Source organism: Triticum aestivum, chromosome 2B (assembly GCF_018294505.1).
Source record: "Triticum aestivum cultivar Chinese Spring chromosome 2B, IWGSC CS RefSeq v2.1, whole genome shotgun sequence".
Lineage (NCBI taxonomy): Eukaryota > Viridiplantae > Streptophyta > Magnoliopsida > Poales > Poaceae > Triticum > Triticum aestivum.
Window position 1 is genome coordinate 594226673 of NC_057798.1, and position 72089 is coordinate 594298761.

Consider the following 72089-nt stretch of genomic DNA (forward strand, 5'->3'; position numbering starts at 1 on the left):
CTCACTTAGCCATAGAATTCTATAATTTTAAATTTCAGCGAAGCCCCTAGTATTCGGAATTCCGAGTTCGGGGCGCTATCCACGCCTAGGCCAGATAAATCCGGCTCCTCGCTCTAAGCGGCATAAGTCTTTAGGGACTCGAAAAACCTCGCGAATAGCGACCGGTCTCTCGCACTATCATGACGGTCAGTTTTAGCTTTCTCTACTGAGGTGTTAACCTAGCTGAACTGGGGCACAATCACAGTAGTTCTCCCAGCGCTACCTTAGCCAACATTGCGGAACGTAAGGTACCAAAACATGGGAGCCGGGAAAACCCAACTATTGACCCAAGACATGATTCGGAGCCGATGCATATAGTGCTATAAGTTCGGAGTGCCGCACTCATGAGAGTGTTCGGTCTTCTCACACCGTGTTATGGGGTGCTTAAGCCCCTGGTGTATTGGCCGTACCAAAGTGTACGGTTGCATAATGTCATGACTGAACGTATTTGTATAAAAATAGATGAATACAATAATAGATAAGAGCTATGTATTGTTTATTAAAAAGGGCTGCTATGAAAGCAGAACGATACAAATAGTGCGATAAGCAAGAGATGGGATTATTTGACATGTCCCCCTCCAGGGGCAAGCTGCGAGACTTTAAGTAAAATAGGTATTTAGCTCGTTATAGAGACCACCTAGACATTTGACGTGGCTTGTTTTCTCCCTTGGCTGTTGCATCGTGTGTTTGGCGAGTGTATTGCCGGACAGGCCTTCCGGATAGTTGGGTCCTGAAAGTATATAAAAAAGGAAAGGGTAGAATAGGGAGCCTCTAGTGCGGTTGAGCCGCATTCTGGGCGTGCCGTGGTTGTGCCCGTCCCCTTATGCCCATGGTATTTCCAAAGCGTAATTATGTATGCGTGGTACCGCTATCGCCATCTGGCGAGGGCTGGGGTTGGGGCCGCACTGCTATGCTTGCTCGGAACGTGCCAGCCGGTTTTGTTGTAGGTTACTTCAGGCGCGCTTGACGTTGTCCGGATGTTTAACACCCGGATTGGAGAATTGCCTTGAGAGGCTACTATGTACTTCCGCCGCTAGGGCCGCCGTGTGCTCCTCCGTTCGGAGAGAGCGTTCGGTGTTTCCATTTACTGTAATGACTCCGTGAGGGCCTGACATCTTGAGCTTGAGATATGCATAGTGCGGCACCGCATTGAATTTTGCGAATGCGGTTCGTCCGAGCAGGGCGTGATAGCCACTTCATAATGGGACTATTTTGAAGATTAACTCTTCGCTTCGGAAATTATCCGGGGATCCGAAGACCACTTCGAGTGTAACCGAGCCTGTACAGCTGGCTTCTACACCTGGTATGACGCCTTTAAAGGTTGTCTTTGTGGGTTTAATCCTTGATGGATCTATACCCATTTTTCGCACTGTATCCTAATAAAGCAGGTTCAGGCTGCTGCCGCCATCCATGAGGACTCTAGTGAGGTGAAATCCGTCAATGATTGGGTCTAGGACCAATGCGGCGAATCCGCCGTGATGGATGCTAGTGGGGTGGTCCCTTCGATCAAAAGTGATCGGGCAGGAAGACCATGGGTTGAACTTTGGGGTGACCGGCTCCAACGCATAGATGTCCTTGAGAGCATGGTTCCGCTCCCTTTTGGGGATATGGGTTGCGTATATCATGTTCACCTTACGCACTTGCAGGGGGAAGCCCTTCTGTCCTCTGTTGTTCGGCGGCCGGGGCTCCTCCTCGTCATCGCTATGCAGCCCCTTGTCTCTGGTTTCGGCACTTAACTTGCCTACCTGCTTGAACACCCAACAATCCATGTTGGTGTGGTTGGCTGCTTGTTCGGGGGTGTCGTGTATCTGGCACGAGCGATCGAGTATCCGGTCTAAACTGGATGGGCCCGGAGGGTTTCTTTTGAATGGCTTCTTCCGCTGACCGGGTTTAGAGCCTCTGAATCCGGCATTGACTGCCGTATCCTCAGTATTGTCGCCGTTAATGCGGCGCTTGTGCTTGTTGCGGCGTGACCTGCCATTGTTGTCCTTGGTATCCGAATTGCCAGGGCTCTTGGTTATGTTATTGCTACGAGCTAGCCAGCTGTCTTCTCCCGCGCAAAAGCAGGTCATGAGTGTCGTGAGGGCTGCCATAGATTTCGGCTTTACCTGTCCTAGGTGCCGGGTAAGCCATTCGTCTTGGATGTTGTGCCTGAAGGCTGCAAGGGCCTCGGCGTCCGGACAGTCGACTATTTGGTTTTTCTTGGTTAGGAACCGTGTCCAGAATTGTCTGGCCGATTCCTCTGGCTGCTGGGTTATGTGGCTTAGGTCATCAGTGTCTGGTGGTCGCACATAAGTGCCCTGGAAGTTGTCAAGGAATGCCGATTCCAGGTCCTCCCAGCAACTAATTGACTCTGCTGGCAGGTTGTTAAGCCAATGCCGAGCTAGTCCTTTACGCTTGAGCGGGAGGTATTTGATGGCATGTAGATCATCACCACGGGCCATGTGGATATGAAGGAGATAATCCTCAATCCATACCGCGGGATCTGTTGTGCCATCGTATGATTCGATGTTTACGGGTTTGAAACCCTCGGGGATTTGATGATCCATTACTTCGTCTGTGAAGCATAGTGGGTGTGCGTCGCCCCTGTACTGGGCTATATCGTGATGTAGCTCGGATGAGCTTTGTCTGTTGTGTCCGGCCTGGCCGTATTTATCATATCCGGCGTGACGGTTATCGTCACATGACGTGGGGCGCCCACGCGATCTGTAGATCGATCTTGTTTGCCTTGCCTTATCCTCCAATATGTCTCGCAGTTCTGTTGTGTTTCCCCGTGCTCTGGTATTCTTGGAGCGGCGCCGGGGTGCGGCTTGGGTTGAGGGCCGAAAGGCCTCCCTATCGCGGCCACGGGGTGGCCGATCGGGCGCATCGTACACTGGTGATGTAGGTTTAGTTGCTTCCTCCTCTAGTTGGGGTAGCTGCCTGCTCTTTGGGTAGATCTTGGAGGGGCGTTCGAGTTTATACTCTTCGGTCGCCAGGACTTCAGTCCATCTATCGGCTAGCAAGTCTTGGTCAGCTCTAAGCTGCTGCTGTTTTTTCTTGAGGCTGCTTGTCGTGGCCATAAGCCTGCGTTTGAAATGCTCTTGTTCGACGGGATCCTCTGGCACGACGAATTCATCATCGTCGAGGCTTGCCTCGTCTTCGAAGGGAGGCATATAATTGTCGTCCTCGACCTCCCTGTCTGCCGCTTTCTCATGAGGGCTGGCTCCTCCGTCCTCCTTCGCTGAATCCTGCTGGAGGGGGTTGTCTTCTGCACTGTCCGGGGTGTTGTTGTCTCTAGTGTCGGACTCGCCGTTTTTGCTTTGGCAGGATTTAGAGTGGCGCCGCTGACGTTGGCGCTTGGGTTGCTTCTTGGAGGGGTCGTCCTCTGTTTTTTCGTCACCATCCCCTGCTTTTGGGGTGTCCACCATGTAGATGTCATATGACGAGGTGGCTTTCCAGTGCCCTATAGGTGCTGGTTCTTGGTCGTCTCCTTCATCGGCGTCCATACCGTCAATGTCTTCGGAGTCGAAGTCGAGCATGTCGGTTAGATCGTCGACAGTGGCTACAAAGTGGGTGGTGGGTGGGTTTCGAATTTCTTTGCCGTCCGCATCCCAACCTTGCTGACCATAGTCCGGCCAGGGCTCTCCTGACAAAGAGAGAGACTTTAGTGAATTCAGGATATTGCCAAAGGGAGAGTGCTGAAAGACGTCCGCGGCGGTGAACTCCATGATCGGAGCCCAATTGGGTTCGATCGGAAGGGGTGCGGAAGATTCGGAGTCCGGACAGGAGTCTGGCACCTTGGAGTCACAGGCCTCGCAAAAGGACTAGGCTGGTATTCGGCTCTATCGCCGTAGAGATTGCAGCTCCTAGGGCGGCGTCCAACCGTCCGTCCCCGACTGGCACAGTCGGCTCCGAACTAATGGTCGGAGCGGACACCTGAGCGGCGCTCTGGGCGCTGTCCGGCGGCAGAGCTAGATCATGCCCATCGTGACAGTGCGGCGCGCTCGGCCGTGGCTCGAATCCGTCGAAGATCAAGTCCCCGCGGATGTCGGCCGTGTAGTTTAAGCTTCCAAACCTGACCTGATGGCCAGGGGCGTAGCTTTCGATCTGCTCCAGATGGCCAAGCGAATTAGCCCGCAGTGCGAAGCCACTGAATACGAAGATCTGTCCGAGGAGAAAAGTCTCACCCTGGACCGTGTCGTGGTTGACGATCGAAGAAGCCATCGGGCCTAAGGGTGATGACACGGAGGAACTCTCAATGAAAGCACCAATGTCGGTGTCAAAACCGGCAGATCTCGGGTAGGGGGTCCCGAACTGTGCGTCTAGGCGGATGGTAATAGGAGACAAGGGACACGATGTTTTTACCCAGGTCCGGGCCCTCTCGATGGAGGTAAAACCCTACTCCTGCTTGATTAATATTGATGATATGGGTAGTACAAGAGTTGATCTACCACAAGATCAGAGAGGCTAAACCCTAGAAGCTAGCCTATGGTATGATTGTTGTTCGTCCTACGGACTAAAACTCTCCGGTTTATATAGACACCGGAGAGGGCTAGGGTTACATAGAGTTGGTTACAATGGGAGGAGATCTTCATATCATATCGCCAAGCTTGCCTTCCACGCCAAGGAAAGTCCTATCTGGACACGGGACGAAGTCTTCAATCTTGTATCTTCATAGTCCGGGAGTCCGGCCAAAGGTCATAGTCCGGCCATCCCGACACCCCCTAATCCAGGACTCCCTCAGTTTCTCTCTGTGATTTCAAGTGCTCTTTAAAGTCAACACAGCTCCACCTCCTATACTTCAACCCCTTGCTCCAAACTTCTGCCCAATGATCATGCCATGTGTATAGTACAGTATAGAATTTTCTTACAAAAATAATTTTGCCAAAAAGTATTTTCTAAATTTAGTTTTCCAAAACCCCCTGAATTGAGGTTTGCAATACAAGTACTTGATTTGGGGTATGAAAAATCTTTCAAAGAGTATGTTTGACTCCTATTAGGCATAGGACTCCCATAAACCACAAAAATGTAATTTTAAAAGTTAATTTTCTATTTTATTTAAAGGTTTTTTATTAAGGCCAGAAATGGTCTTTAATAGATTAAAATTATTTTAATTCTTTAAAAATATTTGAAAAAATTTGGGGAACTCAGTGGACATGTCCTTTGCATATATATGAGTTTCAACACATGGTCATGTTCAAAATAGTGGTCAAATTCTTCAAAAACCCTTCCTGGATATTTCAAGCTTTTGAAATATTTACAAAGGAAATATTCTCTAAAAATTCCAAGAACATTTTGGCAAGTCACACATGCCTAATGTGATGATCTTGCAAAGTTTCATCCCAATCAAAATAGTTTTGGTTTAGAAAAGTGCCCCAAAACCCTCTCTCTCCAGATTGAAGTTTGAACAACTTTACATTACCAACTTTTTCGAATTGACCTCAAACTTTGGGTACACGCTCAAATACCCAAATGATGACACTACACCAAGTGGTGCACCAAGTAGTAGAGTTTAGCTTAGCTAGATCTAAGGAAATCCATTTCGGCTGATTCTAGGGTTTACAAAAATTGCATTGGCAACTTTCCCAAATAGACTCAAACTTGGTGGAACACCTTATTTCCTCATGCCATTTGACCCTGTAAAGTTTCATGCCAAGAGGAATTTATCTTCTTGCCCAAACCAACATCAAACACCTTCTGTTAGAATTTCAAATTGCATGTTTCAACCCCTTCCACAAATCCCCATGAATTGATATTTTTACCACCACCCCTCCTAGTCCCCCTCTAGCACCTGTATGCTTTTCTCCCCAAGGAGCAATGATGAAGGGGGGGGGCGAGAACCCCATTTTTCTTCTCTGGGTAGTAGCATTCTCCATCTCTCTCAGCCTCTGTCTCCCTCCTTAACTTTCCAGAGCATCCTAGTCCCTCCTCAGCTTTTGCCCATGCCCCCTGCAGCTACGAGACACAAGTGGATGGGCAAGCATGCACGAAAAGCCACGGGTGCCGGCCAAAAACACACTCTAGAGCATGTCAGCGTACTCCCGACCGTTGACGCCGCGTCCCTCGACCACCTCGAGCCTCCCCGTGCGCCAGTCGTGCCCCTCGATGTTCTCTCCCTACCAGCAGTCCGCCCACTTGCTCCCGCACCCTCCTCCCTCTCCTGCAGCTTGCACCAGAGCATCGCCCTGCTCGGCCAATGCTCGCACCACTCCTGTGGCCTGCCCACAGCTCGCCCTGCTCCTCCTCTCTCTCCCTGACACCCTAGACCACCCCCACGAACACCCCCAAGCCCTCCTTACCTTCTTCAACTGCCACCAGAGCCGATCCCGCAGGCACCTGTAGGCCCTGCCTACGGTGGACCTCGGCCAACCCATATAAAGCCACCCGAGCCTCTCTCTCACTCATTGTTGCTCCCCCACACTCCTAATCAACCTCCTGCACCACCCATTTGTCTCAAGGGATGCCCGAGCTTGAGATCGAGATCGAGCTTTGCCGCTTCGGCTCACCGAAGTTTGCACGGTACATGCCCTCTCCGCCACTCCTCTTCCTCGATCTGGAACCCCTTCGGCTCAGTGATCATTCCCCTCTCATCCTTGCTTCTTTTGCAGCCAAAAACGGCCGAAGCCGTCGACGCCCAAAGCTCCTCCGCTGCATGACCTTGTCGCCAGCAAACCAGGCCACTCCAGCAACAGCGACTACCACCACCCGAACAGAGACTCAACACTGAGCCCACTCGTGCCCTCGCCCGACCTCAGCATGCCCTGCATCGTCGCCGGTGAGCTCGCCGGCCCTCTGGTCGCGAGGTCAGAGATGATAGGCGCGCCACGAATGTCATCCTTTCCTCCCCCTCGCTCCTCTCTCTCCCGCTAATGACCGGGCCCCTCCCGTCAGGTTTGAAACCGGGAGCACGCGCGCGCCTCAGCTCTCCTAGGCCTCTTTCCCCTCTAGGCCTACTACACCATGGCCGTTCTGGCCCAGTCGCATGGTGCCCCTTCTCTTTTTATTTTCTGTAAAACTTGCAAAAATTCCACAGGATTAAATAAGTGTCCAAATGCAATAATTCCAAATCCTATATTCTTACAACAACTCCACCTATTTAACGATGTAACTTTCATACAAATCTATCACACTTTTCTATACTGTTCAAATTTAAATTCAAATTTGAGCATTTTATTTTCCTCTCTGAAAATCCATTTCCACTATTCCTTAACTCCAAATCCAAAACTAGGAATATTCACCTTCTTAGTTTTCACCCCTAGTATTTAATAAAAATATGTTGACATTTTCTGAGCACTTTGGTTTTTCTGTTTTACTATTGCCTTAATTTTCCGTTGTTTCTTTTAATCCGAATAGATCCTGTATTTGATGAAGTAGTTGGAGAAGAAGAAGGAGAAGGACTTGAAGACTTTGAAGACCAATCCAACCAAGGCAAGCAGCCCTTTGACCATGATCACCTGTGTTGTTCATCGATAAGTTTTCCGTATGCATGACGATGTTGTGGATTATGAGCTTGTTGTAATCGTTGAATTAATGCATGCCCGTTGGAATTTGCATGTTCATAGCTCTACCATGTGCTAGAAATGTGATGAAAAACACTTGGTATTGACGCATGATGTTGCATGATCACCTTGGGGTTGCATTCTTTCGAAAACCCCACCGGGTGCCCCTAATGCCCGTGGGTAATGTTAAACTAGGTCACCACTTGAGGAAGAAGTGGTGTACCAGAGCATGCATTTGTGTGAGTAAAATGATGGATTGGATTTAAGGTATGATTACCATCCCAACCAAACAGGTGCAACCACTCTACCCCTTGTTGGACGGGGCATTGTTAATTACCTAGTTCAATACTAGCATGGTGCCCGCATTACTAGTGACACAGGTGACATGAGGTCAGTCTCAGGACGGGGTTGTGCTTGGATAGGCAGCCATGACTATTTTCACAGGGCACCGGACGCACCATTGGTCCCTTTGTGTATGCATTATAATGAAAAGGGAAGCGTCCCAAAAACTTGTGATTATACACGAGGGTCGTGTACCAACGAGTGGACCCTATGTTAGTGTCGCCTAGGGAAAGATGGTGATCGGTTGCTTCCCCCGAGTATTTGAGGTACTGCGGGATCGTGGATGACACGAAAGCTCCCCGATTCTTGTGGGTAAAGTGCACAACCTCTACAGAGTGTCAAACTATTCGAATAGCCGTGTCCGCGGTCAAGGACAGTTGGGTGGTGCTACTTAAACTATGTCCAGAACTTTACAAACTTGGTATGTGTAAGTTGCATGGGTCAAGTAAAGACTTGACATGTTGATTAAGCTAGAGTTATTCTAAACTCTATTTAAGTTGATATCTGTAACCTGTTCACATGGTTACCAGAGTCCATTGATGCATGTTTCACAAATTGAAAGGACACGCCGTTCTATTTCCAACTAGCTTGATGCTAGGTTGCCTACTTGCTATTACATCATGCATTGTTACCTTGATCCAAAAACATGGGTTGCTTGTAATACATTCAAATTACTCATTGGCTTGCCACTGGTTATTTAATTGGCTAGGCATGGAAGAACAGGAGTTCGAGGAAGAGTTCTTTGGTGACGAACATGCGAACTAGGACGCTTCCCAGTCAGAATGCCCATAGGGTTAAGGCAGATGGCATGGGTTCTACTTATCGACGAAGATTTCTGTTGCTTGTGTTTCATTTGATGTTCAGCCTTGAGGCTTTATCTATGTAAGACTTGACCATAATGGTCATAATTTGTGTAAGACTGTATGTATGGATGTAAGACTCTTGTTATTTAGCTTCTGTGTGTTAAGTGAGCATTGATCTTTGGAATTACTATACACATGAATTCGGTGATCTCAACGTATGAGTCGGGGTCCCCACACGCGCGCGCTCCCCCCTTAGACGCCAGCTGCCCACATTCATAGCAAGTAGGTAGTACAATACTGGGCTATAAACCCGCTTATGTGGAGGACAGAGAGGCATTGACAAAGTCAAGGAGTGGGCTCTGCAAGAGCCCATCTCTACACGTGCTCCTAGGTATAAAAAACTTATTCTAAAAAAAGAGGTATAAAAAACAATTGTGTCTAAAAAATAAGGTAAAAACATCTAAGAGGAAATAGATAGAGAGAAAGTGACTAAAAGTTGTAACCTTATAGCCAACCTTATAGTCAACACTATGGTACATGAGGAAGGAGGGATTTGTGCCCATGCCAAGTTCACTGGGCTGTCGTGTTTCACACTCCTACATCGTAACAGTGGTGACAATAGCTTTCATAAAAAATAAACAATGAATACTCGTTGCTCGTCCTCGATATCGGAAAGAATACTTTGATTCGCCGACATGTGGGACATCGACCATCCTGGTTCACCTGCCATCCAGAAAACTATCTTGGTCCAACCCGGTCGTAGCGCAGGCCCAACATTTCCCACTGTAAGTTGGTCGGACAAAGGAACCATCATGGCTTCATTGAATTCCTCTTCTTGAAGAAAACTTACTGTACCCGCAATACTGCTACCACACGCGAAGACTGGACGGCACTGTAGCACGTGATATCACAGAAACCCACGAGGCCAAAATAGCCCACCTATGATTATTACGTCTCTATACTGCTATGATTTTGTGTTCTAAAAGATATCCTTTGTCAATCTAACGATTAGGAGTAGAAAGAGGGTCTTTCTCTCTCTAGATATCTCTCCATCCCACAACCCCTCTAGCACACATACACACTCTCTGTAGCCACTCTGAAAGTACGACGTCACTACACATTCAGGCTTCCAACAAAAAAATTACACATTCACGCATGTTACAAGTACGTGCCATTTTTGCTGGTACTTCAGGCCTCCTTTGGTTTAGAGGAATATTGTAGGAATTTCATAGGATAGGATTTCTAGAGGAAAAAATTCTATAGAGCCTTTTGGTTTATGGGAATGGAATCATATTCTTATGGAGGAATTCTTCCTATCCTCCACATTTCATAGTAAAATAAACATTAGCCTAGACTCAATGGAAAAAACCTATGATGTGAATGAAAGGGCATCTCCTTTCCTATTCCTACTCATAGGATTTAAGATACATGTCATCTCATTTCCTTTGATTTTCCTATTGCTATGATTTTCCTACCCTATGAACCAAATGAGGCCTAAATGTAAATGTGAACCAACTCTTTGAGTTGGATGTGAATTAATGTATAATTGTGTACTATTGTTTGATCGATCGCTAAGCCCACAATTTTGGGAGCTTGGGATATTAGCCTATCGATGACAGATCATACCTATAAGCGTACCACGAGCTCACCAGCCCCAACGTTTCTCTTTGGTGATTGTTTTGCAAGTACTATAGCTCGCACAGTAGCTAGCCTACTAACACCAAGAATCATCAAACAAGCCATACTGATATGATAAACAATTCAAACTTACATCTAATCATGCCATATATTACATCAAAAGCTGGTGAGGATACATTTGTTTCCATAACTCGGAGAGGGTTCAGATGATTTACTCTCAAACAAAAGTAGCAAGTACCGCCCACACAAGACAGTGCACTAGCCCTAAGATGGTTTGATAACACGCATCATTCTGGTAATTAAACACAATGAAAACTACCTTGAAGGATTAGCGTGACAAACTATTTCTTGTCATCGATCTCTCTTGCACTGACCACACACTACAAAAAAAAGACACATCCGTGACATTTTTGGCCGAACGAATTTTTTTCCTGTCATACTGATGACACTTCTATGACGATAATTGTGACAAAACCCGGTAAAATCAAAGATGTGGTGGGCTCCTACTTCTATGACAAAAAATCATGATAGAAAATGGGCTTTTCGTCCTAGGCAGGCCGGAGACGCATCTGCATGACATTCTTTGGGCCGTCCATGATGGAAAAAACCATGGTAGAAGCGAGGGCGAGGAAAATTTCGGGGAGTTCCTGGTTATGGTGGGTGGTTGGTGGCCAAGCGATGCACGTTTCTATCGTACCGTACGCGCATGGGTGTGAGGCGTTGGGCTCTAACTGAACCCGAGCGATTGCACTGCAGGCTACGCGTTACTGAACCCAAGCGATTGAGCGATTCCTTCACTACTGCTGCTAACTGAAGCCGGTCGATGTTGCCTTTGGATGAACAGTGAGTGTTGTTGGGGCGGGGGGGGGGGGTGGATGAACAATGAGCATTGCTGGGGGGGTTGTATGAACAGTTCCCGGTGGGGGTGGATGAACAGGACCCCGTGGTGTTGCCTCTGGATGAACAGGACCCCGATCGATCAAGCCGGTTGGGGCTGGATGAACAGGACCCCGTGGAGGGCTGGATGAACAGTAGCCAGTGGAGGGCTGGATGAAAAGTATCCCGTGAAGGGGTGGTTGAACAGGACCCCGTGGAGAGGGCTGGTTGAACAGTAGCTGGTGGAGTAGCGCACGATGGAGGCTGGATGAACAGGAACCCATGGATGAACAGTCGCAGGTGTAGGCTGGAGGAGCTCGGCGGTGGATGAACAGTAGCCCATGGAGGCTGGAGGAGGTCGACGGTGGAGATGAACAGTATCCCGTGGAGTCCCGTTTTGCGGTATGCCACACACCTCCCGATGAACAAGACCCCCGTTTCGACCGTAGTGCTCCAACACAAGTCCATTTCCTCCGTTTTGCGGTACGCCACACCCCTCCTGATCAACAGGACCCTATTTCGACTGTAGGAGGTCCAACAGAAGTCCGTTTGCTCCGTTTTGCGGTACGCTAGACCCCTCCCGATGAACAGGATCCTGTTTTAAACGTGGTCGGTCAAACACAAGGTCGTTTCCTCCGTTCTGTGGTACGCCAGGCATCGTTTCCATTGGCCGTTCCGTCCAAGCCGGTTGGCTCCAACGCGTTCCATTGCCTCCCGATGCACACGACGTATTCCATTGCCTCCCAATGAACACGACGACGACGCAGTTACTCTGTTCCGACCCAGCCATGTACACGAGCCCTGGCCGTACGTATGCACGAGTAGGCGTTCGACACGAGTAGGCGTTCGAGACCTTGCCCGTATGTACGTACATGGTCGTATTTACATTCTTGCACCCTGGAAGTTGTACGTACGTGTACATGCTAGTGCGCGCCTCTACTACGACACATGCGCGCCTCTACATCGACCAGTATGTACGTACACGTTCGCGACCAAAATGACAACGCTACATATGCTACAACCAGGTGGGTCCCGACTGTCAAGCACTTCCTTGCGTGCGAAGATGTAGCTGGTGGGTCCCAGCAGTCAAGGGGCGAATGTTTTTTTCGGACGCACTTCCTTGCGTGCGGAGATGTAGCTGGTGGGTCCCAGCATTCAGGGGGGAAACGTTTTTTTTTGCGAAATGCGGTGGCCCATTCGGTGGGTCCCTGCTGTCAGGTGGAGGAATCATTATTTTGCGTGTAATAAGGAGGCACTTCCTTGCGGTTGCCATGGACCCAGCTATCAGCCTCTCCATGTATAGTACTCTTCCGATGGAAGTCGTTCCTTGACCACGTTGACCACGCCGCGCTGAGAGCACCAGGGCGGTGGACGAAGGCGAGGCCTAGGAAGGGGACGACGTGGAGCTAGGGAAGACGCGACAGTGGAAGCCCATGCGGAAAGGAGTACGAGGGTTCACTGGTTCGGCTGCGGTGTGAGGCTGACGTCGCGGCAGAATAACAGGGGGTGTGGTTGAGTAGAGGGATGGCCTGGCCAGCAGTGGGAGTAGTAGGGGCGGTGAGACCTCCGTGGCATCACAGCCGGCCATGGGAGGCAGGAGCACACGACACGACTGGCGTTGCTTTGGGCGGCTAGAGCAACCGAGCAGGAAGACCATAGGTTGAAGAAGCACTACGAGCGTTGGATGGGCATCGTACGGTCACTGCAGCTAGAATCGTTTATATTGACTAAGTTGACAAAGCCCTTGATATGCGTCAACTTAGTAGGCCCATAGGTCAGCCTCCGAAATGGTGCGCCCCAGATGTCAGGGGGAGGAATCATTTTTTGGGCGGCTGAAGCAAGAATATCCAAGATTGAAGAAGAAGCACAACATCCATTGGATGGACATCCAACGGCCACAACTGCTAGAACCGTGTGTTATTGACAAAGCTTTCATACATGTCAACTTAGTTTTTTAGGGGACGCGTCAACTTAGAAGGCCCACATGTGTGTGGCAAAGAACATATAGCCCATTTGCGATTTGTAACAATGTACAAGCCATTTTTTAATTCTAATGGAATTTACTACATCCCATTTACAGTTTGTTAAAAGTACATCCCATTTTCTAGCTAGGACAACGATTAATAATTTCAACCTACCGCTCAAAACAGAAATAAAAAAATCCCACATTTTGATGGAATCCAAAATATTTTTATCCGAAATTTCTAGTCAGATTAAATATAATTTTAAAAAAAGTTGTATTACGTTAATATCCAACGAAATATTGCGCGCGCAACAAGTAATGAAATTAAAATTGTCAAATTCCAAAAATAATATATTTTTTAAACTAATTACGCGTTTGGTGCATTTTTTTATAGTTACTACCAAGTTATTATAATTACATCCCATTTATTATTTCTTAAAGTCCATTTTCTTGTTAAGCCTAATGCATACCTCCTAGGAAAGTTTGCAGTCCAGCGGGGCGGAGAATAACAAGTTGACCCGGATATTGTGTACAGCTGTCGGCCCAGGTTGCATTGCTGATGTTGAAAAAAAGGCCTATGTAGTACAGTACAACCTAACATGGCTACTCAGCCCACATTCAGCGACGTCAGAAAGGCCCAAACAAGGCTTTTGTACAACTTTTTGAAGTCGCTGAGCTCAATTAATAACTTAAGAAAAAAGTTAGATTATAATGGAACCTAATTAAAAGCTGTCATGAGCAAAGAAATAATTCAACGGGTCCCACTTGTGCGTGTGCCTGTTTGTGTGTGTGTGTGTGTGTGTGTGTGTGTGTGAGAGAGAGAGAGAGAGAGAGAGAGCTAGAGAGACCCATCGGTCAATGCTCGTAAATACATCTTTCAGCCATATGCATTGCTGATGCTCAGTAAAAACGTACATTGTTGACACAATCATATAGAACATCATAGCACACTGAACTTGCATACAAAATTTTCACACAGGCGGCACAATCAGGATGGAAGCAGTGGATTGCTATGTGTAGGGCTATGTTGAAACCAACAAACTCATACATAACGGTTCATCGTCTTTATTAAATGACGGGGAAATATCTTGAATGTTGTGCAAAGAAAACAGACAGACAACACAATAAGTTCTGCTAGCACATTAAGTTGACGTATAGCCCTTTCTAAAAAACGTTCAGGTAAAAAATTAGAACAGGTCACAATCAGATGTACTGGCACATCAGTGCTTCACACACATAGCTCGGATTTAACTAGTATCTACCTCAAATTAGAGCACATCCATATAGCCAGCCATGCCTCTTCTCCCAAAGAAGCAGTGTCATCCGCCGCATGATGGAGTAGGCCCTGTGCCATCCATCATTCCAAGCAACATGGGGAAAGTCTAACGTTGACTCCTGTAATGGATGTTCTCGATGAACCCTGGCACCAGCGGTGACGGCAGGACTTTGATTGATGGATTGACCACTTCTTCGACATGCACAAACACTTGATACAGGTACATCTCTAACGTGGCCTTGGTGGCGACGAATAGTACAACCCTGGTTCCTACACCAGTATCTCAACACCAGTCACCTTCGGTATGGTGGGCAGCTTCTTCATCCATGCCATAATCGTCAGAGCCTAGCTGTCTGGAGGAACAAACATACTTACGAGCTCACCTCTAAGGTCGTTGATAAGCTCATTCATGGACTCGCTTTTCCAAGCACGTTGAGGCATGCCGTGAAAGGTAAGCTTTGTTAAAAACGCAAGCTCAGAGGGCACCGAGCCCTGTCCTGGGTGCCACCGATCAAAGCTCACTAGCGCGCCATCACAGAACAAATGCCGGGAAGATTCAAACACACAACTGCACTCGAAAGTTGTCTGGAACCTGATGAAGAAATCAACCGGTGGCGGACAGAGTTCGACAAGCAAGTCACTTATTTGGATGCCGTGCGCAATGCCAAGAGCTTTGACAAGGTCGTCCGACAAGACGGGAGGCTAGTCGCCATTGATGGTTACCATCAGCACTTTAACGGCAAACTGGTTGTCAAGCGCCGCCATGCCACTGTTGAGCAACAGCACGCAGTGACCGAGGGCAGGACGGACCTCAGGATATCCGGCTCTGAGATCCGCGTTGACCGGTGACATGATAGTGCGCTTGAGTATAGGGAGTACAAGAGGGGGATTTGGGGGAACTGGAGTAGGAATCAAGATTCCATAGGTGGGGGAGGGGCGGGAGATTGGGGATGAATTTCGAACACGCGACAATATGCTCTCCACGCGCAAGCACACAAAACCACCGGTGGCGCCCACATGTCGGCCTAAGAGTCCTTATTCTTTCTTTTTTGGAGAGCCCGGCCTTTTTTTGAGGATCTTTTGAGAGCCCGACCTGAGAGTCATAATTGACCTATTTGGCATTGTGTTACTACTCGGCCCATATTCAACGACACCTCACTGGCCCAAACAAGTGAACATCATCAAAAAGACACTGAGCTCAAATTATATAACTTAAAAAAAGAGATATACTCTGAACACTGGAGAATTGTGATGCCCTCATTTAGCCCAGCAGTAGTTCGAGACAATAAACAGTTCGAAACAATGATATATACAACATTCAAACACTGACTAGTGACTACTACTAGCACAAACAACAAGACATGATAGTTCATAAGAAGTCTTGCTACACCACCAAAACGCACCCATCTGCAGCGCTCAGACTCTCGTGATCCAGATGAGAATGATATTGTAAACAGAGGAAACTATTACATAGTAAGAGTGACATAAACGAGGATGACAAAATGACAAGGAATATGGATAACAAAAGAAAGAAATACCCATACAGAACAAGCAACAAAGACAACAAAGTCATTCAAAGAGATGATCAAACACCATCATAATGTGCAGCCCTGCTTCAGCGACCAGTGATCCGGAGACACCAGTACTCCACCCTTTTGACGCAACAACCCAATTACCTATCAACCTGAAGGCTTGAACCACATCACTGCCTGTCGTAATTGAGACATCCAAGGATCAAAGTTAATCTAAATGCCTTTGTCATTCTCACCTTCTTTTGGCTGCAGGCTGTATCGTTGACAATCAGGGGAGTTTGCTCCTGAACTCCTAGGACTCGCTGTGTAGACACAAATTTCCATAGCAAACAGAGCGTCTCTGCCATCAAGGTCCTTGCCAACGGTGATCTCCTGGTTAATCGTATAATTGAGTCCGAGAAACAAAGAGTGTGAACCAAGGCTATTTACCCTCCTCCAACTAAAAATTCCTAAAGGCCCCAACAAGCTGGTATCCTACTCATAGGCGTAACAGCCACTATCTGGATGCTCACGTATTTCACGATGCTTGTATACAGTGGGATTCTGGCAATATAACTTTTCCGGCTCATGTGTCTGAATGATCATCAGTCTTTTGCCGTCGTCTGATGGAGCAAGGAATCAGTTGTGCTTCCCCGTTTTTGGCAAAGGTGGTGTTATTACAAAGGGCAGTAACTGTAGGGACACTGCATCATATCAAAAAGGACATGCATTCTTAATGTAATATCAGCATTGTTCATAGTATGAGTAGCATAATGCAAGAAACAACATTGATATGTCCCTTTCAGAACTAGGAGGAAAATACAGGGAAATTTATACTGGGTTCAAAATATAGAAGTGCCATGCATGGTTATACTCATGTTATCTCCTAATATATTCTTCACACGAAACTAACATGTCATGCATGTTATGTAATCATGTTCTGTCCTCACAAAAAAATTCTTCAAGGTAACTAACAGACAATGCTTTATTATATACTCATGTTCTGTGGGCAAAAATTTGTGAGGATATTATTCTAGCCATTGATTGCTGAAGGGAGAATATAGGTATGAACACATGGTAAGCATTACAGGATTTCACTACTTCCAAATATAGAGGTCTCCATATGCACATTTACTTCCCTAATGTATGGTTAGATGAACCCAACAGTGTGGTGCATGTTTCTACATCATGAAAATGAGGAAACTAACATGGCCATTGATACACACTCATATTTAGTAGTAGTATATAGATTACAGTAAAATAAGGAGAATATCCATATATTCCTAACTGTTTGATTATTCAGGGGTACAAATTGGCTGTAATGACATGGGTCACAATCGCATGAATTAACTCATTCCAAATATAGTTGATTTACATCATCTCTAATACATTGCCATAGTTCTACTCAAATTCTGCTCAAACAGGGATATGCCAATCATCACAAAAAGTTCAAACACTGTCATGGCGTCATCATTAACATGAGAAGGAAACAACTTACACGCGCCGTCCCAGCAATACGTGGTGCCGTCTGCTTTGTCCATCGCGTAGATGATGCCATTGTGTTCAATAGCATCACAGAAGTGTGTATCAGCTTTGACGATGATCCACTGCGAGCTGAGTTATCTCCAGCTAAAGAAGGCCCCGGCGTAAAGATAGGCGAGTCCGCGGTCAAACAGGGCAATTAGCTTGAAGTCTGCATAACTCGTATGTCATGTGGGCACTTGGCAGATTACAATCTTCTGCAAAACAAGGTCCATCCAACTAACGTGGTAATCTAGATGACTTGGACCGCGATGGTAAAACTTTATATAATCCAACGGAGGAAGGATAATCTCATGGGAGGTCTGGAAGTTCACGAGCACCAACTTTTTACCGTCTTCTCTGAAGGAAGCCATCCAGTGGGAGTTCATGCTGACCCAGTACATACCTGCCAAGAAGTTTCAGGCGATGGTGATCAGATCGAAGTCGATGGAAATGATGTACGGCGACCCACTACATACCTGCAAAGAAGTTTCGGCTAATGGAGATCAGATTGAAGTCGAGGGGCATCATGTACGCCTCCATATCATGGTGAGCCAATCTCGCAAGACCAGATAGCAGCAAGCAGGGTGTCTTGAAAAGCTTAGGCCTCGCTTCAACCATGGCCGTGTGCATGTCCCTCGAGCATGAAGCCAGCCGCAGGGTGCTCAACATATCCATACATGAACAACAGAGGTCGAGGATGTCACTGGGGAGATTACTGCAATCATGGCTCATATGGATGTTGCGTAGTTCACATTTGGCCATGGTGGAGTTTGGAAGGTGGAGGTTTTGGGGGGCTTGATTTACGGGGGAGAAGGTTGTCGGTGCTGGAGCGACTAGTGAGGGAATAGTGGTACCGGGGGAGGCGAGCGAGGCGGCTCTACACGGGGGCATATTGAGATGGAGATGGAGATGGAGATGGAGATGGAGTGGTGCTATGGTAGGGGAGAGGGAGACAAGGCGAGGCATGCTAATGTGCTGTACAACAGCGGTGACAGACTGCACAGTGCACAGGGTGAGGCTGACTTTGGTAACCCGAACATGCCACCTGGACTAGTGTCAGGCGCAGGGTGTTGTCACTTCACTCTGAGGACCGGATGAATAGTTTTTGACCATCAAGTGTACCAGAGTTTTACTACTACTACTACTACTAGTAGTAGGAACATGAGTACTCCAGTACTGTATAGCGGAAATAGGTCTCCCGTGCTAGCATGCCTGTTCACTTCATCCTCCAGGTATCATCCATATTGCAAGCAGAACCAAATTCTCGTGCATACGGAAGTGCAAAGGTGGGCCTTTTCTTTTTTGATGAGGATAACCGTGTATTCCTTAACCAGAGAATGTTGTGTCTCCCACGCACGTGCCAATATCCATCTGAACCGACTATGACACATTTTGTATCTATTTGCATAGGTCCCACCTATTAGGAAGGATGGGCATGTAAATGAACATGTCTCTCTCCTCAGTCTACCTACATAGCCTTTTCGTTTAATCTACCTAGCCGTCTAATCAACTGAATGCATGCCACTTCTCCCATTTACTTGTCCATCAGGAACCAATTTTCCTCGGCTTCTTCACCTCCCCTTAGTCTTCATTTGCATCCAAATGCCACTGCGTTCACATTGTTTTAACCTCTTCACATACTCCTGGAGTAATTACGAAGCCCCTTTAAATAATCATCTACTTCAGTTAGACTAACCATCTAATCCTAATTCTCCAAACCATAGCTATCCGTTCCAGCGGTTCCAAATGGCGAAAGAGATCGAGAAGCAGGTTTTTAGCGTCCAACATGTCCTCGTCGAAGGCTCGTTGAGCATAGTTGCCAACGTCACCGTCCACCCAAGGGTTGTTCGAAAGTGGATCAACAATGTATGCAACTCTCTCGAAAAGGTAGAGATGCCGGTCATCGGTCTCGATGCAGAGTACACGGAGCGTGCCACTGGGAAGATCCAACGCGCCGCCGTCCTTCAGTTGTGCCTCGAAGATGATGTTTTGGTGTACCACATCATACACGCGCCCTCCATACTAGGTGAGCTTCACAATTTCTTTTCTTGGGAGGACATATACTTCTGTGGGGTACCCATCGAAGGTGACAAAAAGAAGCTAGAGTCGTACAACCTTGATTTGAAAAGCATCGCTGACTTACAAACCAGAATCAAAATTCCTGTAGAAGCTTGTGATAAACAGACACCATCCCTATTCGACATAGAAAATTTTGTGCTTCTTACAAATCTTAAGAAGGATGACGAGACGCTGGCATTAAGGTCGTCTGGATGGGAGAATTATCCCTTGATGTACGGGCGGATAAAATATGCTGCCCTCGATGCCCGTGTGAGTTTCGAGATAGCTGCAAGGTCCAAAGAGCTTGTTGCGAAGCCGTCTCCCATAGAAAAAGAGAACAAGAAGAAGAAGAAGAAGAAGAAGAAGAAGAAGAAGAAGAAGAAGAAGAAGAAGAAGAAGAAGAAGAAGAAGAAGAATAAAAGGCTGCACCAGCAGTAGGGCATTATGGATGGATGAACTGTTCCCTCTCTTGTAAAAAAATATTCCCTCTTGGTGTATATTGATATAGATGGACTATTTCGATGGTGTGCATGTCTTTGGAACAAGTAGTAGCGTGGGTCTACTTAACTATAAGGAACTATTTATCTGCCCAGCTTTCTCTACTACTCCTTCCGGTGGTCGGTATGCAATGCATGTGTCCGTAGACATGACAGCTTGTCCATGGAAGTTCAAGTACGGCGACCATCACGTTTCATCCACTACCACTTGCGATTCCCACGACACCGCTCCAACCCATGGCACCACGTCCCCCAACGTGCGCCTCACCCCTCTCAGCTGCACCGCCCATCTGCCTTTGTGTGCATGACATGTGGGCCACCTTAAATGCGGCGAGCATCAAGTTTCTACCACAGCCACACGTGATTCCCACGAGGCCGCTCGAATCCATGACACCACACGTCCCCCGACCTGTGACTCACCCCTCTCGGCCCCACCGGCCCTTTGCCTTCGGGAGCATTACATGTGGACCAGCCACCTATCGGGTCCACATGTTATTGACTCAAAGGCAGGTGTAGTAAGGCGCATAAGCTCAGTCCCGAGGGCCCTGAGAGGGAAATGCAACTCCTGCGCTAGGCCTTGTGGTGCTACTGCTGAACGAACTCGTGCCAAACTCGATATTTGTTTCTTTAGTATACATGCACGCAACGATTTAATGGACATTGTAATCTCAACATGTGATGGGGAGCTCTAAATTTGAATTTGAAACTTATAAAACAAAACGATTCAAAACAAATAAACTAGGAGAGAGGGAGTATATCGCATGATGTATCCCATACGAAACAAGTCCCATGGTTTGTCACCGCGAAGATGAAGTTAGAAAGGGGCACATCGTCTTCGTACTCGTATGGCAACAAATCGGCCGAAGACAGCATGGTCCCCTTTGACCGCCATGTGCAAGGTTCGTGCTATCTTCTTCAATCTCACCACAGTTCCATCATACCAATTCATACGGTGGCCCATTGCATGGCTGATCCCAATGTTGGACAAAGGTTCTACAGGAACGGTGTCAGTGTTGTAAATGTTGTGCAAATTGATGTTGGTACCCTCCCGTAAATATGCAAGCCAATCTCCACTCGCACTGAGCCTAACCTGTGAAACAGTGGGAAGGGGGAGAATTAGGAAATGGACACGAAAGTAGTATTTCGAATGCATTTACTACGTGATCAAACTCATCTTACCTGCTCATTGGAGAAAATCTGAGTGCCCCTCCACGTCGGCATCTCAAGGGGCGTCAATTTACAACTACGGCCATGCCGCACTGGAGAGACCCCCAAGGAAACATCATCATGCGTTCCATGGAACATCAAGATGCATTTGTATGAGTAGTTTATCTTGTGAGAGAAAAGGATGAACGAGGGAAGGCCTCTAGAGTTAGAGATAGAGACTACTACTACCAATGTGCTGGCCCGTGCATTGCAATGGACCCAAAGTACTAGTAGAATAATACTTGTTCACGTGCTTGAAATATAAACACTCTAGTTTTGATATACATGTGTCAACAAACATGAAAACTTGTCCATGGAAGTTGAACCACGGCAACCATCACGTTTCTTGTTTCTACCACTGCCACACCCACACGCGATTCCCACAACACCGCTCCAACCCACGACACGACGTCCCCCGACGTGGACATGGATCCTCTGACGTGGCTATCACTGCCTTACCCTGCCTTTCCTTTGCTGATAGGTGGGACCCATGCTTGTAGGGACCCACATGTGAGTGACAGAAGGGTAGGATTGTTCATGTCAGGGGATCCTCATCCCCCCGACGTGTTCCTCATCCCTCTCGGCCCCACCGCTCCTCTGCCGTTGTGTGCATGACATGCGGGCCAGCTGAACTGCAGCGACCATCAACTTCACATGATTGGACACGATTTGCCTGCTCTGCTGCTATGCTCCAATCTGTACTCCCGCAGCATCAAATTTTCATCCAGCGGCTGTGACAGATTTCATCCCGGGCATCAATCCTCAGCTAGAGTAGTTCTGTACTACAAGTAATACTCGCCGGTGTGGCCATCTACGCCTCGTAACACCCCTACCCCAGCTATGGAACCCTCGCCACGGCCATGCCACCACCGGCTGGTTCATCTCGAATGAGTGATTCACGAACCACGCCACCACCATGAGAATGACATGTGGGCTAGCTGCATTTAAGGTCCGCATGTCATTGACTCATAGGTCAGTGCACTAAGCCACTGAAGTTCGGTCCCGTGGGCCTCTAGAGTAACATGTAACTCCTGCGGCAGGCCTTGTGGTGCTCCCGCAGTACGAGCTCGTGCCAAACCCGGAATTTGTTTCTTACTACTACCAACTAGTAAGGTACACATGCATTGCATGCATGATATTCTGGTGGTTTGTGCATTATGCTAAAAAGTTCAACAATCGAGTCTTCTAGATTCTACATGTGGCAGAATTTGGTGGAATGTAGATGATATCCAATGGCCAGTAGTGCTCAAATTTGCCATCCTTGTACCATCGGATTGGCTTCATCCAACGATCAACTTTCAAAGTTATTCACACACTATATAGGGGTATAGATGTTTGGTTTGCAGCCTAAGGTTGCCACGCCTAAGATTAGGCGTGCCACAATATCTTAGGCATGTGATTGGTTCATTGCTACATGTGTGGCTTGCCACACTTTTCTAGCTACATGGTCCACATGTCATAGACTCAATTTCTTGCCAAATTGTGCCACACTTGTGGTGGCCATTTCATTAGCCACATTTTTTCTGGCACACACACTTTGCCTAAGCTTAGGGGCTGTTTGGTTTGTGATTAAATTTGCCAAAGATTGCCACACCTAAGGTTAGGGAAGTGTTTGGTTATAGCCACACCTTTGGCAAGCCACACTTGGGTCCCACATGGCATACAAACAAAAAGTGTGGCAAGATTCCCTTAGGGTTGCCAACTTGTGGCTTTCATTTTGATGAACTAACCTTAGGCAAGCTTGGCAAATATGTGTGGCAAAGTGTGGCAAAGCTAGGCCTAGAACCAAACAACCCTTTAGCTGTGGCAAAGTTAGTCATGAACCAAACAGACCCTAAGTTCAACCATGGAGTCTTCTAGATTCTACATGTGGTAGAATCTGGTGGAGTGTAGTTGATATCCAATGCCCAGCAGTGCTCAGATTTGCCATCTTTGTACCGTCGGATTGGCTTCATCCAATGACCAACTTTCAAGTTATTCACACACTATATATGGGTATAGATGTTTGGTTTGCATCCTAAGGTTGCCACGCCTAATCTTAGGCATGCCACAATATCTTAGGCATGTGTTTGGTTCATTGCTACAATTGTGGCTTGCCACACTTTTCTAGCTATACATGGTCCACATGTCATAGACTCAACTTCTTGCCACATCTTGCCACACTTGTGGTGGCCATTTTGTTAGCCACTTTTTTTGGAAGACACACTTTTCCTAAGCTTAGTTGTGGCAAAGTTAGTCATGAACCAAACATACCCTAAGTTCAACCATGGAGTCTTCTAGATTCTACATGTGACAGAATCTTGTGGAATGTAGATGATATCCAACGGCCAGTAGTGCTCGGATTTGCCATCTTTGTACCGCCGGATTGGCTTCATCCAACGACCAACTTTCAAAGTTATTCACACACTCTATGGGGGATATATATATAGATGTGCTGGCCCGTTGCAATGGATCCAAAGTATATCTATTTACTGGAGTGCACTCTAAACACATTATATATTTATTTTTCTCTAACCTTTCATAGCCATGCAACCAAGCGACATAAGCTTCATGGGTGCCCCCCACATCATATTATTCATACTACATTGACTGAAAAAAAGATAAATCAGCCAAACCAAGATCTTCCCGTTTTTTGTTCCTACGATGTTGTGCCGTGCACGTACCTACTAGTTGTATAGTGGTAGTACTAGTTGTATAGTACAAACTTGGTACTAGTAGGAGTAGTAGTACGGAATGCTCCTACTCTATCAACGAGCCCCATCTGACACCAAATTTCTTGTCTTCCGTGCTACAGCTAGATCTTCTCCTCATTTGTGTTTTACAACCCAGTGCGGGCAGGGTGCGATTTGCCAATAGTTGGTTTGCTCAACGGCTGTCCCACATGAAAGTGAAAATGCTAGGCAACACGCCTTCCCTAAGCTATGTGTCATGACGGATGGGCCGTGGAGTACTCCCGATTCCCGGGCATATGGGGGTGCGACGCGAACGCAGCAGGCCTTTTCCTTTTACTAGCAATGTGCCCATGCGTTGCGACGGATCCAAAGGAGTAGAATAGTAGTACTTGTTCACAAACTTGAAAGAAATTACTCTTGTTTTGATATACTCCTAATATATTACTTTTCACTCAAAATATATTTCTCAGGCTGTTTTGATGAGGTGAGGGAGGGATGTGGTTGCTTTCAATATAATAAGGGGTTTTCTGCAAATTGGGGTAGAGAAGTGGGCTATTGCTGCAAAAATGCCACAACTTACCTCACAACCGTTGGATGCAGATCTAATGGTCAGAAACGACGGATGGCAGACACACCACCATCACAAATTGAGTCTTTTATAGGAGTAGGAGTAGAGAAACATGTATAAATTGTAACATTTGGTTCTGCTCCTTGGCACGATCAATAGATAGAAATAACGATTGGAAACACTAGGGCGGGGCTATTTCCGCCAGATAAGCAGGGTATGTAGTAGCTAGGTTGGCGCATCGACGGTTTGGTTACATGTGGTCTGACATGTTCTAGTGTTTCTAGCAAGATTCCCGCGCGTTGCACGAAGTTGATGGAAAAGGTAAGCACAACTTATAAATTGACGGATGGAGTAGTAGTTACAGTGATGCATATACTTAAGCAAAGGGATCACACATGTCGGTATTGATTGGAACGAGAATGCAACAACACAATAAGAATTAAGTCCACGATGATGCAATCGCAATGGTGGTTACAGAAGGAAAGAAGAAATGCATCCATCAACGTATGACCTCCTGCTCCTCAACTTAGTGCGCCGGGCCACCTACTAGCTGCTAAGGAGCAGCGGCTTTTGTGGCGATGTCGAGGTGCTTCTCAGCAAAGGCATCCAAGGCTTCCAGTCGGTTGAGGAAGGTCAACGTCGTAGCGTCCTCACTAGCCTTGTAGATGCCTATGTACACGATTTTCTCATACACATGGATGTGTAGGTCGACGAATTCTTGCAGGGCGAGGCGCCTCGTGGCAAGCGCGACCTCCAGGTGGACATTCTTCGTGGCGTTAGCGAGCAGTCGTAGGGCCACCACTGCTTGAAAGAGGTTCCGGCCATTGGGGCCGATTAGGGTGGAAGGCAATGAGGAGCCCGGGTGCGTGGGCTGGAGGAGTATGGCGATGTCGTCTGTGAGCTTCTTGAGGACGGTGAACTTGTTGTTGGTGGCAACGATCATCTGGTCCAACTGAGAGTCGTAGTTGGCGTCAACGGTGGCCATCCACTAGCCGGTCCCCAACACCGTCCGGAGACGATCCTCGGCGCCATGCCGCAGGCCGGCGTCGTGGACCATCTGGCACAACTACTGGCCGCTCGCGCGCATCGCCTCCATGGGTCTGGAGTGAGCTCTTTTGCGCTTAGTGTAGGTGCTTAGGCAAATGCTTCACCAACCTCGCTTGGCCCGATGGAGCCAGTTGCCGCCCCAAGCAGGCGCATGATTCAGCAACTCGCCGCTCCAGTTCAGCTCAATGAGGAGTGGCGAGTTGCTCCACGCTGGCACGGCGGCGAGCACACCGGTACGGGCATCGTCGCTGTCGCGTCATACCGCGCCACTAGTGTCCGCGGTGGTCGTGCCTCCCGTGTATGTGGGCGCGCCTCCTGTGCCTGCGGCAGTGCCATGCAGGCAGAGACAGAAGCCCGGTGCATGGAGAGCAATGAGTCGATGGCGAGCTTCTCCGTGTCCGCCGCCATCATCGAGGAGATGTAGAACATGGGAGACTGCTGCCACTTGGGTCCTATGAAGGCCACCGCCGAGACGACGACTGCACCTTCAGGTGGTTTCTTTGCTGCTTCGTCTCTTATGAGGACCTTCATCGACCCCGCAAGTGTCTGCCGGACATGAAGAACACAAAGGGATCTACGGGCAGCCATTTAGATTATGTACTTCCTCTCCAGCTGGCGGGAAATATTTGTTCTAAGAATGGATAAATTGTATGTATATATAACTAAAATAAGTCTAGATACATCCATTTCTAGGACAAGTATTTCCGGACAGAGGGAGTATTAATTATACCAAGAGAGCCGGATTAGCACCGCTTAGTTCATGTAAATGTAATGAAATCCATCATGTTTATATGAAGATCTTCCTTTTTTATACGAAATCCTTCATGCTTATATGAAATCAGTCCGTGTTTGCACGAATTTCATCTGGTTGGTTAGAGTTGTGAAAATGTATGCCGCTGGCGTTTGATGTCATCCTCCGTGGAAGGAAGCGGGAGGAAATTTGCCGGCTGCCGTTGGAGATGCTCTTATGCTAGAAATAATAGAGTGACATCCAATCCATTTGAGTTAATTGCGTGTATGAGTGTCCCTCTATAAAAAGTTAATTTCACGTATAGTGTACACATGACTTGCAGGGTGGCTACACCTTCGTACAGAAAGTTAAAAAGAAACAAGTCCATCCTTAATCTTGTATTCTAAGTACTCTGTGGGTTCCACTGTCAGTACAGTAGCGAAAGAAGTATATATTAAACAAGTAATATATAATATAAAAATCTAAAGTTAAAGACAGAATCCCGCTAACCAGTCCAGCACATTTTTGTTGTAGACAATGCTGGAAATATATCTCCATGTCTACTCTTATACTCCATCCGTTCCTAAATATTTGTCTTTTTCAGATTTCAAATGGACTACCACATACATATGTGTATGTAGACATATTTTAGAGTGTAGATTCACTCATTTCGCTCCTTATGTAGTCACTTGTTGAAATCACTAAAAATACAAATAGTATTAAGGAGCGGAGGGAGTAGAAAACAGAGTTGGTGATGATGGTGTGCGTGCCATCTTGCAATATAGGCCGTCCGATTTATAGCTAATGAATAGGAAGGAAACTATGGCAATTTTGCAGAAATATACCCACACCCCTCTCCACGTTCGCAAATAAGGCCTTCCCTTGTTCATCCATTTCTCTCACAAGATAAACTACTCATACAAATGCATCTTGATGTTCCATGCAACGCACATGCATCTAGCTAGTTTCTTTCAAAATAGTTACTGCGATAATTGGGTGGAAGTGATATATTTTATGTCTGCCCCGAATGATTTCCGATTCACTAGTAGTAACAAAGAAAAGGTTGCCTTGTTAATTAATTGAAAACAAGGTGAAAACTATCACATGAGGCCGGTAAAAACGAGGCACACTGGGTTCAGCGTCATCGTCACTACAGCTATGCGCGTGCGAGAAGTCTACATATCGAGGGGGCTACTGAGCGAGGCACAGAGACACAATGTTTGAGAGAGAAACCAATTGACTGATTATGATCAGATTGAGTTGTCACCCTTCTGCTGTCATTGTTGGGGTGGGGGGGGAGGGGGGAGAGAAAGACGTATCGAGAGTGTGCACGGTAGGCACAGAGGCACAACTAGCGAGTGTGTGTGTATGTGTGTGTGTTTACAATAGGAGTAGATAGATAACTATCAAGATCGAGGTGCCATGCTACTCCTTTGGTGTCGGGTAGTGTGTGTGTGTATGTGTTTGAGAGAGAAGTCAGTCGATAGATTAGTATCAAGATCGAGGTGTCACTCTACTCCTTCAGTGTAGGGAAGTGTGTGTGTGTGTGTGTGTGTGTGTGTGGGCGTGTGGGTGTGTTGAAAGCCCAAGTGCTCCCTGGGTGATTTTGGCAATTAATGTCAACATATCTCTTGTTGGACTAATACTTTTATCTAGTGTATTTCAGATATGTCCAACAGTGGAGTGGCATGGACAAGTGGATGTGGAACCCCTTCAAGATGCTAAAGACAAAGGATTGGCTCAAGCTCAAAGCTCAGGACTCTACATTTTCTGTTTCAGTGATCCAAGATCACATTGAGTCTATAGGAAAGCCAATACTATTAAAAGGGGATGAGGTGTTGCTTAATGGATTGCTTGCTCAAAGTTCTTAGTGCTATGCTCCAAAGCCCTCAGCAACTTTCTCATATCCACATATGTCCCAAACCAAAAGTCAAACTCGGCCCCACCGATTTGATCCATCTGGCACCACGGAGTTCATTTGACATAGCCACTGCTGGAAACCCTAGTCACTTCGGTCTCACCGATGGGATCTCGGTCTCACCGAGATGGGCTTGCCAACTCCCTATTGTCTATTGCAATATTTTCGGTCTCACCGAGAATATGTAATCGGTCACACCGAGTTTGTCTGACCAACTCTCTGTTTTGCTTATTACCAAATCGGTCCACCGAGTTGTGTAATGGGTCAAACCGAGATGAGGTTTTACCCTAACCCTTGCACATTGGTCCCACCGAGTTGATCATATCGGTACCACAAAAATGCCTAACGGTCACATTATGAACTAAATCGGTTCGACTGAGTTTTCTGATTCGTTCCCACCGAGTTTGGTGAATTGTGTGTAACGGTTAGATTTTGTGTGGAGGATATATATACCCCTCGACCCACTCCTCATTCATGGGTAAAGCTATCAGAACGTGCCTACACTTCCAGCATTCATTTTCTGAGAGAGAACCACCTACTCATGTGTTGAGGCCAAGATATTCCAATCCAACCATTTGAATCTTGATCTCTAGCCTTCCCCAAGTTGATTTCCACTCAAATCATATTTCCACCAAATCCAATCCTATGAGAGAGAGAGTTGAGTGTTGGGGGACTATCATTTGAAGCACAAGAGCAAGGAGTTCATCATCAAGACACCATCTATTACCTTTTGGAGAGTGGTGTCTCCTAGATTGGTTAGGTGTCACTTGGGAGCCTCCGACAAGATTGTGGAGTTGAACCAAGGAGTTTGTAAGGGAAAGGTGATCGCCTACTTCATGAAGATCTACCCTAGTGAGGCAAGTCCTTCGTGGGCGATGGTCATGGTAGGATAGACAGGGTTGCTTCTTCGTGGGCCCTTCATGGATGGAGCACTCCATGGACTCGCGCTACCGTTACCCTTCGTGGGTTGAAGTCTCCATCAACGTGGATGTACGATAGCACCACCTATCGGAACCACGCCAAAAACATCCGTGTCTCCAATTGCGCTTGCACACTCCAATACCATCCCTTTACTGTCTTGCAAGTTGCATGCTTTACTTTCCGCTGCCCATATACTCTTTGCATGCTTGCTTGATATGTATTGTGAATGGTTAAACTTGTGCTTAATCTCCACCTAAACTTGAAAAACTTAAAAACTGCCAACTTTGTGTGTTAAGGGTCTATTCACCCCCCTCTAGATACCTCTTCTTAATCCTTTCAATTGGTATCAGAGCTTTGGACTCCATTGCTTTGGTTTAAACACCATTGGAGGAAGATGGATGAGTCTACTTTGGGGAGTCTTAGACATAGAGTGCCTATACTTGATGGAGAGTATTTTCATGAGTGAAAAAATGAGATGCTTGTGATTTTCAATGAATATCATTTGAGCAAGTACATTACTAGCCCTTGTGCCCCTCATGTTGATCCTATGCATCCTACCCTTGATGACTCCATTGACATGATTCACAATCTTAGAACTGTTGATCTCATCACTAGAGGTTTGCCTAGTGAAAGGATCGATATGGTTGACTAGAGGGGGGTTGAATAGGCAACTAACAAGTTTTAAGCTTTTCTTTAACAATTTAAACCTTGCGACAAAATAGGTTGTCTAGATATGCAACTAAGTGGACAACCTATATGATGCAATGACAACTAGCACACAAGCAAGCAATAGATACAACACAAGTAAGTTTGCAAAAGTAAAGGCATGAAATAACCAAGAGTGGAGCCGGTGAAGACGAGGATGTGTTACCGAAGTTCCTTCCTTTTAAGGGGAAGTACGTCTCCGTTAGAGCGGTGTGGAGGCACAATGCCCCCCAAGAAGCCACTAGGACCACCGTAATCTCCTCACGCCCTCACACAATGCGAGATGCCGTGATTCCACTATTGGTGCCTGAGGGAGTCCTGGACTAGGGGGTGTCCGGATAGCCGAACTATCATCATCGGCCGGACTCCTAGACTATGAAGATGCAAGATTGAAGACTTCGTCCCGTGTCCGGATGGGACTTTCCTTGGCGTGGAGGGCAAGCTTGGCGATACGGATATGTAGATCTCCTACCATTGTAACCGACTCTGTGTAACCCTAGCCCTCTCCGGTGTCTATATAAACCGGATGGCTTTAGTCCGTAGGACGAACAACAATCATACCATAGGCTAGCTTCTAGGGTTTAGCCTCCTTGATCTCGTGGTAGATCTACTCTTGTAACACACATCATCAATATTAATCAAGCAGGACGTAGGGTTTTACCTCCATCAAGAGGGCCCGAACCTGGGTAAAACATCGTGTCCATTGTCTCCTGTTACCATCCGCCTAGATGCACAGTTTGGGACCCCCTACCCGAGATCTGCCGGTTTTGACACCGACATTGGTTCTTTCATTGAGAGTTCCTCTGTGTCGTCACCAATAGGCTCGATGGCTTCTTTGATCATCATCAACGACGCAGTCCAGGGTGAGACCTTCCTCCCCGGACAGATCTTCGTATTCGGCGGCTTTGCACTGCGGGCCAATTCGCTTGGCCATCTGGAGCAGATCGAAAGCTACGCCCCTGGCCATCAGGTCAGGTTTGGAAGTTTGAACTTCACGGATGACATCCACGGGGACTTGATCTTCGATGGATCCGAGCCACAGCCAAGCGCGCCGCACCGTCAAAATGGGCATGATTTAGCTCTGCAGCTGGACAGTACCCTGGAGGCCGCACTCGAGTCCGTTCCGATCTCCAATTCGGAGCCGGCTGCGCAGATCGAGGACGGATGGCTAGATAGCGCCTCGGGGGCTGCAACCTCCTCGGCGATAGAGCCGAACACTGACCTTGTCCCTCATGAAGCTCGTGACTCCAAGGTGCCGGACTCCCTGCCGGACTCCGAACCTCCCGTGCCCCCTCCAATCGAATCCGGTTGGGCGCCGATCATGGAGTTCACCGCCGCAGACATCTTTCAGCACTCACCTTTCGGCGACATCTTGCGTTCGCTAAAGTATCTCTCGTTATCAGGAGAGCCCTGGCCGGACTGCGGCCAGGACGGTTGGGATGCGGACGACGAAGAAATTCAAAGCCCACCCACCACCCAACTAGTAGCCACTGTCGACGATCTAACCGACATGCTAGACTACGACTCCGACGACATCGACGGTATGGACGACGATGCCAGAGACGACCAAGAACCAGCGCCTACCGGGCACTGGAAAGCCACCCCAACTCACGATGTCTACATGGTGGATACACCAGAAGGAAGCGATAATGAGGAACAACGGGACGTGGCGAAGGATAACTCCCCCAACAAACAACCAAAATGGCGATGCAAGCGCCGCCCGAAGTCCCGCCTCGATAAAAACGGCACCCATACAGACCCGACCCTAGAGCAGGGCGAAGCAGTGGACGGTGAACATACCACCAAGCAACCCATCCCCGGCAAAAACAAGAGCCTAGACGACCTCACGCCGAACACATCACCAGAGCATAAGAACCTTCATAAAAGGCTCGTTGCTACTGCAAGAAGTTTGAAGAAGCAAAAGCAGAAGCTCAAAACAGCGGAGGACGCACTCAGAATGAGATGGAGCAAAGTACTCAATACCGCGGATAAATATGGCGCTAGTTGCCAGGCAAAGAGCTACCCGAAGCGCAAGTTGTTGCCTGAATTCGACGAGGAGGCCTTAGATCCCCCGCAGGTAAAAAAGAAAGAGGCCGCCTGGCCGGATAGACGACCAGATGACAGGCTAAGAGCAGCAAGGGGCGCCACACACAAGCCGGCACACGATCAGCATAAAGATCCTCGGAAAAAGGATGACCCGGTCAGGTCTATCTATGGGCCAAAAAAGAAGATCCCAGGAAGCAACACAGCCCGCCGAGCGTTTGAAGACAATGGCACACCCAAATACAGGGGCGCCGCACACCCACTATGTTTCACCGATGAGGTACTGGATCATGAATTTCCAGCGGGATTCAAACCCGTAAACATAGAGGCATATGACGGAACAACAGACCCCGGAGTCTGGATTGAAGATTACATCCTACACATACATATAGCCAGAGGAGACGATCTCCATGCCATAAAATACCTACCCCTCAAGCTCAAAGGTCTAGTTCGGCATTGGCTCAAAAGCCTCCAAGAAAATACCATTGGAAGTTGGAAAGAGCTCGAGGATGCGTTTCGAGCAAATTTTCAGGGGACTTATGTCCGCCCTCCGGATGCAGACAATTTAAGTCACATAACTCAACAGCCCGGAGAGTCAGCATGCAAATTCTGGAACAAGTTCCTCACAAAAAAGAACCAAATAGTCGACTGTCCAGACGCCGAAGCCTTAGCAGCCTTCAAGCACAACGTCCGAGACGAATGGCTCGCCAGACACCTCGGCCAGGAAAAACCAAGAACAATGGCCACACTAACAAGCCTCATGACCCGCTTTTGCCCAGGGGAAGACAGCTGGCTGGCTAGATGTAGCACCAGCGACCCGAGCACATCCGAAGTCAGGGATGGAAATGGGAAATCATGACGCAGAAAAGATCAGTGCCAGAATAAGGAAAATGGCCCAAATAGCACGGCGGTCAATGCCGGATTCAAAAGCTCTCGGCCGAATAATAAAACACTGCCCCTCAAGGACAACAGTGACGAGCTATCCAACCTAAACAAAATTCTGGAGAGGCTATGCCAAATACATAGTACCTCTCGGAGGCCTGCAAACCATACCCACAGAGATTGTTGGGTTTTCAAGCAGTCCGATCGACTTAACGCCGAACGCAAAGGGCTCGACACACCAAGCGAAGATGATGACGAACCCCACAAGCAGCATGCCGGAAAACAGAAGACTTTCCCAATAGAAGTCAAAACAGTGAACTTGCTTCATGTGATAACACGAAAACATAGTGCGGCACCTGCCATGCCAGGACACCGTCCGCAGAATGGGGATAGACCCTACCAAAATTCGCTGTAGCAGCACTTCCTTCAAAGGAGTGACGCTAGGCCTTTAAGCCAATTGTACAGGCTCTGTACCACTAGAGGTTGTGTTCGGTTCATCTGACAACCTCCGCCGCGAAAAGCTCACTCTCCATATCGCCCCATCTAACAGTGGCCCTAAAGCACTATTGGGACGCGAAGCTTTCGCCCGCTTTACCGCAATAAAACATTACGCGTCTCTTACGCTTAAAATGCCCGGTCCACGCGGCATAATCTCATTAAAGAGTAACTCCAAGTGTTCCTCGACCACGGCACTACTAGAAAAACCGCTACTAATGGCGCACCTAATTTGGCCATTAATGGCGCATCACTGGTGCGCCATTACTAGCACGCCATTAGTAATTTTTACTAATGGCGCACTAGTGGTGCGCCATTAGTATCTGGTATACTAATGGCGCACCACTGGTGCGCCATTAGTATAGGCCACGGTGCGCCATTAGTATGCCTCCCAGGGGCCATGTATACCCAGGTGCTTTGGCATACTAATGGCGCACGACCACGGGATGCGCCATTAATAACCGCGGCATACTAATGGCGCACTGTCCAGTGATGCGCCATTAGTATGCTTTGTCATACTAATGGCGCACTGTCATGTGATGCGCCATTAGTATGAATATTAGGGTTTTTTTTTCTGTTTTTTGCACAGGTTACAAAATGTATAATTTGACAAAATATAGACAGCACACATCAACAACAGATTCATTGAATACAATAGAAGATTAGTCTTTGAATACAACTAAATGACCAGTTGCGCCAATGGCGCAAAGGCCGAGAGTAAGCCATGTATTGAAAGAGTGTACATTAATATTATTCAGACACATATTGAAACATATGAAAATAAGTACTTATTGCTGGTAGATAGATACTTAGTAATGATACATAGTGTTCTAAGAAGCTTACGATTAATTATTTACAATGTTATTAGCAAACAAAGTAGATAGTCACATATAGGCGCTATGAAGTGATAAACATTAGACAGAGTCATCGTTGCACCCTTGACCATGGCGCAAAAAGCGAGAGCGAGCCAAGCATTCAAAGTATGTGTATGAGATTGATTTAGAATCAACTTATAAAGATACTTATATTCCATTACAAGAAAGCTATGCTTGAAAGAAAATATTCCGATCAATTGGTGATAGCATACATTGGCTTTAAAAGACAGGCTATATTAGCATAGATGAATGGTGTATATAGTGCTTGCCCGTTAACCATTGCTCGAGTCTTGTACCCGCCGTCAACAGGAAGGAAAGAACCTACGACCCAGGCGGATGAACAACCTAGCCGTACACTGCAGACAGGACCAGAGGCCTATAGAGGAACAAAAATAATCAAGCGACTGTATGTAAAACAATAAGCAGATGGTACACCACTGGGAGAGACTGTATTTGATACATATAACAATTGAGCATATTTTTTGAACACCAACTGGACCATGAAACAAACATATATAGCAAGCCAAGAAAAGGAGGAATCATGATGCCACAATGAAAAGAGTAAGTCCAATGGACACAACTACAGAAGTACATGTCATAGGACAAGATGCAAAATCTATATATCAATTAGATATAGAAACAAAAATAGGAAAGAGTAATCATAATGATCTGAGTATGTTGTAGATTTCCTACTGAAATTATAATTTAATCAATTTAATGTCAAGAGAAATGCAATGAGGAAAGGGCCTGTAACATGGAGTTGGTCCAACCCAGCCTCTCTAATTCATGAAACAGTAAGTTAATTGTCACAGTCTTCTAGTTATTAATGGTCCTGCGTCACTAATCTCAACCAATGCCAAAAGTTTGTGATCCCATGAATGTACTAAGTGATTTCCATCAAGCCTGGACCAGCTCTCTTAGATACCCCTGCCAAAAATAGGAAAATGGAACTATGAATACTCTCAGCTTACACAAAATAAAAAACTATGCAGGACATGATAGACACTTAGAATTGCAAAGTTCATTCGATGTCATAAAGCAAAAGACTAAGAACCATTATGTACCAACCTGGACGTTGCCTCTTACTCCCTTAGATATCATGGTTCAACAAATAAACCTCTTACTCCCTAGAAATAGTAAATCCTGCCTTCATCAATTACAGGGAGGAGCTTCCAACTGGATTTGAAGGACCATTTGTATTATACCCCCCCCCCCTATACCAGTATAAAAAACAACAATCTTTTCACCATCAATAGTTATCCTGCAACATCATTCAACTCTCACATGATTTAGAGAGAGTAGTAATGAAGCACAGATAATAACATTTGTCAGAAAAGAGTAGGAGAGAAACAAACAGAGTACAATTTGAATGCTCAGAACAATCAAATTAAACACTACAGGGAAAACTAAGAACAATCAACCTTAACTACTGTAGGGAAGATAAAAGTCGTCTCAAATTAACTGCTATTGGCTTTACTAATCTACTATTGTTCAGACTGATTATCAACTACTACAGGAAAAACCAAGAACAATTGACCGCAACTATTGCATGAAAGATAAAGCATTCTCAAATTCTTTTTTCTTTCCGAGTTGAATGACTCCATCCAGACCAAATGACCAAGCTGGTCATAAAAAGGGACATAAAAAAATGTCGATAGAAGTGAATCAGTAAAAACAAAAACAAAAAACTGTATGCGAATAATCAAGATGGGATGAGTGCTTTTAAGCACCATGTCAAGAACCAGAGCCATGGAGAAAATTCTGGTGATTTCATATGCAAATAAACGTGCAAAAGTAGCAAGATGACTCAGACTGACAAACAAATCTCTTGACAGTGCTCTTTGGCAAGTGCTGCAGAGATGGATAATACTCAATCAGTCTCTATACCAATGTCTCCTGTAGGCTGGGTGTAGTACACAGCTTTTGGGAGCTATAGAGTGTGTTCAGCATAGCATCCAAAATAACCCTTGGTGGAATGTGTACAGGATCCATTAGGAAATCCTAAGATGATTTTATAAATGTTAGATTGTCGCTCATAAAAAAGGCCATATAAGGATTATTGCCATTGATCAGTACTATGCATATGTAGTATGTTCAAAGAAGATAGATATGAACAATTGGTGTTAGCTACCATGTCAGACTAAAACTAAAAGAACTTGTTGAGTAATCATAGATAGCAGGAAAATCTATGTTGGTTGCATTTAATTATTCAGTTTTAGTACAGGTGCTGTTCAAGAATGGCAGAACCATTTTCTACCAAAGCTCACTATACTAAAGGCTTATCCAATGCCATAGCAGAGCCGATCAAAGAGGCACTAATGGACAGGGGTCTCGCAAAGTACATCATGAATTTCCATGTCTCAATCTGGCAGTGTAAAACTGTAGGTTCCATGGCTCAAAAAAAGCTAAGTGATTTGAATCTAAAATAAACCTAGGTTTATTACCTATAAGGCCATCCCCAGGAACATCAATCTCTACACCAGCAAGCACATGACCATTCCCGTCGATCTCACACAAGTAAAAAGGCGGAAGCAATGCACATTGTGCTGCCACAGTTCCAAAATTGGAAGAACAAAGGACACCAGAGCACACATTCTAGGTAAATGAAGTAATTACACAATACGAAGCAGGAAAGAATATATGTAAGCACACAAATAAATAGTATAAGGTGAGAGGATAAAACATTCCATGCACAATAAAACCGTTCTACCAAGAACGCTAAAGACACTATGTTAGAGGAACAAAATGTATTGAAACAGTAAACAATTAGCAGGGAAAGTACTAATAATAATCACCTTCACAAGATGAAAGAAAGCAGATGAGGCCCTTGACGAGATCAACAGCACTAGAATCCCAAGAACAGACCTAGAAGAAAACAGTTCATAAATCAGGACACAACCAAGCTTTCTACCCACAAGGAAACTCTTCTACCAAGAATGCTAAAAACAGTATATACAATAGCACGAGCAGAACGGAATAGGACAGATCTTAACCCCAAACAGAAAAAGGATTCTAAGCACGACCGCATTTCATCGAACAGGTAGAAAGCAAGCGGGGAAAAAGTGGCTCACCTCTGACGAAACGTAAATCGCACAGTTCAGACCGACGCAAGAATCAAGAATTAGATCCTGCAAAGAAGAGAGAGGAATCAGTTACACTTGGGTGGTTTTTTCTCTTAAAGAGGATTGAATCCTAACCCTAGAGCGAGAGGAAAAAAGAGAGAAGGAGAGGCAGGGGCGAAGAGGCATACCAGAGGAGGAGCATGAGGAGCAGGCCTCCACGGCCAGAGCGCCGCCGACCGCCATGGGAGAGATTAGATCCTGCAAAGAGGAGAGAGGAATTAGTTACACTTGGGCGGGCGCGTCGCCGCCTGGTCGTCCTCCTTCTCATGCATCTGCCCCCTCCCTCTTCTCTTGCGACGGTGGTGTCGGGGCGGCGCTGGGGCGGCGGGGCGACGGTGGTGTCGGGCCGGGGCGACGGTGGCGTCGAGGGCGGCGGGGCGACGGTGGTGTCGGGGCGGCGCTGGGGCGGCGGGGCGACGGTGGCATCGAGGGCGGCGGGGCAATGGTGGTGTCGGGCCGGGGCGATGGTGGCGTCGAGGGCGGCGGGGCGACGGTGGTGTCGGGGCGGGGCGACGGTGGCATCGGGAGAGGAGATCGGGGAAGGGGATCGCGGGCGAGGACGAGGGAGAGAAAGGGGATCGGTACGAAGTAGGGGCGCCATAATACTAATGGTGCACCACCCCTCGGTGCGCCATAAGTAGATACATGCTAATGGCGCACCGCGGGTGAGTGCGCCATTAGTAGTTTTGCAGAAAAAGGAATAAAAAATAAAAAAAAACATTAGTGGCGCACTTTCTGACTGGTGCGCCATTACTAGTTACAACTAGTAATGGCGCACTTCCTATGGATGCGCCATTAGTATGTTTGGACAGGCGCACTAGTTCAAAAAAAAATTTTGATACTAATGGCGCACCATGGGCCAGGTGCGCCATTAGTAGTTTCAACACTAATGGCGCATCAGAAGGTGGTGCGCCATTAGTATATACTAATGGCGCACCACTTGTCTGGTGCGCCATTAGTGCCAATCCCATCTATAGCCCTTTTTCTAGTAGTGCGGAGAACGCGAGACTGCTTTGACAGCCACACACTAATCCGACCTTGCAGGTCAAAACCCCTAAAAACAGGTCATTCAGACCTCGGACACGGTTAGACGAGTCCGGCGCAAATAAACAAGGGGCTTCCCAGCCGCATACCCCTTTACAAGGGGCTGCGCGTATAAACGATGAGAGCTAATAAAGCTCAAACTTTATTCATCTTCCAAATTATACTTTATTTTCAATACATCCTTTGCACGGTATTTCTTCCAAACTAAGTCCTTCTCTTTTACACATGAAGCACGTGCTACACCCGTCTAGGATACAGCACAACGGAGACACAGGCGCAGACGTGCAGCAGGGACCCGTTGCTAGGATTCTTTTCAGATTAAGACCCTGCGTAAACCTTTCTTACTGTCTCTTGATGATACACATCCCCCGGTTTTCTACCATAACCGAGGAGGAGGCTGGCGTTTTGGCAATAGCCGCGTCAGAAGTTCCCGCCTGTACCTGGACACTAGGGGCTTAGGGCATTATTCTACCCGGTATCATAAAGACCGAACACCTCAGGCAGTGTTCGGCGTCTCGAGTTAGGCCTTATATGCATCAGCTCCGAATCATGTCTTGGGTCAAATGTTGGGTTTGCCCGGCTCCTCTGTTTTGCTGCCTTACGTTCCGCTCCATCAGCTAACGCGGCACCAGGAGAACTACTGTGATTGTGCCCCGGTTCGGTCGGGCGAGCACCTCAGTAGAGAAAGTCGAAAACTGACTGTCATGATGTAGCGAGAGACTGGTCAACCACTCGATCGAATATTGGAATGTTTAGAATTCCTCCGCTTTAACGAAGGACCGCTTCCCGGTCAGGCACATACGCGCCCCGAGTTCGAAGAGCGCGGTGCCTCTAGGGGCTATATAGTAGCCCCACCATCGAGCTCCTATGGCTAAGTGAAAGTGATAAAGCATTATAGTCCGGTTGCCTAGTTTGCTATGCTATCACCTCCTTCAAAGGACCAAGATGTTGGATTAAGTGTGAAAAACCGCTTTTCTTTTTTGCAAACACCCCCGCACCATGTGCGTGGGGGCTGAAGCCAAAGAATGCAACTTTCAGGTTATTCATACATATACAGCCGCACAGGAGATAGTTCAATACTTGAACGCACAAGTATAAAAAGCTATTGCATTATAAACATGATCTCACAAATCATACACATCATTTGAACATGACATCTTTCAAGGACTGCGACTCTATTAAACAAGCGCCCTGCAGGACTTCCTCAAAATAGTGCTCGGCGGGTAATGGGCTCTTGTCCGAACCCCGGGATGCAACAGCGGTGGCATCCATGTCTGCCCAGTATGTCTTCACACGGGAGAGAGCCATCCGTGCACCTTCTATGCATGCCGACCGCTTCATCGCCTTGATATGCGGCACTGCCTCAAGGAATTGCTGCAACAAGCCAAAATAACTCTTTGGCTTGGGCCTTTCCGGCCACAGATGAGTGACCACATCCGTCATGGCAAGTCCGGACAATCTATTCAGCTCAGCCCACTCAGCCAGCCGATCAGTCAATGGAAGTGGACGCTCCGGACTATGGAATTGAGACCAGTAAAGCTCTTCCATTTCGTGATCTTTCTGGCTTCGGAAGTGCACGACTGTGTCCGCCGCACTCGCCGCCAAATCCAGATAAGGATCCTCCGCACCACACAACTGGCCCAGCTGAGCATACTTCGGATCCGTGAACTTCCTACGCAGAAGGAAGGGCTTTCCAACCGCAATGTCTCCGGCTTGACGCAGTTCCTCCTTCATAGCCCGCATCTCACTTCGGGCATCCTTGACTTCGGCGGCGGCCTTCTTCAGGCCCTCTTGCTCCACTCGGCGTTCTCCTTCAAGAACCTCACAATGGTCGGTAGCATCTTTTAATTTCAAGGCGATTCCGGCCAACTCTTCCCTGCTTTCAGCTCTTCTGCTGCCTTCGAGGCAGCCGCACCACTTATCCTGGCTTGCTCCTGGGCTCGAGCAAGCTCTGCTCGAAGGTCTTCCACAGTAGCGGCGCCATCTGCATCAGGCATACAAATTGTAAGGAATGGGCATCAGCTCCCTTACTAGGCAACCACGGATCGACCACCTACCTTGCGACTCGTTAAGTCATTTATTGACCAGCACGATGTCCGCGTCCGCAACATCGAGTTGCCTCTTCAGTTCGGCAACTCCATCAGTCCGGCTGGCCACCGAACGTTCCGCCACCTGCCTAGGAAAGGCGACATTCTATAACTGAGATTATGATCCTTGGCATGCTATCACTTTCGACAGCATACCAAGTCTCAGGAGCTACTATCTATACAGGGCGCACTTCATGTGCAAAATTGTCAAAAGGTATGTCATTTTTTGCATACCTCAAACCCCATCAGCAAGCTTCCGACGGCCTCATATAACCCGCTCTCGGCGGATGAGATCCTTTCAATCACCATACTCATTAATGTGCAGTGATCTTCTGAGATAGACGCCCTCTTGAGCAAATCCTGCAACTCCACCGGCCGTACTCCAATGGGCGCCGGACTCTCCGGCCCCGCCGGACTCGGGGAGACCCTCCATGATGAAACCTCAGGGTCGTCCGCCCCGCCCGAAGGGGCGGCAGATGGAGGCGTCTCGCTCTCCATCATCTCCGGACGAAGGTCCCCCGAAGATGAGCTCTGCTGAGATGGGCTGAGATCTGAACTATAAGGTGAAAACTTCGGTTACCTTTGGAAATAATACAGGGGCGTTCCCTATTACTAGATTCCCCCTTCTTTACTTATGGCTCGCTGGAGGGCTGATTCCTATGGGGAGACTGTACGGCAGGGGCTCTTCCCGGCGCAGGACCTTTCGGCGCAGATTTCCTTCCCCGCTTTGAGGTTTTGGCCTCCGGGTCTTTGGAAGCGGTCCTCTTCTCCCCCTAGAATGAGGGGTTCTCGACCCACCCCCCACTTATTTAAGGCCTCCTTGGCAGAGGTGGTAGTTTCCCTGTGCCCCCCTTCGCTCTCCTCCAAAGGCGCAACCTCCAACATTCTGACTAACACGGGATCCGGCTTGGTCTCAGGGAGGGGGGCCGGACACCGTATCAGTTTTTCTTGCGCTATCCACTCCTGTCCAAGGGATAGCTGGTTAAAAGGAAAACCTATGATAAATAAACGGACAATGTGTCCGGACACAGGGCTACTTACTTGACTATCCAGGCGATTGCAGCTTAGGCCAGCGTCCTTGGTCAAGCCCGGACGCATCTCTTGCGATCCGAAGAATAGTTTGTACATCTCCGCGGGTGTCAAACCCATGAAGTGTTGGAGAGCTCGTGGCCCCTCCGGATTAAATTCCCACAAGCGGAGGGGGCGACGTTTGCAGGGCAGAAGGCGCCGGATCAGCATAACCTGTGCCACTACGACCAGATTGATCTCCCTTTCTTGGAGGCCTCGAATCCGGTCCTGCAACAGGGGTATGTCTTTGGACGGCCCCCAGTTAAGCCCCTTATTGACCCATGACGTCAGCCGTTGTGGAGGGCCCGAGCGGAAGATGGGCGGCGGCTTCTGCCTGCTGCCCCTGGGAGCGGTGATATAGAACCACTCCTGTTGCCACAAGCCGACCTCCTCTTGAAAAGAGCCCTCGGGCCATGGAGCGTCAGCCCTCTTGCTTATATCTGCCCCTCCGCACTCTGCCTGACGCCCCTCAATCATCTTCGGCTCCACGTTGAAGGTCTTGAGCCACAAGCCGAAGTGAGGGGTAGTGCGGAGGAAGGCTTCACAGACGACAATGAATGATGAGATGTGGAGGATGGACTCCGGAGCCAAGTCATGGAATTACAGCCCGTAGTAAAACATGAGCCCCCGATGGAGGTGAGACACGAACACGACTCTCTCGCCGGGCTCGGGAGAAGAAATAACTTGCCCTCGAGTAGGCAACCTATGCGAAATCTCATAGGTCAAGTACCTGGCGTCTCTCAGCTTTAGTACGTCTTCTTCCGTGACGGAAGAGGGCATCCACCGGCCTCGTAGGTCGGAGCCGGACATTGTCAAAGGTCGAAGGTACCCGAATCTGGAGCTCTGGGTGTTGAATTCGGGGCGAGGGGCGGATTCGATTGAGGATTGAAGAAAAAGAACGGGCCTTGGTCTCATTATAAAGAGGAAGAATACCAAGAGCCGTCCCCGTGACCGTTTGGAACCCGCCTTCTATGGAGGGGGTGTGGAAATGAGTGCGGTTGGGTTACCCACGTCCGTATTTATGAGAATCCCGGAATAAGGAGAACACGATCTCTGCCTCGACAAGACGTGCCAACGAAACCGCTTCGCTAAACACGCTGAGGTGGTACAATTAAAACGATTCAAGTAAAGGCTTGGTAGTGGTGTGATGTCACGCCACCAAATACGTCAGTAGATCGAACTTGTGTAAATATTATTCTCTCTACGATGGTGCATGGAATTTATTTTGCAGAGCCGGACACTATCCTGGTGTTCACAATCTTCCATAAATTATTCGGAGGAGGAACCCGCCTTGCAATGCCGAAGACAATATGCGCGCCAGACTCGTCGTCATTGAAGCCTGGTTCAGGGGCTACTGAGGGAGTCCTGGACTAGGGGGTGTCCGGATAGCCGAACTATCATCATCGGCCGGACTCCTAGACTATGAAGATGCAAGATTGAAGACTTCGTCCTGTGTTCGGATGGGACTTTCCTTGGCGTGGAGGGCAAGCTTGGCGATACGGATATGTAGATCTCCTACCATTGTAACCGACTCTGTGTAACCCTAGCCCTCTCCGGTGTCTATATAAACCGGATGGCTTTAGTCCGTAGGATGAACAACAATCATACCATAGGCTAGCTTCTAGGGTTTAGCCTCCTTGATCTCATGGTAGATCTACTCTTGTAACACACATCATCAATATTAATCAAGCAGGACGTAGGGTTTTACCTCCATCAAGAGGGCCCGAACCTAGGTAAAACCTCGTGTCCCTTGTCTCCTGTTACCATCCGCCTAGACGCACAGTTTGGGACCCCCTACCCGAGATCCGCCGGTTTTGACACCAACAGTGCCCTTGAAGGCGGCGACCGAACCTTTAAAAACAAGGTTGGGGCAATCTCCACAACACTTGGAGGCTGCCAAAAACACCCCGAAGCTTCACCACAATGGAGTATGGCTTCGAGGTGACCTCAACCGTCTAGGGTGCTCAAACACCCAAGAGTAACAAGATCCGCTAGGGGTTAGGGGGGAATCGAATATCTCTTGGTGGAAGTGTAGATCGGGCCCTTGTCACCCAATCCTGAGCAAATCAACAAGTTTGATTGGCTAGGGAGAGAGATCGGGCCAAAATGGAGCTTAGAGCAACAATGGAGCTTAGAAGTGGAAGAGGTAGTCAACTAGAGGTAGGAGACGCCCTTTTATAGTCATGGAAAAGTTCCAACTGTTATCCAGATGTTCAGCCTGCGACATGCGGTACTACCGCTCCAGGAGCGCGGTACTACCGCAAGGCCACGCTGTACTACCATGGAGGACCACGGTACTTCCGCGGCAGCAGCAGAGGCTGGGACTTGCCTGACTGAGTGCAGTACTACCGCTTGTGTGGTACTACCGCTCCCCGTTGCGGTACTACCGCAAGGCAGGAAGGTCAAAGCCTACGAAGAGCGCGTATGAAATAAAATACATCCGTGCCTACTTCCGCTGGAAATGAAACAGTGCAATAAATCTGATGCGGTACTACCGCGCATGAGGCGCGGATGTAAAAAATTACATCCGCTCCTACTACCGTGACGCAGTGGTACTAGGTATGAGGGCCACAGTACTACGACTCCAGGGGAGCGGTACTACCGTGGCCTCCCGCGGTACTACCGCGCTGGACGTGCGGTACTACCGTGTGGGAGGGGATGTCAAAAATTACATCCGCCCCTACTACCGTACCGGAGCAGCACTAGGCCTGGGAGCCATGGTACTAAGGCTCCAGATGAGCGGTACTACCGTGACCCCCAGCGGTACTACCGCAGGTGCTTGCAGTACTACCGCTCCATAGAGCATTACTACCGCAAATACAGCAGTAGCCGTCAGATTAAGCACTACTAGGATAACGGAAAGATGCTCCAAAGTGCAAAGGAAAGGAAGGACATGTGTATGTGTTGATTCCACCCGAACCTTTCCGACGTGGACCCCCTCTTAATAGTACGGCTCTCCTATGACTCAAATCCACCAAAGAGAAATGTAGAACAACACCGTCTTCAAAAGTCTTTGAGGGGCACCGAATCGTCTCATGCCTAGTGATGAAGCGTCTAAGAAACTCAAGGCACACGATTAGTCCGCAAAAGCATTGTCATCAATCACCAAAACACCTAAGGGATAAATATGCCCTTACAATCTCCCCCTTTTTGGTGGATTGATGACAATACGGGATTTGCACATAGATGAGATAATATAGGGCAAAGGCAAACCCCACCTCTCTAGAATATAGACGGTCTCCCCCTAGATGTGTGCAATCTAGATAGATGCTTTGGACTTCATAGCACACAAGCTAGGATCAACACTCCCCCTATATTTTAGAGACAAAGGCATGATGACTAACATCTAAGCAGAGCATAGCATAAAGGTAGCACAATATATCACGAGCTTGCTAAGATAGATAGAGTGCATATGTCTTACACCATATGAAGTAAAGCAACCCAAAGCAACTGAAATGAGGTTCAAATGAGAAAGCAGCAGACACACCGAACACGAACGACGACACACAACTCGCAAATCCCTACACTCTCTCCCCTTTGGCATCGAGATGCCAAAAAGGCAGAGAGGACACCTACACACAAGGGGTGGCTCAAGCAGGGAACTCATACCAACCCTCTCTGTCGGACTCCTCGGCAGCAGGGATGGTCTCCTCAACGTCCTCCTCAGAATCAGTCCACCTGTAGCCTTGCTTCTCCATCCACTCGGCCTCTGGAGTGATGCGATCCTCAGAACCGCCAGACACATCCTCACCATAGAGCTACAAGATCTTCTTGTCCCGGCGACGACTCTCCATGGATGCCACGTGAGTCCTGTACTGGCCCTTAGCTTGCATGCAGAAAAGAGTCTTCATCTTGTCCTTCAGCTTCTTGGCCCACGAGGGCACAGAGGAACTATGGGAAGGCCTGGCAGCACGGTCCTTAGCAACATCCTCTGCGCCAACATCCTCCTCATCAATAGCACCCCTAGCAGCAGACGCCTCAGCATGAATAGTAGTGTTGGCCCAGTTGGACTTGACACGGAGATAGATGGGATCATGATGAATCCAGTCTGGAGCAAGGAACTCCTCACCAAGGAACATCTTCTCCCAAGTCTTCGAGATCAGCAAAAACAGATAGGGCTCATAGATAGGCACCTTGCGGTTGAACACTGCAAACCGAAGCTCACACCACATGATGTGTGAGACATCAACTGGCTAAGTCTGAGACGCACGAGCCTCCTCGCATAGGAGCATCATATCCACCATATAGGCATGAACCTTGTCCTTGTCACCAATGTGAGGGAACAAAGAGTTGCGGAAGATGTGATACATGATATCCAGAAAGGAGTTGAGCACCCACCCTGTCTTGCCATTGGGAAGCGCCTTCTCAACATAGAATGGCTGAAGCTTGTCCTTGTTAGCAGACTCAGGATTAGCATGGGGGCGAACACCCACGGGAGTGTCGAGCCCGTCATCACGAACATGTAGCAAATCCATGAACTCCTTCCAGGTAGCAGTCAACTTACGTCCATTGGTCATCCAGGTCATCCTCCGCTCCTCATCAGGGTGAAAGTAAACTGAGGCAAAGAACTGACAAACAAGCTCACGGTCGTAGTCAAGGTGAAAGGAGATCACATGTTCAATACCAAACTGCTCTACCAAATCCAGAGCTTCTCCAAAGTACTGACAGAACTTGTCCTTCCTCGGGTGATGCATTTCAATCCATTTGACATCCACGTAGGTATTCTGCTTGTTCTTGATGACATCCAGATAAGTGAGAGTCTGTTGCTTGTTCCAAAACAGTTTACAACCTCTGACATTAGCACCAGGATGCACATACGAGTTGAGCTTCCTGAGATGGATGAACTCAGATTGGGGAATCTCCTCCATGCCCTTGTTGGGTTCCTTGTGCTGACTAGCGGATGTCTTGACATGGTGCTTGGAGGCAGAGGAATCCTCTGGTGCTTCACCTGGATTGCGCAGACGCTTGGAACCAGTGCCACGACTGGGATTGGAACGGCGAGAGCCACCACCTGAGATACAAACGCAAAAACACCCACGACAAGCAAAAAGGATCAATGCAAAGATCACGGCAAAGTGCAAGAAACACATAAAAAGTATACTTGAAAGTTGCCATGAGATAGAGGTGAACCACGATAGTACTGCCAGAGCCTGCGGTACTAAAATTTTAGTACCGCTCCTAGTCGCGGTAGTACCGTGTGAGGTCACGGTAGTACCGTGGTGGGAGCGGTAGTAAAACTTTAGTGCCGCAGCGAGTGCGGTAGTACCGTGCCAGACAGGCGGTAGTACCGGACAAGCGGTAGTACCGTGCCAAACGGGCGGTAGTACCGCACCGCGTCAGATCCAAATGATGGTTTGAATCTGAAAAGAACCACGAAACCACGGCGGTGCTACGGTGATCAAATCTAGCACAGGACAAAAGACAAGTATAATTCCTACGCAATACTACGCTCCTTCATCCTACTCTTGCATAGATTTAGCCTAAGAATCTCTAGAACACACAAGTCTCCCCCAAACACCTAGAGACCACGAACGCCACAAAAATGAGAAGGAGTTGGGGAAAGACCTTGGTCCATAGCAAGAGCACATGGTGGGGAACGATCCCACCGGACGGAATCACGGGAGGGCAGCCGGAGGCGGAGATCCGGCGACGGACATCGGCCCCGTTCTTGAGCGAGGGAGAGAGAGAGACGAGATGGGAAACTGGCGAATGGGTATGGGGGAGTTAGAACTCCCCCTGCCCGTCCTTATCCCCACGCTCTGAGACGTCGCGGTAGTACTGCATGTCATCGCGGTAGTACCGCTTGGGCGGAAGTACCGCACCGAAGCGGTAGTACCGCTCTCCCAGGTGGCAGTAAAAAATTACTGCTGCGTGGGGGCGGTAGTACCATGCTCCCATCACGCGGTAGTACCATAGCTGGCTGCGGTAGTACCGTGAGCTCGAGAAAAAGCAGGTTTCAAACAAAAGAAGAAGGTCTTTGCAAGGAAACTTTTAGCACAAATGACACCACAAGAACACGCACAACCCAAAGGCAGAAAGACAACAAGAAGTAACCATGCAACACAACCTCTCAAAAAGGAGAGGGCAGTGGCCGGAGCCACCTATGTTTGAGTTAGTTGGTATGGAACCACGAAGAATTATCCTTGGGCCCATGACCAAAACTCGTCTTTGAAGGACAAGTACCATCAAAAATGGCTAATGTGAAAGAGTTGATCGATTTATGCATAATGGGGGGAGGGAGAGTTCATTGACAGAACACTCCCCCTATGTCCATGCCTACACCTAAACGAGGCAACAAGTTGAGTGTGGTGGGGGGTGCAAGGGTTCAAGTCACATTGCTCGAATCAATGATATTTAGCTCATGCCTTAACTCGCGAAATCTTGCTTCATCCAAGGGCTTCGTGAAAATATCTGCAAGGTTATCATGAGTGTTGACATACTTGAGCTCGATCTTCCCTCGCCTAATGTGATCCCGGATGAAGTGATACCGAATCTCAATATGCTTCGTCTTGAAGTGTTGCACCGGGTTGAGAGAAATCTTGATGGCACTTTCATTATCACACCAAAGAGGCACTTTGTCACAAATGACACCGTACTCCTTTAAAGTTTGCCTCATCCATAAGAGTTGTGCACAACAACTACCGGCCGCAACATATCCCGCTTCGGTGGACGAGAGAGACACACAACTTTGCTTCTTGGAAGACCAACTCACCAAAGAGCAACCAAGAAATTGGCACCCTCCGGAAGTGGACTTCCTATCCACCTTGTCTCCCGCCGAATCAGAATCCATAAATCCTTCAAGCTTGAAGTTAGCTCCTCTTGGGTACCATAGGCCAAAGTTTGGGGTATGAGCCAAATATCAAAAGATTCGCTTGACCGCCACAAAGTGGCTTTCCTTTGGTGCGGCTTGGAACTGTGCACATGTTCCCACACTCAACATGATATCCGGCCTAGATGCACAAAGGTAAAGCAAGGAACCAATCATAGAGCGATATACCTTTTGATCCACTGCTTTACCATTGGGATCAATGTCATGTTGGAACTTGGTGGGCATCGGAGTAGAGGCCGGCTTGACATCACTTAGCTTGAATCTCTTAAGAATGTCTTGAGTGTATTTGGCTTGGTTGATGAAGGTACCTTCTCTTCTTTGTTTGATATCAAAACCAAGGAAGAACTTCAACTCTCCCATCGAAGACATCTTGAACTTAGAGGTCATGAGAGCGGCAAATTCTTCATTGAAAGCATTGTTAGGGGAACCAAAGATAATGTCATCAACATATAGTTGGCACACAAACAACTCCCCTTTTACCTTCTTAGTAAAAAGAGTGGGATCGATTTGCCCAACTTCAAATCCACGATCTTGTAACAACTTGGTAAGGTGGTCATACCACGCACGTGGGGCTTGTTTAAGGCCATAGAGTGCCTTATCGAGTTGATACACATGATCCAGGAAGTAAGGATCCTCGAACCCGGGGGGTTGCTTGACATAAACCAACTCATTAATAGGACCATTAAGAAAAGCACTTTTCACATCCATTTGTTGTAACTTAAAGTTGTGATGGGAAGCATAAGCAATCAACAAACGAATGGATTCAAGGCGAGCAACGGGAGCAAAGGTTTCACCATAGTCGATACCCTCGACTTGGGAGTAGCCTTGTGCTACCAATCTTGCCTTGTTGCGAATGATGTTCCCATGAGCATCTTGCTTGTTCTTGAAAATCCACTTGGTTCCAATGACGTTATGGTTCCCCGAAGGCCTTGGAACCAACCTCCACACCTTGTTGTACTCGAAGTTGTTGAGTTCTTCATACATGGCATTGAGCCAATCCGAGTCTTCGAGTGCCTCATAGACCTTTTGGGGTTCAACACAAGATACAAACGCGTGATGTTCACAATAGTTTGCTCATTGTCTACGCGTGCTTACCCCCTTTCTTAGGCTTCCAACCACATTCTCCATGTGATGACCTTTGGTGGTGAGTTTGGAAGCAATCTTCGCAGAACGACGCTCTAATTCCTCCTCGGATGTGGAAGGAGGAGGGTTAACTTGATCATCTTGAGCACCGTCTTGAGCTTGTTCTTGACCTTGAGCTTGCTCATGATCTTGAACTTGCTCGTGGGGGAGAACTTGACCTTGGGCATCATTTGGAGGTTCACCACCATCTTGAGATTGATCTTGTCCTTGGTCTTGTTCACGAGGTTGAGGGCCTACACTTTGTTCTTCGGAAGTGTGTGGGTCTTGAGTAGGTGAAGGCTCCACTTGAGTGGAGCTTTGTCCTTCTCCTTCGGCCACAAGGGGTTCCTCAATGGGTAGAATATGACCAATACCCATTCTTCTTATGGCTTGGGGAGGAATTTCATCACCTACATCACAAGTACCACTTTGCTCCACTTGGGAGCCGTTATTTTCATCAAACTCCACGTTACACGTCTCCTCAATGAGTCCGGTGGACTTGTTGAGAACATGGTAAGCATGAGAGTTTGTAGCATAACCAACAAATATGCCCTCATAAGCTCTAGCCTCAAATTTAGACAAACGAAGACCTTTCTTGAGAATGAAACACTTACACCCGAACACCCGGAAGTACTTGAGATTGGGCTTGTTTCCGGTGAGTATCTCATAAGGGGTCTTGTTCAAGCCTTTGCGAAGATAGAGCCGATTGGATGCATGACATGCGGTGTTGATGGCTTCGGCCCAAAAGTTGTATGGGGACTTGAACTCCGCCATCATGGTCCTTGCCGCATCCATCAACGCCCGGTTCTTCCTCTCTGCAACACCATTTTGTTGAGGGGTATATGGTGCAGAATATTGATGCTTGATCCCCTCATCACTGAGAAACTCATCCAAGGTGTAGTTCTTGAACTCGGTGCCGTTGTCACTTCTTATTGTCAAGATCTTTGCATTATGTTGATGTTGAGCTTCATTTGCAAAGTCGATGACGGTTTGTTGAGTCTCACTCTTCCTCTTGAAGAAGTATACCCAAGTGTATCTTGAATAATCATCCACAATCACCAAGCAATACTTTCTACCCCCAAGACTATCAAAGGATGGAGGCCCAAAGAGGTCCATGTGCGGGAGCTCCAAGGGTCTCTTCGAGTAGATGATAGTCGTGGGAGGGTGAGCTGTCTCATGAAGCTTTCCTTCGATACAAGCACTGCAAGCACGATCTTTGGCAAAACTAACATTTGTTAGTCCACGGACATGGTCCCCCTTGAGAAGACTTTGCAAAGATCTCATATTGACGTGGGCTAAACGGCGATGCCAAAGCCATCCCACATCAACTTTAGCCCTTAGGCATGTCGCTGTCTTAGTGGGTTGCTCCGAGAAGTTAATCACATAGAGACCGTTCTCGACATGCCCAACAAAGGCTACTTTAAGAGTCTTGCTCCACAAGAGGGCCACGGTATCAATATCAAAGAAGGTGGCAAAGCCCATGAGTGCAAGTTGATGAACGGAAAGTAATTTGAACGCAAGGGACTCAACAAGCATGACTTTCTCGATCGTTAGATCATGAGAAATGACAACCTTGCCAAGACCCAATACCTTGGAATGTGAGGCATCACCCCACTCGACATTGGTGAGCATAGATGGGATCTTTTGCACGTCCACCACCAAGTCCTTGCTCCCAGTCATATGATTTGTTGCTCCACTATCGAGCAACCATGATCCCCCACCAGAAGCAAACACCTACAAGAGATCAATGTTTGGTTTTAGGTACCCATTTAGTAATGGGTCCTTTGATGTTAGTAACAAGGGTCTTATGAACCCAAATAGACCATTCAATGTACTCATAAGAAGAACCAACAAATTTAGCATAAACATGCCCATCACTAGCACTACACAACACATAAGAGGGGTTAAAGTCCCCGGCTTTGTTGGGAGAGATGGCCTTGACCTTTTTGGCATCACCACTCTTTGCATTGTTCTTCTCCTCCTTAGGAGCACCCTCTCCCTCCTTCACAAAAGTTTGCTTAAGCGGGGGAGGTCATTTGGTCTTGTTATTCTTCTTCTCGTTCTTCTTCTTGTTCTTGGACTTGGGTGAGAACCCAACTCCCTCCTTGCCCACAACTTCCTTTTGATTGCTCAAAAGGTCATTTAGGTTCTTCTCACCTTGTATGCATGACACAAGACCTTTCTCGAGTTGTTCCTTCAACTTGGCATTCTCCTCCACAAGATGCACATGCTCACAACATGGGTTAGTAGCATTAGCATTATCAATTAAGACCAGGTGAGGAAATGTGGCCTTTTCCTTGGTTAGATTAACTTGGAGTTGAGCATGAGACTCCTTGAGGTTTGCATGAGCACCTTTCAAGACCTTATGGGCCTTGTAAAGTACATCAAACTCCTCCTTGAGTCTAGCATGATCAACCCCAAGTTTAGCCTTCTTGGAAGTTAGTACACGAGACACAACAAGATCTTTCTTTAATTTGGCATGGTCATCGTTGTGTGACTCCTCAAGAGCCAAACGATGCCCACGCTCTTCCTCAAGAGCATTAGAGAGATCCGATATCTCATCGGCATAGTCACGACTATGACCTTCCATCTTAGAGATGGTTTCTTTGTGAGCCTCAATCATGTCATTGGCTTCACCAAGTTGTTCCAAGAGAGCAACGAAGTGCTTCTTGGATTTTCCCTTGAGCTTACTCATGAAGGACTCAAATTCATTTACCTCCTCATTAGACCCCTTACCATCATCAAAGCCAACCGTCGAAGAAGGATTAGGAATAATGGTGGTTTTGATGTTGGGGGTTACCTTGTTGGTGGCTTTAGCCATGAGGCACTTGGCGGTGATGTTCTCGTTGGGTGAATCGAAGAGAGACACCCGGGGAGTTGTGGCAATGGCAACGGATGCCATAGCCATTGCTTCACTATCTTCTTCATTATCGTCATCCTCATGGTATTCTTCTTGAACTACCAACCAGCGAGTAGGAGTCTTCTAGGTGAAGTTGTTCTTGTTGGGGAAGGACTTGGCTTTGTCTTTTCGGATGAACTTGCCACCATTGTCTTCCCGCTTTTCGTAAGGACAATCCGCAACGAAATGGCTCACATTGCCATAGTTGAAACAAGTTCTAACTCGTTGCTTGCCCTTGAGGCCACTTGAGTTGTTCTTGTTGAAGTTGGGTCTTGTATTCTTCTTGCTCCAAAATTGTCTTGAGGCAAGAGCCATGTGCTCATGATAATCATATTTCATGTCTTCGGGGTTGCTCTCCTCATCTTCCTCTTCTTCCTCTTCTTCCACACTAACCTTGGCCTTCAAGGCAAGGTTGGGCTTCTTTGCCCTTTGAGAACGGAGAACCGCATTGTCGGCGGTCTTGTCCAAGATGCTCATTGCAACGAACTCATCCAACACTTCACTTGAGGTCATGGAGTGGAAGTCCGGTGTTTGACGAATGACGGAGGACATGGCCTTGTTATAGGGCATCATGGCCTTGAGGAACTTGCGCTAGATACAATTGTCATCCGTGTCCTTGCTCCCATGATCTCGGAGTGCGACCGCGAGTTTGGTCACTCTTCGAAAGAGCTCACGAGGTTCTTCATCTTCTTTCATTGCAAACTCATCGGCTTCATCTTGCACCACTTCATAGTTGGAGCGTTGAATGCTAGCACTTCCTCGGTAGAGAGACAGAACATATTGCCATGCATGTTTAGCCATGGCATGAGGTCGAAGGTGAGGGAGATCTTCGGGAAGGATTGCATCTTAGATGATGAAGAGAGCACTCTCATTGAATTAATTATACATGGCTTCTCGAGGGGTGAAGTTGCTTGGGTCATGTGGATAGAAACCTTCTTCTATAATTCTCCAAATATTAGTATTCGCATGTTTTAAATGACGCTTGAAACGATAAACCCAAGCATCAAAATCCTCATTTTTCACAATCTTAGGAGGAGGACCGGCATGATTTAAATGAGTAGAGGGAATCGGTCCACCATAAGTAGGAGGTTCCACATGGGCAAAGATGCCGGTGCCATTTCTACCACTAGTAGAAGGACCCTTTTCACTATTAGCTTCCACCTTGTCGGAGTTGGCATCCGTCACCTCGTTAGTGGGATCACCAACTTTCATCGGCGAGGTGGAGAGTTTAAGTCCTTCTAGGAAATCAGTAAACATGCTTTTAACCTCGGTCGTCATGGAGGTTTTCAATGTGTCTAAAGACACATTGAATTCCTCATGTGAGACCGGGGTTCCCCCATCGGCCGTAGACGAGATAGGATTCACATCGGAGTGCTCCTCCGCACCGTCGTTGGTGCCAACCATACTCTTCGGACGGCAAAGTCCTTAATAAAGAGATGAGGCTCTGATACCAATTGAAAGGATCGATATGGTTGACTAGAGGGGGGGGGGGTGAATAGGCAAATAACAATTTTAAGCTTTTCTTTAACAATTTAAACCTTGCGACAAAATAGGTTGTCTAGATATGCATCTAAGTGGACAACCTATATGATGCAATGACAACTAGCACACAAGCAAGCAATAGATACAACACAAGTAAGCTTGCAAAAGTAAAGGCACGAAATAACCAAGAGTGGGGCCGGTGAAGACGAGGATGTGTTACCGAAGTTCCTTCCTTTTAAGGGGAAGTACGTCTCCGTTAGAGCCGTGTGGAGGCACAATGCTCCCCAAGAAGCCACTAGGGCCACCGTAATCTCCTCACGCCCTCACACAATGCGAGATGCCATGATTCCACTATTGGTGCCCTTGAAGGCGTCGATCGAACCTTTACAAACAAGGTTGGGGCAATCTCCACAACACCTGGAGGCTCCCAACAACACCACGAAGCTTCACCACAGTGGAGTATGGCTTCGAGGTGACCTCAACCGTCTAGGGTGCTCAAACACCCAGGAGTAACAAGATCCGCTAGGGATTAGTGGGGGGAATCGAATATCTCTTGGTGGAAGTGTAGATCGGGCCCTTGTCATCCAATCCCGAGCAAATCAACAAGTTTGATTGGCTAGGGAGAGAGATTGGGCCAAAATGAAGCTAAGAGCAACAATGGAGCTTAGAGGTGGAAGAGGTAGTCAACTAGAGGTAGGAGACGCCCCTTTTATAGTCATGGAAAAGATCCAACCATTATCCACATGTTCAGCCTGCGACATGCGGTACTACCGCTCCAGGAGCACGGTACTACTGCAAGGCCATGCGGTACTACCGCGCTGGACGTGCGGTACTACCGTGTGGGCGCGGATGTAAAAAATTACATCCGCCCCTACTACCATACCGGAGCAGCACTAGGCCTGGGAGCCACGGTACTAACGCTCCAGATGAGCGGTACTACCGTGACCCCCAGCGGTAGTACCGCAAGAGCATTACTACCGCAAATATAGCAGTAGCCGTTAGATTAAGCACTACTAGGATAACGGAAAGATGCTCCAAAGTGCAAAGGAAAGGAAGGACATGTGTACGTGTTGATTCCACCCGAACCTTTCCGACGTGGACCCCCTCTTAATAGTACGGCTCTCCTACGACTCAAATCCACAAAAGAGAAACGTAGAACAACAGCGTCTTCAAAAGTCTTCTAGGGGCACCGAATCGTCTCGTGCCTAGTGATGAAGCGTCTGAGAAACTCAAGGCACACGATTAGTCCGCAAAAGCATTGTCATCAATCACCAAAACACCTAAGGGATAAATATGCCCTTACACCTAGAAACTTGATTGGTTGCTTGCCTACTCTTATGTGTGCGTACACTCTATGGAGATTTCTTGAGGAATAATTTCCAAACTATTCCTTGCAAAATATAGATGAGATTCTTCATAAGTCTATTTCCTTGAGTAAGATGAATTCCAATGATCTTAAGTATGGTGATTGTCTATTTGAGCTTACAAATCTTATGCATGCCAAAGGAGATGTTGGAATTATTAGCAATATTATTTCTAAAGCTATCTGAATTCATAAATATGACCATTGTCAAAATCATTTATCTAATGAATCACCCTCTCTAGGAATTGATCCACCACATGACGATGTTGAACATGGATACTATGATGAGGATGATGATGATCTTGATGATGCGATGAGACACTTTGGTCTTATGGCAAATCTTCAGGGATACATGGCAGGAGGAAAGGAATGGGTCCTTGATAGTGGATGTACCGATCACATGACTGGAGATAAAGATATGTTTTGTGAGCTTGCTGAAAATGACGGCCCTTGAAAGTATGTCACTTTTGGTGATAACTCAAAGGGTAAGGTGGTTGGCCTCGATAAGGTGGCCATCTCACATGATAGCTCCATACAAAATGTCATGCTCGTTGAATCTCTTGGCTATAATCTGCTTTCTGTTTCTATACTAGCTGACTTTGGTTTCAATGTCGTATTTACCAAAGTAGATTTCCAAGTGTTTTGTAGAGATAATCATAAAATGGTCTTTACCGGTATATGAAAAGGTGATCTATACATTGTTGATTTCACTAAAAATGCTCAACCTAGAACTTTCTTAATTGCTAAATCTTCTAAAGGCTGGTTGTGGCATAGACGATTAGGTCATGTAGGCATGCGAAACCTTGACAAGCTTATTAAAGGTGATCATATCCTTGGTGTTAAAGATGTCATATTTGATAAGGATAGACTTTGCAGTGCTTGCCAAGCAGGAAAATAGGTTGGAGGAAGCCACCCCATGAAGAACATCATGACCACAAGGAGATCGCTCGAGCTACGTCACATGGATCTTTTCGGTCCCAACGCTTACAAAAGTCTCGGTGGAAACTCATTTGGTCTAGTTATAGTTGATGATTTTTCAAGATTTACATGAGTGTTCTTTCTCGATGATAAATCGCAGGTCCAAAAGATCTTCAAATCTTTGCTAGGAAGGCCCAAAATCAATTTTAAGTGAAGATCAAGAAGGTTCGCAACAACAACGGAACGGAGTTCAAGAACGCCAATGAGGACACCTTTCTTGACGAAGAAGGGATTTCACATGATTTCTCAGCTACGTACACACCTCAACAAAATGGAGTTATTGAGAGGAACCAGACGCTCATTGAAATGGCAAGAACGATGCTTGATGAGTACAAGTAGCCAAAGCACTTTTGGGCGGAAGCGGTTGAGACAGCTTGTCATGGACAAATTGCTTTATATTCACAAGCTACTCGGCAAGACAGCATACGAGCTCCTCACTGGTAACAAACCCCAAGTTGGATACTTTCGAATATTCGTCTCAAAGTGCTACATTCTTGATAAGCATCGTCGTTCTAAATTTGCTCCCAAATCTCATGAAGGTTTCCTTCTTGGTTATGGCTCAAACTCTCACACTTACCGTGTCTACAACAATTTCACCCGAAAGGTTGAAGAGACGGTAGATGTGAAGTTTAATGAATCTAACGGCTCGCAAGTAGAGGAATTGCCCATTGATGTAGGAGATAAAGATTCGTTGGAAGCAATCCAAGACTTGTCTATTGGCAAGGTCCGTCCAATGAAGGTAAAGGAGAGTACCTCGTCCGTCCAAGTGGAAGCCTCTACCTCACGACAAGGAGAACCAAGAGTTGATATGGAGGCATCCACAAGTCGGGCACACCAAGATGAAGAAAACAAGGAAATACACCAAGATGAACCGCATGAACCTCCTTCTCAGAGAATGACAACATCAACAATGAAGAAGGCCAAGAAGAAGAACGAGATGATGAAGAAGATGTTCCACCCCAATCAAAGCAAAAGCTCTCACGAGTTTGATCAAGAGTTGCTAGAGACCATCCCGTCGAGCAAATCAACAATGATATCCAAACCGAGAGAATCACTCGCTCTAGCATTCAACCCATGAAGGTTGAAGAAGCATTGGAAGATCCGGATTGGATAAACGCCATGCATGAAGAACTACACAACTTTGAGAGGAACCAAGTGTGGACATTGGTCAAGAAGCCCGACAACAACCACAACATCATCGGTACCAAATGGGTGTTTCGCAAGAAGCAAGATGAATATGGACAAGTAGTTCGCAACAAAGCATATCTCGTCGCCCAAGGCTACACTCAAGTCGAAGGTATGGAGTATGGTGAGACATATGCCCCTGTTGCTAGACTTGAGTCCATTCGCATCTTACTTGCCTATGCTAATCACCATGATATCACTTTATACCAAATGGACATTAAAAGTGCCTTTCTAAATGGTGAAATTGAGGAGGAAGTTTATGTTAAACAACCTCCCGACTTTGTTAATCCTAAGAAACCTAATCATGTTTACAAGCTTCACAAAGCTCTTTATGGTCTTAAACAAGCTCCTAGAGCATGGTATAAATGCTTGACCAAGTTCCTTATTGAAAAAGGCTTTGAGATTGGAAAAATTGATTCTAATCTTTTCACTAAAAGGGTTAATGGAGAATTACTTGTGTGCCAAATTTATGTTGATGATATTATATTTGGATCAACTAACCCTCATTTTAGTGAGAAGTTTGAAAGCTTATGTCGGAGAATTTTGAGATGTCTATGATGAATGAACTCAAGTTCTTTCTTGGTTTGCAAATCAAGCAAACTAAGAAAGGTACCTTTGTCTCTCAAACAAAGTATACCAAGGACTTGTTCAAAAAGTGCAATATGCAAGAATGCAAAGGTATGAGTACACCCATACCTACTAGTGGACATCTTGACTTGACTAAAGATGGTGAACCCGTTGATCAAAAAGTTTACTGCTCGATTATTGGTTCATAATTATATCTATGTGCCTCTCGTCCCGATGATATGCTAAGTGTGTGCATGTGTGCACGATATCAAGCGGCCCCTAAGGAATGTCATCTTAAGGCCATGAAAAGGATAGTGAGATACTTAATACATACACCAAATTTTGGCATTTGGTATCCCAAGAGGTCTTCTTTTGATCTTGTTGGCTACTCTGATTCGGACTATGCCGAAGACAAGGTTGATAGAAAGTCCACTTTTGGTACTTGTCAATTTCTTGGTAGATCTCTTGTGTCTTGATCCTCCAAGAAACAAAACTTGGTATCCTTATCTACAGTTGAAGCGGAATACATTGCCATTGTTTCATGTTGTGCTCAATTACTTTGGATGACCCAAACTCTTAAAGATTATGGGATATATGTGACACATGTTCCTTTGCTTTGTGACAATGAAAGTGCTGTTAAGATTGCTCACAATCCCGTGCAACATTCTCGAACTAAGCACATCGAAGTTCGTCATCATTTCATTCGAGATCATGTTGCTAAGGGTGATATTAACCTTAAGCATGTTTGCACTGACAAGCAATTGGCGGATGTATTCACTAAACCACTTGATGAGAAAGTGTTTTGCAGGTTGAGAGGTGAATTTAACATCATTGATGCTTCAAACTTGGAGTAGGAACTCCATTTGGATACATGCAGGACATGAGCCTATGACTAATCCTTGATATTTCTCTTATGATGATAATCACATATCTTGGAAACATTTGCACCCTTGCATGTTATCTAACCCTTGTAGGTACTTGGATGAATCTAAATCTATGAGATTGCAACTCACTCACATCTTGAGCAATCTCTACATCACCAAGTCTCTACTTTATGGTGATTGAAGACAAGGAAGCATGAAACCCTTCAAATATATCCTTTGACAAATTACTAAGTCAAATTTCATGATTGTCATTTTGGATACACAAGTGCTATTCCTTGCAAGGCTAACTCATATAGGTAGATGAACTCTAATTACAAGTGGTGCTCCAAATTAACTACATCAACATTGAGCATCCCACACAAGTTCAACTACATGATCAAGATCATCACCACCACCCAAGGTATGTTATTCCATCTTAGAGAAGCTTTACCCCAAGTCATGGGTCAAAGCAGTTGAACAAGATGAGAATACATCAAAGTGCTTAAACAAAAAATGGCAACTCCAGTTTGAGCTTAAACAATGAATATGACCTATGATCAAGTGTCTTCACTTTGTCGCCGACCAATCCTACATGAAGTTCTCTAGTATTTCTTCTTGCCCTTGCATTTGTCTCATGCATATTTGTTCTCCTTTCAAAATAAACTTCATATGGATTTCTTCTCTTTTATTTCTACTCTGCATTTCTCTGCATTTAATTCATTGCAAATCCTTTGTTTAATTCCTTGCAAATCCTTGTGAGATCTTATTCGCTTAGTGAGATGAGGTGACTAGTGCTTTCTCTCTGTGATGAACTCAGACAAACCGATTTGCCTCTTTCGGTCAAACCGAAACTTTTCGGTGCCACCAAACAAATCAACTCGGTAAAGCCGATTTGAATGCTGAGAAACCACTTTGTCACTTGCATCCTGCACATTTTGTTCCAGCTCCACTCGATGATTCTTATCCTCTACCATAATCATATTCTATATGTTTCTTTGCTCTGTGACTCAAGGACCAAACCTATTTGCATCACCATCCAGAAGAATCCTTCTTGGAAATTGATGTCAAAGGGGGAGAGAGAGAATTACATCAAAGCTTAATCACTCCAACAGGGCGAGAGAGCAACAGGGGGAGAGAGATATTCTTTTCAATAGAGATCCCCAGATGGTTGGTATTCAAAGAGGAGAGAATTTACATGTCTTTAGAGGGGAAAGACATGTTCATGTTGTTTCTATGTTTGCTTTGCTCTGATTTTCTATTCCCTATCTTCTCCCAATATCCCTTATAAGATTCAGGGGGAGCAAGACATCTAAGGGAAGGAAATCTTCAAATTCATTGCATATCTTTACCTTTGGGGACATGTCTACACTCAAATAGAGTACCTAGTACTCACTCTATACATGTCATCCCAAATCTTGGTACTCTTGTGATTTACTGCTCTTGCTGTGTTTGGTAGATGTTTCTGTGTTGTCTAACCTTGTTTACTCTGGTTCATCTCTTCCAAAGCTAGCTCAATACCACAAGGTAAGTATATGCATCACATTCATGTACATGAGGATCTCTTACTGATCTACATATTTTTTGCAAGAAGAACTCATGAGCATGAATGTACTTTCTCATATTCACACCATTTACTCTTATGCATATAGCCAAGATACATGTAACACATTGCTTGTTCTGTCATGATTATGCACTCACATGATCTTATGTTCCATATTTGCATGATTTTATACATGTAGGGGGAGCATATGCAAGTTACATGTTCTTCCAAAGCTTTACTTGTCCTTCTTTATATGTTCATCTAAAGCTTTGATGTCTGTTGTCATCAATTACCAAAAAGGGGGTGATTGAAAGCACAAGTGCTCCCTGGGTGATTTTGGTAATTAATTTCAACATATCTCTTGTTGGACTAATACTTTTATCTAGTGTATTTCAGATATGTCCAACAGTGGAGTGGAATGGACAAGAGGATGTGGAACCCCTTGAAGATGCTAAAGATAAAGGATTGGCTCAAGCTCAAAGCTCGGGACTCTACATTTTCTATTTCAGTGATCCAAGATCACATTGAGTCTATAGGAAAGCCAATACTATTAAAAGGGGATGAGGTGTTGCTTAATGGCTTTCTTGCTCAAAGTGCTTAGTGATATGCTCCAAAGCCCTCAGCCACTTTCTCATATCCACATATGTCCCAAACCAAAAGTCAAACTCGGCCCCACCAATTTGATCCATCCAGCGCCACGGAGTTCATTTGACATTGCCACTGCCAGAAACCCTAGTCACTTCAGTATCACCGATGGGATCTCGGTCTCAACGAGATGGGCTTGCCAACTCCCTGTTGTCTATTGCAATATTTTCGGTCTCACCGAGAATATGTGGTCACACCGAGTTTGTCTGACCAACTCTCTGTTTTGCTTATTACCAAATCGGTCCCACCAAGTTGTGTAATCGGTCAAACCGAGATGAGGTTTTACCCTAACCCTTGCACATCGGTCCCACCGAGTTGATCATATCGGTCCCACCGAAATTCCCAACGGTCACATTATGAACTAAATCGGTTCGACCGAGTTTTCTGATTCGGTCCCACCGAGTTTGGTGAATTGTGTGTAAGAGTTAGACTTTGTGTGGAGGCTATATATACCCCTCCACCCACTCCTCATTCATGAGGAAAGCCATCAGAACGTGCCTACACTTACAGCATTCATTTTCTGAGAGAGAACCACCTACTCATGTGTCAAGGCCAAGATATTCCAATCCAACCATTTGAATCTTGATCTCTAGCCTTCCCCAAGTTGCTTTCCACTCAAATCATCTTTCCACCAAATCCAACCCTATGAGAGAGAGCTGAGTGTTGGGGGGACTATCATTTTAATCACAAGAGCAAGTAGTTCATCATCAACACACCATCTATTACCTTTTGGAGATTGGTGTCTCCTAGACTTGTTAGGTGTCACTTGGGAGCCTCCGACAAGATTGTGGAGTTGAACCAAGGAGTTTGTAAGGGCAAGGAGATTGCCTACTTCGTGAATATCTACCCTAGTGAGGCAAGTCCTTTGTAGGCGATGGCCATGGTGGGATAGACCAGGTTGCTTCTTCGTGGACCCTTCATGGGTGGAGCCCTCCGTGGACTCACGCAACCGTTACCCTTCATGGGTTGAAGTGTCCATCAACGTGGATGTACGATAGCACCACATATCGGAACCACACCAAAAACATCTGTGTCTCCAATTGCGTTTGCACACTCCAATGTCATCCCTTTACTTTCTTGCAAGTTGCATGCTTTACTTTCCGCTTCCCATATACTCTTTGCATGCTTGCTTGATATGTATTGTGAATGGTTAAACTTGTGCTTAAACTCCACCTAAACTTGAAAAACTTAAAAACTGCCAACTTTGTGTGTTAAGGGTCTATTCACCCCCCTCTAGACACCTCTTCTCGATCCTTTCACATGTGTGTGTGGGGGGGGGAGTGACACTTACATATCTCTACTCTTATAAAAACAGAGTTGGTGATGATGGTGTTCCTGTCATCCTGCAATATAGGCCATCTGATTTATATCCGACGGATAGGAAGGAAACTATGGAAATTTTGCAAAAAGATACCCACACCCCTCTCCACATTTGCAAATAAGGCATTCCCTCATTCATATTTTTCTCCCACAAGATCAACTACTCATACAAATGCATCTTGATGTTCCATGCAATGCATGGGCATCTTGCTAGTAGGGAGAAGGAGTTTGTGTGACACATATCTAGCTATATTAAGGGATAGGTAGATAGCATGTGTGTGAGGCATACTTAAAGCATCACGAAGATAAACAAATGGTGTGCATGCAAGTGCCAGAAAAAATGAAGCGAAAAACAATGTGTACACGAGCGTGTGTGTTTGTGTGTGTGTGTGTGTGCGTGTGTGTGTGAGAGAGAGAGAGAAATCTCAAAACCAAAGGTGCTCTGCTGGAATCCCATTGTATGTATTCATATGGTTCCGGAACTCGAGTTAACCTTAGGCATATGTGTGAGATACATAATTATACTTTGAGACATTAGTGGATGTGGGTGGGCAGAATTAAAGGGGTCGGCGTGTTTGAGGGAGTCCTGGATTATGGGGTCCTCGGACAGCCAGACTATTGACATGGGCCGAACTGTTGGACTATGAAGATACAAGACCGAAGATTTCTCCCCGTGTCGGGATGGGACTCTCCTTTGCGTGGATGGCAAGCTTGGTGATATGGATATGTAGATTCCTTTCTCTGTAACCGACTTTGTGCAACCCTAGCCCCCTCTGGTATCTATATAAACTAGAGGGCTTAGTCCGTAGAGACAACTACAATCATAATCATAGGCTAGACTGCTAGGGTTTAGCCGTTACGATCTCATGGTACATCAACTCTTGTAACACTCATATTCATCAAGATCAATCAACCAGGAAGTAGGGTATTGCCTCCGTACAGAGGGCCCGAACCTGGGCAAACATTGTGTCCCCCGCCTCCTGTTACCATTAGCCTTAGACGCACACTTCGGGACCTGAGGGAGTCCTGGATTAGGGGGTATTTGGACAGCCGGACTATATACTTTGGCCGGACTGTTGGACTATGCAGATACAAGATTGAAGACTTCGTCCCATGTCCGGATGGGACTCTCCTTTGCATGGAAGGCAAGCTTGGCGATTTGGATATGTAGATCTCCTTGTCTGTAACCGACTGTGTGTAACCCTAGCCGCCTCCGGTGTCTATATAAACCGAAGGGTTTAGTCAGTAGGAAAAGAACAATCATAATCATAGGCTAGCTTGTAGGGTTTAGCCTCTACGATCTCGTGGTAGATCATCTCCTGTAATACTCATATCATCAAGATCAATCAAGTAGGAAGTAGGGTATTACCTCCACCGAGAGGGCCCGGACCTGGGTAAACATCGTGTCCCCAGCCTCCTGTTACGATTAGCCTTAGACGCACAGTTCGGGACCCCCTACCCGAGATCCGCCGGTTTTGACACCGACATTGGTGCTTTCATTGAGAGTTCCACTGTGTCGTCACGGTAAGGCTTGATGGCTCCTTCAATCATCTTCAACGACGCCGTCCAGGGGAAGGTTCTCCTTCCCAGACAGATCTTCATATTCGGCGGCGACACAGTGCAGGACGACTCTCTTGGCCATCTGGAGCAGATCGATAGCTACACCCCTGGCCAGCAGGTCAGGTTTGGAAGCTTGAACTACACTACCAACATCCGCGGAGACTTGATCTTCGATGGATTCGAGTCCATGTCAGGTACACCGAACAGTCCCGACAAGCATGAATTAGATCTGCCATCAGACAATATTCGGGGGATCGTGCCTGCGGCTGCAGCGGGAATCAATTCAGAGTAGATTGTGCCATCCGAGGACGGGTGGATGGACCCCGCCACGGAGGGTGCACACTCATTGGCCTTGGAGCCGAACACTGATCCCACCTCCTATGAGGTCGATACCATCGTACCCTCAGACTCGTCTCCGGCTACAGGATCCGAACCGTGTACGCCCGTGCCTATCCAATCTGATTGGGCACCGGTCATGGAGTTCACCTCCGCTGATATCTTCCAGCACTCGCCCTTGGGCAACATGCTAAACTCATTAAGGTCTCTCTCTTTGTCAGGGGACTCTTGGCCGAATTATGTCCGGCTCGAGTGGGAAATCAAACAACAAAGAAATTCGTTACCCACCCACCACCCACTTAATAGCCACTGTCGATGACTTAACCGATGTGCTCGTCTTCAACTCCGAAGACGTCGACGGTATGGACGACGATGTAGGAGAAGAACAAGAACCATCACCTATAGGGTGCTGGACAGCCACCTCATCATATGATATATATATGGTGGACACTCCCAAAGAAGGCAACGGCGATGAGGCAACGAAAGATAAACCCCCGGAGAAGCAATCTAGGCACCGGCGTCATAGGCGCCGCTCCAAGCCCCGCCACGGCAAAAATAGTGATACCAGCACAAGAGAAGACAACAATCCGGATGGTGCCGAAGACGAAAACAATACCACCGAGCCAGGCTTTGAGCAGGCCGAGCAAGAAGATGGGCAAGCTAGCCCTAAGGAACAGGCAACAAATGGAGAATCAGAGGATGATAATTACATGCCTCCCTCCGAAGGCAAAGTGAGCCTTGGCGATGAAGAATTCATCGTGCCTGAGGATCCCATCAAGCAGGAGCGCTTCAAGTGCCAGCTTATGTCCACTGCAAAAAGCCTGAAGAAAAAGCAACAACAACTTCAAGCTGATCAAGATCTGCTAACTGATAGATGGATCGAGGTCCTGGCTGCCGAGGAATACGGACTTGAGCGCCCTACCAAAAGCTACCCAGAGCGCAGGTTGCTACGTCAACTCGAGGAGAAGGCGTTAAAGCCCACACTACCAGCGCATGATGCGGCTGACCGGCCACCCCGTGGCCGATAGAAAGCGGCATACAAGCCCGAAGTCCAGACCGCACCCCGTCGCCAAACAAGCAAAAACACGAAGGCCGAGGGCTACACGAAGGACCTATAAGACATATTGGTAAACAAAGTAGGACAGTCAAGATCGATCTATGGATCACGGGGGGGGGGGGGGGGGGCGCCACAACGCGTGATGATGACCGTCACGCCGGATACACTAAACAAAAGTCCGGTCGGGCCGAATACAACAGACCAGATTCATTCGAGCTGCGTCGAGATGTAGCCCGACATAGAGGCGCCACACACCCCCTATGCTTCACTGATGAAGTAATGGATCATGAATTGCCAGAAGGGTTTAAACCTGTGAACATTAAATCATATGATGGCACAACGGACCCCGCGATATGGATTGAAGATTTTCTCCTACACATTCACATGGCCCACAGAGATGATCTACACGCAATCAACTACCTCCCACTAAAACTCAAGGGACCAGCTCAGCATTGGCTGAATAGCTTGCCAGCAAACTCCATCGGTAGTTGGGAGAACCTGGAAGACGCATTCCTCGACAACTTCTAGGGCACTTACGTGCGACCACCAGATGCTGATGACTTAAGTCACATAACCCAATAGCCCGGAGAGTCAGCCAGGAAATTCTGGACTCAGTTCCTAACCAAAAAGAACCAAATTGTCGACTGTCCGGATGTCGAAGCCTTAGCAGCTTTCAAGCATAACATCCGTGACGAATGGCTCGCCCGACACCTCGGCCAAGAGAATCCAAAGTCCATGGCAGCCCTCACGACACTCATGACCCGCTTTTGCATGGGCGAGGACAGCTGGCTGGCTCGCAGAAACATCACACCAAAAAACTCTGGCCATTCAGTCGCCAGAGATAGCAACAACAAGCCACGACGCAATAGACACAAGCGTCGGAACATTGGCGACAACACCAAAGACATGGCAGTCAACGCCGGATTCAGAGGATCTAAATCCGGATAGCGGAAAAAGCCATTCAAAAGAAACAATCCGGGCTCGTACAGTCTGGACCGCATACTCGATCGCTCATGTCAAATTCACAGCACCCCCGATAAACCAGCCAACCACACCAACAGAGAATGCTGGGTGTTTAAACAGGCCGGCAAGTTGAATGCCGAATACAAGGAAAAGGGGCTACATAGCGATGACGACGAGGAGCCCCGACCGCCGAACACAGGAGGACAAAAGAAATTCCCTCCCCAGGTGAAAACGGTGAATATGATATATGCAACCCATATTCCCAAAAGGGAACGGAAGCATGCACTACGGGACATCTATGCGAGGCAGCCAGTCGCCCCAAAGTTCAACCCATGGTCTTCCTGTCCGATCACTTTCGATCGCAGGGACCATCCTACCAGTATCCATCACGGTGGTTCGGCCGCGTTGGTCCTTGACCCAATCATCGATAGATTCCACCTCACACGAGTCGTTATGGACGGTGGCAGCAGCCTGAACCTGCTTTATCATGATACAGTGTGCAAAATGGGCATCGATCCCTCAAGGATCTAACCCACCAAAACCACCTTTAAAGGTGTAATACCATGTGTAGAGTCCTATTCTACGGGCTCAATCACATTGGAAGTAGTCTTCGGATCTCCAGACAACTTCTGAAGCGAGGATTTAATCTTTGATATCATCCCCTTCCGTAGTGGTTATCACGCCCTACTAGGACGAACTACATTCGCTCGATTCAATGCGGTGCCGCACTATGCATACCTCAAGCTCAAGATGCCAGGAGCCCGCGGGGTTATAACAGTCAATGGAAACACAGAGCGCTCACTCCGTACAGAGGAGCACACTGCAGCCCTTGCGGCAGAAGTACAAAGCAACCTTCTTAGGAAAACAGCCAATTCGGTGATGAAGAACCCGGACACCGTCAAGCGAGTCTGGAGTACCCCACAACAGGGATCATCCGACATGTCTAGAGCTCGACTAGCAATGCGGCCTCCGTCCTAGTCCCAGTCAAGCGGCAAAATTTATGCCGCGCGTACATAATTACGCACTAAAAATACCATGGACACAGGCTGAGGCACGGCTATGACGCGGTCCACAATGCGGCTCAACCGCCCCAGGACCCGTATGCCTTCACTATTTTCTTTCTTTCAGGACCCAATTTTCTGGAAGCCCATTCAGATAGCCGGATTATCGCATTCATAACGGGAGGGACAAACCAAGGAGGTAAGAAGCTTTGACATATAAGGGAATACCCAGGTGGTCTTTGATAGCGATCGTTATACCTATTTTATATACCCACACGCAGCTTACCCTTGGTTAGGACATGTTGAATAGTCCTATTTTGCTTATTGCACCACTTGTATACATACGCTTTGACGTATCATTTGAATAACTATGGGAAAAATATACAGCGTCAGCTTATCATTACATTTTCTTCATCCTTTTTCTTGATTGCTTATTTTAAAATTGCATCCGTACACTTTGGTACGTTCAGTTTGCCAGGGGCTTCAGTGTACCCCATAAAACGCAAGGAAAGTCCGAACACTTTCGACAGTGCGGCACCCCAAACTTATAGCATTATATGCATCAGCTCTGAATCATGTCTTGGGTCAATAGTTGGGTTTGCCGGGCTCCTATGTTTTGGTACCTTATGTTCCGCTATATCGGCTAAGGTAGCACAGGGAGAACTACTGTGATTGTCTCCCGGTTCTTCCGGACGAGCACCTCTGTAGAGAACGCTGAAAACTGAGTGTCATGATACGGCGAGAGCTGGTCGCGGTTCGAGAGGTCTCAAATTCTTAATGATTTTTTCCGCTTCTGGCGAGGAATCGGCCTTGTCCGATTTAGGTGGGTATAGCGCCCCAACTTTGGCCTTCCGAATACTCGGGGCTTCACCCAAATTTAAAATTGTAGACTTCTATGGCTTAGTGAGAGTGATAAAGTTGTATAGTCCGATTGTCTTGTTCGTTACGCTAAACGCCTCTTTAAAGGACCAAAGATTTGGATTAAGAGTGTTTAGATTTATCTGGAACACCACAATACTAGATACATGGGGTCGGAAGCCAACGACTGGCCAACTCTCAGATTTTATAAACGGCCGCACAGAAGGTAATATTTTAAATCAACAAGCGTTCAATAGCGCACATGAACTCATTTTTCATATTACAGGATGACATGAGTACATTCATTCAAATATTACATCCTTAACACATTCATCCGCCACAAGGCGGGCACCCTTCAGGACACCATCATAATACTTCTCGGGGTGACGATGCTCCTTGCCCTTCGGCGGCCCCTCCGTCACCAGCTTCTCGGCGTCCATCTTAGCCCAGTGGACTTTTGCACGGGCAAAGGCCCAGCGTGCACCTTCAATGCAGATGGACCGCTTGATGACTTCAAGCCACAGACAGGCATTCACCATCCACTTTATAAGGCCGAAGTAGCTGTCGGGCAGGGGCTCGCCAGGCCACAACCAGACTATCAGGTCCTTCATGGCCAGTTCGGCCGGCTTGTGCAGTTCGACCAATTGCTTCAACTGGTTGCTCAAGGACATCGGATGTTCGGATCCAATATACTGGGACCAGAATAACTTCTCCGTCGAGCTCCCTTCCTCCGCATGGTAGAAATCCGCGACATCCGATATGCTGCATCGTAGATCTGCGAACGCTCCTGGAGAGCTCTGAATTCGGGTAAGTAAAAGGAAAGTATTGTTCACATGCTTGCTTTGCATAATGAATGCCTTACCTGCCGCTATCTTCTTGCCCTCTTGGATCTCCTGAAGGGCCTTTTGGGCTTCGGCCTTGGCGTCTTGCATGCTCTGGATGGCCTTCGCAAGCTCGGACTCTTGCATCTTGGAGTCACGCTCCAAGGACTCGGATTTTTTGATGAAGTCCTGCAGCTCTTGCTGGACCTCATTTACTCAAGCCTCTTGCTTCTCACGCTCGGTGCGCTCCTTGGCCGCCTTGTCTTCGGCCTCGGACAACGCTTTCTAAAGGGCCGCCACTTCGATCGTGACCCCTATTAAAATTCATGATGCTTCTATTAGCATCATAGATTCTCCTTCATATAACAAATGAACGGGGTATCACTTACCTTTGTTCTCCTCGAGCTGCCTCTTCACGAGGCCGAGCTCTTCCTCGGCCCGCCCTAGGTCTCGCTTCAGTCCGGAGACCTCCACAGTGTGGGCGGCAGCAGCCAGCAGCGATGCCTGCTTATTCACATACACATAATATGATTAGACTCCTGCAGATGTTTTTGATCCTTTGTTCGGCCTTTCTTTCCGAACACCAAATAGAGCATCAGGGGCTACTATCTATGCTATGATATTTTCTCATAATGTGATTATTTACCTCGAAGCCTGTTAGGAGGCTCGCGCAGGCTTCGGTCAATCCACTTTTGGCGGACCGAACCTTCTCAATCACCGTATTCATAAGAGTACGGTGCTCTTCGTCAATGGAAGCGCCGTGAAGCGCTTCCAGCAATGTGTCCGATGCCTCTGGTTGGACAAAGGTCATCACAATAGGTGGCTCACCCTCCTTAGCGAGAGGCTTCCTACCAGAATCCGGAACCATTTGAGGTTCCGGCGCAGTATCTAGTCGGGAGCCTGACTTGCTGCGGGCCCCGTCATTAAGACTCATGGGGGTCTTTCCCCCATGAGATCGACGTCTGGGATTTCCCCTTGGGGCGTCTCCAGAATCATCTCCTCCTGCTCCGGTATCCTCTGGGACAACACCTCGGCGTCGCCCGCGGGCCGGGGGGAGGTGGCCGTCGGGAGAGAATAGCTATTCATCTCCGACTAACTCAAAGACCCATCCGAGGAAGATACATCGATGTGGGCTTTGGACGGACTGCACGATCATGTTTAACATGATAAGAAGCAATAAAGCGAAACATACCGGAAGCATTATAGTATCCGGATACTTACGACTTCGCTCGGGGCTTGTCCCTAGGCAGCCACTCCTCGTCGCTGTAGGCGGCTGTTGTGGATTGGTCTGGAGGGAGGGTACTTCCCTTCTTGGACACTTCGGCCTCCCCAGATGGGGTGGCCTCCCTTTTCTTCTCCTCCCTAGTCGGGGGAGGAATTTCCTCTTCCTCCTCCTCGACTTCGTTAGAGGAGGGTGCCTCGGCGTCTTCGGATGATGTGTCCAATACGGCCTTGCGCCGGAGACCTTTCCTGGTCCCCGTGACCTTCTTCTTGGCCTTCTTCTCCGACACCTTGTAAGGCGCCGAAACCAGCCTCTCCATCAGAAGAATGGTTGCTGGATCTTCTGGTAGCGGAGCTGGACAGTCGATCCGCTCCGCTGTCTCCACATAGTCCTGTTAAATCAACATAGTGGCTTAGACTCCCCTCACGAACATACTGGGGAAGGCCCATCTTGAAATACAGAAGGCTTACCGGATTGGCGGGATGCTTTGCGCTGAGTCCACGGTCCTCGATGAGAGGAGGAGGTACTTCGGAGGCCTTGAACATCACCTTCTAGACGTCTTTGTGCATCGTGTCGAAGAGCTCTCGCAGCGTCTGGTGTTTGGCCGAATCAAACTCCCACATATTGGATGCCCGTCTTTGACACGGGATGATCCGGTGGAGGAGCATGACCTGGACTACGTTGACAAGCTTGATCTTCTTGCCTATCATATTCTTGATATTGTTCTGAAGTCCGGTCAGCTCTGCAGGTGCACCCCAGGCTAAACCCTTCTTTTCCCAGGAGGTGAGCCGCATGGGGATGCCAGATCGAAATTCAGGGGCTGCCGCCTAGTTGGCGTCGCGCGGCTCGGTGATGTAGAACCACCTCGACTGCCACCCCTTCACGGTCTCCACGTAGGAGCCTTCGAGCCAGGTAACGTTGGGCATTTTGCGCACCATGGCACCTCCGCACTCCACTTCCAGGCTGCCCACTCTCTTCGGCTTCACGTTGAAGATCTTTAGCCACATGCCAAAGTGGGGTTGACGTGGAGGAAGGCCTCGCACACGACGATAAACGCCGAGATGTTGAGGACGAAATTTGGGGCCAGATCATGAAAATCTAGCCCATAGTAAAACATGAGCCCGCGGACAAATGGGTGGAGGGGAAATCCCAGTCTGTGGACGAAGTGGAGGAGAAATACAACCCTCTTGTGGGGTTCCGGAGTGGGGATGATCTTCCCTTCGTCCGGGAGCGGGTGCGTGATGTCTGCGGCTTAGTATCCGGCCTCCCGAAGCTTCGTAATGTCCTCCTTTGTAACGGAGGAGGCCATCCACTTGCCTCCCACTCCGGGCATGTCTGGAATGGCTTTACGGAGAAGGTGAGAACTTGGGCGCTGGAGCTCGAGAGTGCGAGAATGGATGAGCCAAGGAGGAAGAAGGCGTGGGTGAAAAAGGGGAATCCTTATCTCTTTATAAAGGTGGTAGGAACTGTGTGCCTCCCTTCTTGCCCGTTAAAGCTTATTCCCCAAGAGCCACGGTTGATGGCACGGTTGGGTTGCCCACGCCTGTATTGATGAGAATCCCGCAATAAGGGGACACGATCTCTGCTTCGACAAGACGTGCCAAGGAAACCGCCTCGTAATATGTGCAGTAGCTGGTTGTGAAAAATGGTTCGAATAATGACCGGACCATGGCGTTATGTCACACTATGAAAAATTGTCAGCAGATTAGATTTGTGGAATATTGTTCTGTCTATGGTGGTATGTGGAATTTGTTTTGCAGAGCTGGACATGACCTTCATGTTGAAAATCTTCTATGGAGTATTCAGAGGAGGAACCCGCCTTGCAATGCCGAAGACAATCTGTGCGCCGGACTCATCGTCGTTGAAGCATGGTTCAGTGGCTACTATGGGAGTCCTAGATTAGGGGGTATTCGGACAGCCAAACTATATACTTTGGCCGGACTGTTGGACTATGAAGATACAAGATTGAAGACTTCGTCCCATGTCCGAATGGGACTCTCCTTTGCGTGGAAGACAAGCATGGCGATTTGGATATGTAGATCTCCTTCTCTGTAACCGACTTTGTGTAACCCTAGCCCCCTCCGGTG

General features: G+C 47.3%; 1 long non-coding RNA gene across 1 annotated transcript; it reads right to left on the reverse strand.

Annotated features, from left to right (window-relative positions):
* Window positions 1-36396: 36396 nt before the first annotated feature.
* LOC123041741 (uncharacterized) lies at window positions 36397-37394 on the reverse strand. Its single transcript, XR_006418627.1, has 3 exons — window positions 37321-37394; window positions 37142-37198; window positions 36397-36935 (listed from the first exon to the last, which is right to left on the reverse strand). It is a non-coding gene; the product is annotated as an uncharacterized lncRNA (long non-coding RNA).
* Window positions 37395-72089: the final 34695 nt, after the last annotated feature.